At 25.7% G+C, this 69067-nt stretch overlaps 4 protein-coding genes across 6 annotated transcripts in view; 2 read left to right on the top strand and 2 right to left on the bottom strand.

Annotated features, from left to right (window-relative positions):
• Nucleotides 1–3829, top strand: part of LOC145845171 (uncharacterized) — a 7835-nt gene extending 4006 nt beyond the window's left edge. For both annotated transcript variants that reach the window (XM_082952603.1, XM_082952596.1), the window contains exons 4-7: nucleotides 1–127; nucleotides 321–501; nucleotides 2650–2843; nucleotides 3094–3829. The exon at nucleotides 1–127 is cut by the window's left edge and continues 49 nt beyond it. In XM_082952603.1, the coding sequence (XP_082808729.1) occupies nucleotides 1–127; nucleotides 321–501; nucleotides 2650–2843; nucleotides 3094–3354 (763 nt within the window). In that variant the 3' untranslated portion in view covers nucleotides 3355–3829. The remainder of the gene's footprint in view (nucleotides 128–320; nucleotides 502–2649; nucleotides 2844–3093) is intronic.
• A 14607-nt stretch (nucleotides 3830–18436) lies between these two features.
• Nucleotides 18437–28963, top strand: LOC145844247 (membrane-bound transcription factor site-2 protease-like). The gene is made up of 10 exons (XM_082951627.1): nucleotides 18437–18536; nucleotides 20819–20966; nucleotides 21200–21315; nucleotides 22489–22607; nucleotides 22904–23147; nucleotides 24920–25049; nucleotides 25505–25623; nucleotides 26367–26472; nucleotides 28032–28285; nucleotides 28376–28963. Exons 1-10 carry the CDS (start codon nucleotides 18465–18467, stop codon nucleotides 28502–28504), a joined length of 1437 nt encoding a protein of 478 aa, XP_082807753.1. The 5' UTR covers nucleotides 18437–18464; the 3' UTR covers nucleotides 28505–28963.
• An 11045-nt stretch (nucleotides 28964–40008) lies between these two features.
• Nucleotides 40009–46550, bottom strand: LOC145831720 (palmitoyl-protein thioesterase 1-like). Its single transcript, XM_082939072.1, has 7 exons — nucleotides 46448–46550; nucleotides 46030–46178; nucleotides 44826–44914; nucleotides 44586–44756; nucleotides 42526–42715; nucleotides 41988–42059; nucleotides 40009–40945 (listed from the first exon to the last, which is right to left on the bottom strand). The coding sequence occupies exons 1-7, from the start codon at nucleotides 46530–46532 to the stop codon at nucleotides 40820–40822; spliced, it is 882 nt and encodes a 293-aa protein (XP_082795198.1). The 5' UTR covers nucleotides 46533–46550; the 3' UTR covers nucleotides 40009–40819.
• Nucleotides 46551–56146: 9596 nt separating this feature from the next.
• Nucleotides 56147–69067, bottom strand: part of LOC145830906 (uncharacterized) — a 21323-nt gene continuing 8402 nt past the window's right edge. Inside the window, exons 12-20 of one of the 2 annotated variants that reach the window (XM_082938300.1) lie at nucleotides 68873–69049; nucleotides 68270–68462; nucleotides 67815–67892; nucleotides 66996–67325; nucleotides 66134–66226; nucleotides 65851–66075; nucleotides 64623–64699; nucleotides 62623–62756; nucleotides 56147–57169 (exon numbers count right to left, since the gene is read on the bottom strand). In XM_082938300.1, coding sequence (XP_082794426.1) covers nucleotides 57132–57169; nucleotides 62623–62756; nucleotides 64623–64699; nucleotides 65851–66075; nucleotides 66134–66226; nucleotides 66996–67325; nucleotides 67815–67892; nucleotides 68270–68462; nucleotides 68873–69049 — 1345 coding nt within the window. In that variant the 3' untranslated portion in view covers nucleotides 56147–57131. The remainder of the gene's footprint in view (nucleotides 57170–62622; nucleotides 62757–64622; nucleotides 64700–65850; nucleotides 66076–66133; nucleotides 66227–66995; nucleotides 67326–67814; nucleotides 67893–68269; nucleotides 68463–68872; nucleotides 69050–69067) is intronic. The other variant, XM_082938301.1, reaches the window with a different exon arrangement.

The following is a 69067-nucleotide window of genomic DNA, read 5'->3' as shown; positions in this document are numbered from 1 at the left end:
TGATGACAAGTACGCATATGTCAACCTTAAAATTGCTACGAAATATGCAACAATAAAACAAGAAACTAAATTTAGTGAGCTTGTCCAGTTTGAAGAATGTGAGTATCGCATAAAGTACAAAAATTTAGTAAGTTTGTTTTAGACTTAATAAATATATATTTTTCCAAGCTAAAAAGTAGTTTTTACAAATTAAAACTTTCGTTTACACAAAGAACAAAATATTCAACATTAAAAGTATTTTATATACTTATTTATAAACATACAAAAAAGTTTTATGATCAAGCTTGCTTCAAAAATTGTACTTTTTTTTCTGTGTTCAGGGTTCGAAAAACTGGCTAAAAGTAACTGTTGGTTTAAATACAACTGAAATTAGCTTACGAGTACATAGACGTATTAAAATTTCGACAAAAGCTTGTTTTGCTTTAAAAACAATGTGTTATAAAGAAAAAGTCCATCCACTTTTAGAAGAAAAATTTTCTGATCCCCAGTGCATCAATACAGGTTTGTTTTCATTAAGTAAAGCAAAAAACTATCTACGGTGTAAAAGTTCTATAACTTTAAATTAGATCAAAAAAGTACACTTGCGGAATTAAATATTTTATAGTTTTCAATGCCGTAAAACTATCTTTACTTTTTAGTTAATCTTTACTTAAAAAAGTTAGGGTAAATATTCATTTAGAGATATCTCATTTAAATCTTTTTTAAGTTTCAAAAAAAAAAATGCAAAGTTATTTTAAAGTTGTCATATATTTTTGCTCCGAAAATTAACTCTTATCATTTAGCAGCCTACAAAACTTTCATTTTTATACTTTCGTTTTTAAATATTTTAAGTTGGTACACTTTTTGTTATAACTTTTTAGCTTCATTATTAAGATATCTGCCTTATTGAGACAAAAAATTATCAATCATTTGATTAGATATCAGCCGAAAGGTACCTTTGTACACCAGGTTCTTAGACCAAACTTTTTGAGCGCTTTTTTATCATTAAATAAACAATATAGTTTATAAAACCTATGGCTTTTTATTAAAAAAAAAATTTTCAGATATTTTATTAAAATGAATATAGATTTGATTGGCGAAAGTTGTCATTTAATAAAATATGAATTTTCAGCCTTTAGTATTTTACCAAGAAAAAGTATTTCTTTATAGTCGATTGATACTAAATTAAAACTATTACTGTGTCAATAATACTGATTTTAAATTTGTTTCGTAAAAGTTTAAACTGACTGATCTGCATTGGTCAGTTAAAAGCAAAAAAAAAAGACTTATTATTCTTTTTTTTTAGACTTCATATAGAAAGACATAAACTTTGAAATATATCGCGTTGAAGCTATCCTTAGTATTCCAGTAAGTATCAAAAGAAATTAAACACAACTCAAATGGCCCGTAGAATGTCTACAACAATATTAATATATTTTTATACAAAAAGTTTTAATAACAAAAAATAGCTTGTAAATTTTATTTCTCACATGAACAAGGTAAATAATCTTGTTAAAAGTAATGTGATGTAGGTTGAAAACTAGAAAGGTGTTTAAAGTATAAAGCAGATTGATCTTAGATTTCAAAACTGATGATAAGTATTAAAGCTTTTATTGAATGACTCTTTTATTTTTATTTTGTCATTTAATTAAAGAAAAAAGTACTTAATAATCAGTTCACGTTTTTTATAACGAAACCGAAACTTTTATATTGTTTACTGTTGCCAAGTCTGCACAAGTTTTTGACTAAGACATCTTTTAATATATGACAGTTCAATTTCGTCGTCCAAATAATTCAATAAATAAACTTTTTAGTTTTTAAGCTCTTTTCTTTATAAGTAAATATTTGTAGGCTTTTAGTGTAGAGAGCTATCACATTTTATAAAAAGTAAGTTAAAATTCGACGTGTTGTCATTATTAATTTCGAATTGTTTTTTGAGTTAATTATTAAATTTTTGAGATATTTTTTTGTTAGTATCACTAAAAAATGTTTTTATTCTTCTAAAATTAAAAAATATGTCTAAATTTTACGTTTGTGTTAGTTTAAGATTTTTAAATCGTATACCCAAAACTTAATTAAAATTAATTTTGTTGAAATAGAAAACATTTGCGAAATTTATGAATTTAAAAGATGTATCTTATGCAGATTACATTCTAAACTACGATTTAAATTATAATAACTACTTTTATTAAAACTTGCTAAGAAAATGATAAAAGTAATTTTATATCTTTATAAAATACTCATAAAAACACGTTGCAAACATCTAGTGTTTTAATTGATGGTAAACTTTATTCTATTAATCTCTGTATTTTATCATTGCTAAAACTTAGTAAGTATTTTTTAGCTTAGTATATAAAGTTTAAAGGAGGAATTAATTTTTTGTTTAATTTAATTAAGGATAAAATTTGTTAATTATTGTTAAATATTTTATACACGTAAAACCATATAGCATTACATTATTATTGCTTAAAACATCGTAACTTTAAAACCTTAATCATGTTATAAATTAGCTGCATAGCTTTAAAGTATGGGGGACTTAAAAATTATTTTGATAAAATCCTAATGTTTTTCAAAGTAATTATAATGTTATTCATTAAAATTTCTCTTAAAATTTTGTGCAGATTTGACTATGTGTTTTTGTTGTGTTTTCAGAAACAGTTTTTTAAACAGAATTAGATAAACAAAATATAAAAGAAAAATTACCGAAAATTGGAAGTTTATCAATTGAGAAGGGAGTTATGTGGGCAGGAATAGTGGTGATTATTCTGCTGGTTACTATTATATGCATCACAATTGTTAGATCAACAAAAAAATTAAAAGAAAGCATGGCTCAGTTTACTAGAAGTACTGTTCCTGAATCACTTGTTAGTGTCATGTTATTTATTTTCTTAAAATAAATTTTTCACATACGTCCAGAAAAAAAACGTATTTACACAATTTTTATTTTGTTTTTTATTTATCTTTTTCTTTGTATAATCATACTTTATTGTTAATTTGAAAATACGTTAAATTTAAATCAGTTTGAAAAATAAATACACTTTTACTGTTCTTAAACCATTTTACTTTTTATAAAAACAATATCAATAATTGAAATAAAACTATAATATTTATTAGATAAAATCTACAAATGACAACAACCGAAAACATGAAGGGTTGGTTGTGTCCTATGAGAAAGTATACGAAAAAGCTGACGAAATTAATAAACTGTACAAGTGCTATAACTTTCTAGATTATGTGGGCAACCTTTCTAACACACAATCTTATTGTAGTCAACAAACTATTTCAACTGATGATGCTGAAAAAGTACAACTAGTTGTTTTAGAAAACATAAACACTTTTGAAGATCACGGCTATACTAGCACATTTGATGTTTAAGTATTTTATCAACTCGGTATACACTTTATTGATCTGAGTTGAGCTGTGTGTTAATTTCAAACTTTGACTGTAATATAACACCCGAAAACACTAAAAGAAAAGTTGATTCTGCATATTATTAGCTATGTGACAAATTGTCAGTTGCTTAAAAACAAATTAGTGGATATTTTTGCTTTCTTTAAACATTTCTGTTGAAAATAATTAGTCTTGTAAGATTTTAATTGTTTTAAGTGAATAAAGCTTATTGTTTATGTTGGTTAAACCTAATTATCTAGGCAAAAAAATTCAGCTTTACAGTTATATAAAATAACTAAATAAAACAAAGCTAAATAAAGCTGATATTGCGTAATAGATGAGTTAATTTTCATAAAACAACTAATAAAGCACAAATTTATTTTACGATATTTCATAAAATTAACAAAAACTTAAGTTTTTGAAAATTAAACATAGACATAATTTTTCAATTAATTTTTTTACTCACATGTTATTATTAAAGTTCAAAATTTTAAATTAAACTTGTTTCCATCTAAAAGCAAGGTAATTAGTAATTAAATAGTCAGAACTTAAAACATCTATATCTTTATATCGGACGAAAAAAACAGAAACTTTATTAAATTTGTATACTTTCTAAATTTAAAATGTAAGTTTTTAATTCGTTTTTACTTAGCCTGATAAAAACAGTACGATTTTATGCATAACAACTTTAGAAATATTAAGTATAAAAAAACATATTTGAATTGAGAACTATGTAAAACTCTTTTATTTTGTTTTGTAAAAGTATTTTCATCTTTTAAAAGTTACTTTAGTAAATTATCAAAAATATTGAACATTAAAAAACTACTAAAATAACTAAATTAAAACTTATAAACACTGTAGATAAACTATGACATATTTAGTATATATAATGCTTAGTAAATTGTAAAAACAAGTTTTATATTTTAATGTCTATATCAAACTGTGTTACATATACTTTTGTAAAACTTGTAAACAAATTTTTAGGGTACCTTAGGTTTTCGTGACTTTGAATTTCATTTAGTTTTTATAACTTTATACTCGTAGTATGTGTTCAAGGTAAGTTTTGTTTTTCTAAACTATAAAAACATTTAAAAGCTTGTGTTTTTTATATTTTTAACCTATTTACAGTTTAAAGCTTTGTTTAATGTGGTATTTATTGAAAAGAGTTTTCGGAATTCATTGTTCTATTTTCTACTTTATTAAAGCATCTTAAGTTTTTAATTGTAAAAGTTTTTTAATATAAATATTTTAAGTTTTTATTAATATAACTGTTTTAACAAATATTTAGTTAAAAAACTTTTTGTCTAAAAAAGGTTTCAGTTTACTGAAGCCTTTTTTTTTTGTTGTAATCATAATCAACAGTTATGCTTAATTATCAAGCTTCTAAGACTTTCGCGGTATTTTTAAACCGGAATTTTTGAGGTTTCACACTTAATTAACTTAAAAAAAAGCAATGAATTTTAGTTCTTTGAAATCTTTAGTTATCGTTCTATTAAGTGTTTATTATTCTAAGTTTATGAATCATTTTTTTTAAACTACTTGAAAAACTTTCTTAAAATTCTACTTAATCATAAGTCACAAAACAACTTTTCTAATACGAACACTCTTAAAAATGTTCATAGTTTAACTAAACACAGTTTAGTTTACACACTTTGCAAAAGATATTAGTACCAGTAGTAGAAATAATTTTGTAATTAAAAACATAAATAAGAATGAATTTTTTATATTGCTTCTTACTTTCATAAAAAAAAAATGAATAGCCTTTTTTAAATTAAATCTCTGCTGAAAGTATATACAGTTTACCTCTGCTTTTAATACTTCAATTTTTAGTAGCTACATTACAGTTTGAAATTTAAAATAATACAAGGCTTTATGAAAATTTGTAAAAAGTGTAATAATGTAAAATAATTTTTTATACTTAAAATCAGATATATTTTTTACGGAAAAATGTTTTGAAGCATCTAAAATGTTAAGCTAAACTACATAGTGATATTTTTTAACTCCAAAATTATCTCTATAGCTAACAAACTGTAGACGAAAAGGGTTTTCCGACCCTGTTATTATTTTTTGTTTTAATTTATTCTTTTAATGTCTAAATTTACATTTATAGATTATTACTTACATTGAAACTTTTATAGTTATTGTCTTAACTGTAAAAGATTTCTCAATTTACTGAAATGTAAAGAGCTAATTTGAATAAAGATGTGCAAATTAAATATTTTATTAACAACCAGTTTAATGTCTATAAATATTATTATAGTATTATATATAAGCAACATTGTTATATGCAGTTTAATATTTTATTTTACTTAATAAGGTCGCAATTTTTTATCACCGATGCCTGGTTGTAAATAAACAATTAATTTGCACATCTTTATTTACATTTAAACTTAAAAAACTTAAAGATTGTAGTTATATAAAATAAGATACTATTTTAGAAAAAAATTAATAATTTATTAATACTAAATGCTAGAAGTACTGATTAATTCAATCCAAGAGTTTGCTTTGGAAGCGTACCGATACAGAATTTCAAAACCATTTTTCAAATACATACATGTTGTTAAAAACTTTTATCAATATATGGTAGTATTTTATTATGTTACCTTTTGTACTTTAAAAATTTTGAGTTTCAAGCTAGATGTGTTAAAGCAATAGGAAGTTGTACAAAAATTAGGTCAATAGCCGTTATAGTTGTAATTGAATGTTTTACAGTTTGCTTTTTTTTTCAACTACTAGTTCCAAATTTTTAAACAAAGTTTTCAAAACGCTTGTTTTTACAAAATTCTAATATACCGTTTTATATACTGACTTAAGATTAAACAAAATAAAGGCTGTTTCGTATTATAAAAAAAATATCTGTTTTTAATAACACAAGTAACTTATAGTTAAATAAATATAATCAACATTATGGTTTTAATAAGTTTTTAGCAATTTTTTAGATTTTTTTTTGAAAATTTAATTAAGAAACTTTTGATTTTAGAGTATTTTTTAACCTGCTTAATCAATACATACTATTACTGTTATTAACTTATAAATGACAAAGAGTTATACAAAAATGTTTAGTTAAAAAATTATAGAGTCTTAAAAAAGGTTTAAAGTCCGAAATATAGAATGGAAATAGTATAAATAGGCAATTCGAAGTTTAATAATAAAGTTTTTATAAAGTTAATTTAAAACAGTTAAATATCAAACAAAATGTAAAATTCTTGCTATAAAATATACACAGAATAAATCAGTCATCTACTACAACACGTTTGTTGCAGCAGTTTTTCGTTTTAATTGTAAAAAATAGCAGTTTTATAGTACTTTTTTATTATTTTAAATTGCCAGCAACAGTTTAACGACCTTTTCGCATCTGTTTGTTGTAAACTTAAAAACTTGTTTAGTTTTCTATATAAAACTTTTCTTAAAAGCATGTCCAGAAAAAAATATTTTGGTACACCAAAGATTTTATTATTGAAAAGTTACAAGGTTGTTTTCTTCAATTATATTAATCATAAAAAACTACAAATTTGTAAATTTTAAGAAAACATTTCTACAATAAAAAACTGAAATTAATCATATGATACTAGTAATTAAATTAAGTGTATAACAATAACATTTTTTTTTTAACAGATCGCGCTTATATCTTTACTAATTAATATGTTTTACTATTTAGAAAGGAACTTACTTTAAATGAAATCCCATTTTATGTTTTGATTGTTTTTTAAATAGCATTTTCAAATTATCTTAAAATAAAACAAGTAATAAAATAAAACAAGCTAAAAAGCTAAAAAAAACTTAGTCTTTTTTTCTAAATTCTTGTTTGTATGAAGGGTTTCTAAAACTTTAATAGTAAACTAAGCTTCCGCTGTTTTGTAAGTGATGGGCAAAATGTTTGAAAATATTTATTTTAGGAGAAATTTTAAATGCAAACTTTGATAAAATGTATTATTTTTTTAAAGTTTTATTAAAATAAACTCATACTTAGCAATAACTTTTATTCTTAATCAAACAAAAAATTTAAGCTTAAAAAAAGTTACAGAATTTATATTACAAGTTATAGCTCTTTATAAAATATTTTTATATTATAATAAGTCACGAGCTGAGTTTGGTCGCTGGCCGAAATTTGTCTTTTGCAGAAATATGTTTGCAGTTACGTTGATTTCTATTAAACCAAGCAGGATTCAATAAGCTTAATCTTAAAACATAGAGCAAACAAATGTGGTAGAAAAAAATTGTAAGATAATTCTTCCAATAAGTTAAAACAGGTTTTATTTCTTATAACAGCTTCATTTTAGACAAAAAAGAACTTCAAAATCATTGTTTTGATTAAGCTTGTACTGTTGAACAAAGTACTGTTTCTTAAAAAAAATGTTTTAAAAGAAACGTGTTTGAGATAATTGCCTGGTTTAACTGATGCTCTAAAAGTTTATTTTTAATAAACTGATATCAAATGAATGTTTTTTAATGTTATATTGTTTATTTAACAACAAAAAAAGCGCGCAAAATAAATTATTCTAAGATCTTGTGCATAAAAAACCTTTTAGTTATCGAGTCGTACACCTCTTGCAATCAGTATAACGTCTTGTCCACAGGACCTATCATTTTAAATTTAACAACGTGCTTTTATCAAGTTTTTTGTACGTAAATACTGCTTGATATTTTTTGATTGATAATTTAGTGCTTTTTCCTCAGTGATTTTTATAATAAGAGTACATAAAATTGACTTTCTTTATTTTAACATATATGAACCGTATATAGTAAGCAAATTTTACCACACTTTCGATGTAAAGAGCTGTTTAAAATTTATTTTTATGTTTAATTGTAAAAAAGTGAGCAGTTTATCTATATACTTCATATAATAATTTACACAGTTTTCAGAAATGCTACTTTTTTTCTTTTTGTGCAATAACCTAGTTAATTATTATACTGTATTTAGAAATTTATGAATTTTTTTTTTTCATGATTTTGAAATTTATTCTTCAATTCACTGCGTTTGTAACAGTTTTTTAATTTATTATCATTACTACTTTTATTACAGCTCCATTGCAGTTTAATAACCAATTAAGCAGAAAAGTCGGTAACTGACAACTTTAGTAATGAGCATTTTTGTATAGTTGTACTATTTTAGTTACAAAGACTTCTTAGACTAATATTATCAATGTTAAAATATATTGAATTTATGTACATAGTATTCTGTATGTGAAGTTAAAAAATTCTTAATCCAAAAAATTCTAAAATAAAAATGCTTAAGTTAGTCTGCTGTTTATAAGTTAGTTGTCTAGTGAGTCGCTGTAGTCATCTGAGGAAAAATATGACAAAAGACTCACATCTTTTTATTTTTGTCAATTTTGATCTCGATTGCACTTAAAAAAACTGCAATTGAAATGTTTGAAATGAAGTTCGATATATTTCTGATTAAAATTGCAGTAAGTTGAATTTTTTAGATGAATTTAACCTAAATATTGTTTCCACATTTTTAGGTTGTATACAGATTTATCTTGCATTTTTTAGTGCTAAATAAGTTTCAAGTTCGGCAGACTAATATACTGAAGGATAGCGTTAGTCTTTTATGAAAGAACATATCATTGCAGTTTTTTAGTATAAAAAGAATCAAATATTTTATGTTTTTTTTCCCCAACTTATCTGGAGCTGTGCTATAGATAGAATGTTTTACGCAGCTTATTCAGTTTCTGTGGAGCAGACTTGTCAAGGGTTCTCTTAAGCATAGTTGCTAGATTGGCTATAAGCAAATTATGAATATTACAAAACCATGATGTTTTAAGATGAATTTTACCGCAAGATCAACAACAACAGCATCCGAGACAATCCTACGACCGGTTTCGTCCTTATTAGGATTCATCAGGCAGGAATAGTCGCGAGAAACCGCTATTGTGATCTTAAACAAGCGAGATTAAGTACAAAGTACTGAAGGGCCCGTTTGTGGGTAAAGTTGAAAAAAAAAACATTTTTTCAATTTTACCCACAAACGTCCCAATAAGGACGAAATCGGTCGTAGGGTTGTCTCGGATGCTGTTGAAGTTGATCTTGCGGTAAAGTTCATTGTTTATTATCGATGGCATATAACATCTCAACTTTGTTGATGATGGCCGAAATAAATACTGGCTCTATTATTCAAATAATGCAGAAACTTGTAAACATTTAATATTCTATAAAAGTTTGTTAAACTTACAATATCATGATAGTGTAACATTTGTTAACTATATTGATTAACAGTAGCAGTTCTACTTCAAAATTTTAATCATTAATGTATTTTAAAGTTGTTGGAAAACTTTTCATTTAGAAATTTTATTAAGGTCAATTTTTTATTGATCATGGCTGCTTCGTTTTGTGAAACTTCTTAGCTTGTTTTTACAAGAGTGATCTATATCAGAATTAATGCTGAAGAAATTAATTAACGGTGAGGAATCAACGCTTGTGCTAGTAATAAAGAGCTCCTGGTTAAAGTACAATGAAGCTAATGCCACTTTGTGGAATGAGGTTGGCAGCAGAAAAAACTTACGTCGGTATGTTATCTTAAAAAAGAAGCTCATTAAGATGAAACTGTAGTAGAAAATAATTCAAGCAGTCTTTGTCCCTTTACGTTTATTTTTCCATCCCAAAAGACGCTATGACACAGGACACGAGATTTTATCACTCGGAACTCTAGCAAAAAAGTACCTAAGTAAGAAGGTCTTGATACGATTTCAATAGCATGTTAGACGCTACCAAAGATTTTTTCTTTTTCAACTCTTTAAACTGATTAGCTTGGCACGGTTTTGTATTTCGGATAAGATAGAAGATCCCTGAAGAGGTATAACTCTCAAAGCATCTGGTTTACAGAAAACATTCCAAACATACCTGCTAGAACAAATAATTAGATAAAAATTGTAAACTAAGTTGTATGTAATCTAACTAATTTAAAAATTCTACTACTTTGACTTTAGTTTGTCGACAGTCTAAGTTTAAGAAACAACAGTTTTTAAATTCGCTTAACTCACGCCGCTCTAAAACTCTTTTAGCTATGATTTCATATTTCAAAACAGACCACCATGTACTCTACATTTATTTTTACTTTTCTGAGAAATAGTTTTTTTTTAATCTATATTTTGTTTATTGAGTGACAAAAAATACGCTCAAAAAATTTGGTTCAGTACCTGGTGTACGAAAACACCTTTCAGTTATCGAGTCATACACTAGAACAGTTTTACGTCATTTCCATGACATTGTCAGCTAAGGAAGTTTTTGGTAATGTAGTAGTATAGAAAATCAGTAAAACATTGTTTATGGATAAATTGTTTCTAACATTATTAATAACGTTTAGATTATACCAACGTTGAGACTTGTTAAAGTTGTTTTATATTCAACTTGTCCAGTTGCACCCGTTTCGTATTTCTTGAAGTCTAAATACAGTTGAATCCGGATTTGAAACAAAAAAGTACGATCGAGCAAGATGCAGTAAATCTACAATCGATTTTTCAATAAAATTAATTTAAAGTGTAGTACACTGTATACTATTTTTCTATTATTTTTTTTCTTGTAAACAGATGTATTAAGTTTTTATATAAACCGTTATAAAGCTATCCTTTTTTATCACAAAAGTTTATACATAACTATATAAGTCTTTAATGTATAACTTGATGACTAAGAGGTCTTTAGTAAATCAAGCAAGGTCCTTAGACTAACTTATTTTTTGAGCGTTTTCGTTTGTGTTCATTAAATTTTTATTGTTATATGTTAATAAATACGATTAACCAAAACTTTAAAACAATATTCAAAAATTTGTGTTAAAATGTTAGACATTTGCTTTGAAAAAAGTAGTAGTATAGCAGAAAAACAGTTTCAACTAGTTAAAAACATAATTAAAAACTTAAGGTTTTTAATAATTAACTTCAAAGGTGAAGTTAATGTGAAAACTAAAAAAAAAAGCAATTTAAAAAATGGTGAAATCAGTATGGCATCATATTTTGGAAGAGTTTACAGTTTTAAAGAGTTTTATTCTTAAAACTCCTTTGTATGGCCGTTTTGCCTAAATTGTGCGATATCTGATTGCTTAAAGTGAGGCCGCTATTATTTATGGTGTTATTTGAATTTATTCTCCTTTAAATGGATTACAATTCGTATCTAAACTTTTTTTTTCTCTAAGAGCCTATTCTCTTCTACCAGCTTAGCCAGTTCATCAACATACCTAGCTTGCGCGCTCACTTCTGTGATATAAGCGCTATTTATGGTCGCTTGAATAAAACTCGAAGATTCCTGGTTCGATATCACATTAGGGTCGCCATTGAAGTCAGCAGGCACTGATGGCTCATTGTCTGCAGACCCGTAAACTCTAGTTCGCTTATAATATACTTTATTGAAGAAAAAGCGGAAAAAAAAATTTTTTTGCTCAAAAATGTTTTGGTTCAATGACCTGGATAGCAAAAAGACCTCTCGGTCATCGAGTTGCATACCCAAACTTAATCAATATTATAATGAGCTAAAAATGAAAAAAAATGAAAAATTTAAACTCTAAAACGAAAAGCTCTATGAAAAGAGACACTATTAAACTTTACAACATTAAATATTTTTCTTAAAAAAAAATAAATAGAAAAAAAACAAAAAATTTTCCAAAAAAAATAAAGAATTTTTACACACACATATATCTAACACTATATACACATAAATATATATCTAACTTTACTTTAAAAGGTTAAGTTTTTATCTGAAATTTCAATTTTAAAATTAATCCAGAACTTTGCAAATAAATTACCCTTTTATATGATTTAAAAAGAAAAAAAAAAAAATATTAAGTATTTCCTTTTTTTTATGTGTGTTTAAGAATTTCGACTCTACTACCAACTTATTTTAACCTATCAAAAAGTAAGTAACAGTAAAATATAACTATAACATTGAAAAAAAATAAAAATAACGTAAAACTGCAATATTCAAACAAAGTAAAATAAAGCTGTATCCATAAAAAAAATTGCTTAAACTAGATTAAAAGTATAGAATAAATATATCATTTTAATTAAGTATTTTGTGCTAAAAAGGTTTTTTTTTTGATAATTTAAGTTGAAAATAAAAATATTTCACATTTGAATAGCTACATAAACTGTTGTAAATTTTTTTTTTTTTTAGAATATTAAAGAAGTGATTTTTACAATAACTGAACTTAACTTTTATAAATAAAAATATGAAGATACGTTAAAAAAAAAAAAAACTCTTTTCTCTTTGAAAAACTTGTCTAAGTCTTAACTGAAATAATAGAAAGAAAACAACATTTGTAAACATAAAAAAAGAATAATTTTGCTTTGCTCAAAAAGATATTTTTTTTTAAGATAAATTTGCTTGAAACAGTTATCTCAGCTTGCTTTTTAAATACTTTATTTTCTGCTAAAATATAAACATCTATAACTATTCTTTTTACATTTTCATGCAATAAAAAAAATATATAATAATAAAGTATATATTAAAAAAAGTTTGTAAGCAGAAAAAAGATTAAAAAAAAAATTTTGTAAGTATTCTGAACTTAATTAAAAAGTAATCTAAAGGAATAGTCTTAAAAATAACTGGACAGAAAATACTAAAATCTCAACTAAACCAATGTTAATGTAACCAAACAAATCTACTTTCCAACAAAAAAATTAAAAAAATAAACAAAAAATTGGATATTAAATGAATTACTAAATAGTAAACTTTAACTACAATCTTAGAAATAATTAGGTAGAAAATGATAAAATCCAGTCTAAACCAATGTTACTGTGACCAAACAAATCAACTTTCGGACAAAAAAAAAAATATAAAAAAAATAATAAAAATTTGGATATTAAATGACAAGTACTATTAACTCCTTAAACAAAGTAAATAGGGAGTAAGAATGATCACTAATGACCTTGAGAATTACTATTTAAAATATAACTTTTAAGTTCATGCTGGAACTTTCCAAAATGAGTTATACTTTTTAAACTTAATGGTAACTTAGTCCACAACTTACTACCTTGGAAGGATAGTGATTTATGACCTATTTTGCTGTTGAATCTAGGTAGGAAAAAATTTGTTTCTGAAGACCTGGTATGATAATTATGTACATTTTTTACACTTTTATAAAAATTTTTAAAGTTATCTGGTAACAAATTGTTGTTAAACTTAAACATAAAAAGACCTAATTCATATAAATACAGACTCTCAACATTTAATATTTTTTTCTGAGATTTTAATTCTCTTACACTGTCATCATATTTCTTATAATGTATGCACCTAAGTGCTCTGTTTATGAGAACATTAATATCATTTATACATTTTTTATTTGCTCTTCCCCAGCACAACAAGCAATATCTAACATTGCTCATAAGCAAATAATTAAAGATCAAATATAATGCTTTTTCATTTAAGAAGTGTCTGGTTTTATATAATATACCCAATGTTTTTTGTAATTTTGTTTTTATAGTTTCTATGTGTTCTGACCATTTTAAATTTCTGTCTATAATTATTCCCAAATATTTATAGCTATTTGTGTTTGATATAACTGTTTTACCTATTTTTACATTAGGATCTTTATTTTTCCAAAAAATATTTTTTGATTGATATAAAATCATGCTTCTGGTTTTAACTGTTCAAAATATAGTTTTAATTGTTTGCTAATAAAAGATCCTAGTAAAGTAACTTCACTGGAATATAAATAAAAACAAATTATACAGTAATCTTCCTTTATTCTACCAACATATGTTTCTGTGTGTCAACGAATCAACACACTTCAACTGGGTTCTGTAAAAAAATAATTACTGTAATGAGAGAATAGAAGCATAGAATAAAATGTTGCTTCTACTCTTCGTATCAACAAACATTATTAAGAGATCCTCCAGGTACTTAGAAGTACCTGGAGGATCTCTTAATAATGTTTGTTGATACGAAGAGTAGAAGCAACATTTTATTCTATGCTTCTATTCTCTCATTACAGTAATTATTTTTTTACAGAACCCAGTTGAAGTGTGTTGATTCGTTGACACACAGAAACATATGTTGGTAGAATAAAGGAAGATTACTGTATAATTTGCTTCTGGTTTTATTAAGATTTAATTTAAGTTTATTTTCCATTAGCCAATCTGACACCTTTTTAAGTTCTATGTTAAAATTTTTACTGTCATTTAGATATGTGTCTTTTGTATATGTGTTGTATAAGACATTTATTTTTTAATCTTAAGCTCTTTTTCGGCGACTTAATCATTATACTAAATATACTGGAGAAAATGTTTAGATAACAACTTAAATGATAATTCTAAATGATAATTAGAATTAAAAACCACAAGTTGTTATAACTTACTACAACAAAGTTTAATAAAGAGTATTCAATAAAAAATGTTAGTTAAAAAGACATTTTAAAATAAGTAAAATTGCACACAAAGTTAATGAAGCTAAAAAATAACTTAATAATTTTGTACTTTCTTTTGAAATTTAGGGTAACAAAGTATTTAATACAGTCTATTCGCTTAATTGAAGTTCCAACTGAAGGATACAATCCAATTGAAAGTAGAAGGATATTGTTGCAATGTCATCAACAAGAATTCATCTCTAAACTTCCGTTACTAACCTTAAAAACCGTATTTATATCAAAAATCAGTCGTTATGCAATCGTCAAGATAATTTTTTCATATTCAAACTTAGCAGTGTTTCTAGATAATTTATTTGAAATTAGGTATAAACTCTTATTTATAAATCAGAGACAATTCGCGATTTCCATTACAATAGTTTAATTTTATTAATTTTTTGCGTGTATGTATAGTAAGATATTGTTTCAAAGTAAAACATTATTGTATATACTACTTGAGCATCGTAAATAAATAAATTTACTTAATTTTTTTGAACGAGTTTATTATTTTGAGACTTTTATTGTAACTTTAAATCCAAAAAATTTCTTAATAGCTTCTTTTAATTTTTTTTCTGAAAAACAATGAAATTTATTTATTTTGGTGAATATTTTAAAATTTTGTTTGGACTTCAAAACAAACTATCCTGGTTTTTTTCTACAATTTGAAAACTTAGTTATAAAAGTTAATTTATCCAAATTATCCATAAGAAAACATGTTAATTAAAATCAGACATAGTATATGATACATAATTATAAAAAAAAAAAAGAGGTTTGAAAGATTAAATCCTGGGCTGAATTTTGTTAATTTTTAATCCACATAATATTTTACATAATAATCACATAATCCACTGTTGACTCAAGTTTAAAAGAAACACTTAAGAACTAAAAAAAATATTTTAATTTCTAACCTTTTTGTATATGTTTCAACCACTGAGTTCATCTTGCAATGTTCCACTCAAAAAGTTTTTAAAGCCATCATCAGGACTCCTACACCATCAGGAAAATGTTGACAATTTAGAGTGAGATTATTTGTTGTGACAAAGATTTTAATATCTTTTTGTCTAGTGCTTTAATTGATAATGTGTAGACAACTTAGAGAATTGTAAGGTGAAATACTTTTATTGTTAGTTTGGAAATAGAATTAATATGTGCTTGTGATATATATTTAAAGTTTTTTATAACAGCTCAAATCAGAACTTCAGCAAACTCAATGTTGAAGCCATTCTTATTGATATAACATAATAATTATGATATGAAATGTAGTTATATTTTGTTGTGTATAAAAATATTCATAATAAAAATGTTTGTTTTAATTTAATGAAATAAAATCCTAGTGGTGGTTTTAAAAAATCTGAGTATAATGTTGCAAGATTAAAACTTAAAGGTTGACACATGTACAAAAAAATCTGAATGCTTTCACTAAACTTAAAAGCTGAGTAGAAACCAACATTTAATTAAACAATTGGTGTTTAAAATTTTAATAGTTGCTTTCTCATGGAAATAATCAGACTAGCTAGACAAAGCACTCTAAAACAAAAAAAAAAAGCTTATTAAAACAGTCAAAGTTTGCAGCCATGTTGTTAAATGTACAAATATAAGCCAGTTTTTTTTAATGTTCTAACTAGTGTGTTATTAGTTTAATGACTATTTGTACTTTACCTAAAAAAACACATTTGATATTTCAAAGTATAGGTTCCATTACCCAAAGTACTCTAACACAAATAGTTCTTTATTAAATTTTGCTTACATGTTGTTAGATATACAGTTATGAATCAGTCTGTTTTTAAATGTTCAATTTTATGTATTATAAGAGTTATAACAGTATAAACTTTATTTACCCAGTAAAAAAATGACTCTAAAATGTTTCACATTACCATAGTAGTCTATTAATATATACTAATTCTATCTCCTCCTCCTCAAGATTTAAAAAAATATTTAAAAAATTTTCAGTATAATCCTTAAAACATATGACCAGTTGTGGAAAGCAAAATTTTGAACTTCTTGATAATTTTTTTTTAAATAGAAAAATATTTTTAATTTGTTTTACTAGTCATAAACATCTTTTAAATTTAAAAAATCTTATATTATTACTTTTTTATAAAAAAAATGTCTTTACCTAATAACTTTAAGTTAATGAAATTTGAAATGTCACATTAAACTGATTTTTAGAAGACTTTCAAAGTTCCAAAAAATAAATTATGAAAAATTTCTCTTCCACACTTTTATAATCAAAACTTTAAAAAAAATTTGTTTTATATCAAAATATAATCAATTTTTATAGATATTTTGGTATAAACCAAGGCAGGGGTTGGCAGCCTTTTGTAAGACAAGAGCCATTTTTTCTTGATAAAATTGCTCTTGAGCTGCATTGTATAGAATGAAGTCTTTGTTTGCGCAGTTTTTACAAAACATTTGTAGAAGTCAACATAAAAATAATATTTTAAGTGACAAATGTGATAAGTTAAGCAATAGTGGAGCACTAATAAAGAGTAGCTATTAAATTAACAGCCTAGTTGTAAACTTTTACCACTATAACTTTTCTTTTTAATGTTTATGAAAGGAAGATTTTGAGCTTAAAAGTACCTTGCAGGTTGCATATTTTGCCTTAAAGGGCTGCAATTGGCCTGCAGTTTGCAAACCCCTGGTATAAACCTTAAGGTAAAAATAAGAGCCAATATTAAATTTTGTAAAATATGTTCAAACTCTAATAAATTTAATAAAAATATATTTAGAAGTATTTGTTTAGCTTGATTATGTTCTAAAAGTACATACTGAATTAAAAAATTGTATAATATACTTTTATCAAAGTAAGGCTAGTTTTATATTGCAAAAATTTTGTCTCAGCTGAATTTTTTTAAAGAGTTTTATACAAAAATATGTTAAGTCTTACTAGGCAAAGTCTAAAGAACAGCTTGAGTTAACCTGATTGGCTATATATTAACCTGTCAGTTATAAAACTAATATTTTGTAAAATCTTACAGTAGAAGATTTAAGGGTCTTTTCTCAAAAATAACTTGAAATTAAAAAAAATCAAATGTGTACAAGAAGGTCCAATTAGTAGAAATGATGAAGGTCTAAAATATTTAAACAGAAAAAAACTAGAGAAACAATTCTTTGTTGCTAAAAGTAGAAATACTTTACAAAGAAAAAACCTTTCTTACCCATGTTTCAAAAAAAAAAATTGTAATTGAAAAAATATACTAAAAGGTCCAATTAAGAAATATATCAAGTAAAAAATAAAATTAAAAAAAGTGATAGGCAAGAAATGTTCAGAATGTTGAAATTTGTGTTGTCAGAATTTTATTTGCCATACAAAAGTGTAAAACAACTAAAACTAATAATTTATTTTTAACTATTACCTAATCTTTCTTTAAATCTACTAGTATAAGTATTATTAATATTTTTATGCTATTTTTTTTAACTTTACCTACAAATGGTCGCTTCAGTGCTTTGTACTTAAGCCAGCTTGGTTAAGATCACAACAGTGGTTTTCTAGCAACTATTCTTGTCTGATGAGTACTAATTAAGACAAAACCGGTCTAGAATTGTCTCGGATGCTGTTGTTGTTGATCTGGTAAAGATCATTAATTGTTAATAGTTTTATGCAAAGGTTTATTAGTAAGACATATAATCAAAATAAAACAATTTTCAAGTTACTATGAAGTTTAGTTTTGATTACTTTTTTAAAACTTAAAGACTAAGTTTATATGCTTTAAAAATAATAGGTCAAAATTTTTTAGATCCTGACTATTAAATTTATACAAAAATGAATCTGTCTACTGGAATAGCTATATCTTTGTTGATTTGGGGTATTTTTCATTTAATGTTTAATTTCCTTGTAAGTTTATCAGGATTTTTGTTTTTAAAGTATTAATTTTATTGTAATTATAAGTTTCACCCCTAAAAATAATTTTATACATATATCTTGTTTAAAAATAATTACTGTAATGAGAGAATAGAAGCATAGAATAAAGTAGGTGTATATATGTTTTCATTAAAATAAGATATATTCTACAGATAATAGTTATTAATAGGTGAAATACTTAACATTAAATCCGACTGTTATAAAATTATATGATATTTGTAATTATTAAGTCCAAAATAAATAAGTAAGCTAAATTACACAACAAAATATAATATAAACAAACAACTATTATGTAATTCCTATTAACGTAAGTTGTTTGTTTATATTATATTTTGTTGTGTAATTTAGCTTACTTATTTATTTTGGACTTAATAATTACAAATATCATATAATTTTATAACAGTCGGATTTAATGTTAAGTATTTCACCTATTAATAACTATTATCTGTAGAATATATCTTATTTTAATGAAAACATATATACACCTACTTTATTCTATGCTTCTATTCTCTCATTACAGTAATTATTTTTTTACAGAACCCAGTTGAAGTGTGTTGATTCGTTGACACACAGAAACATATGTTGGTAGAATAAAGGAAGATTACTGTATAATTTGTTTTTATTTATATTCCAGTGAAGTTACTTTACTAGGATCTTTTATTAGCAAACAATTAAAACTATATTTTGAACAGTTATATCTTGTTTAGCAATATACCTTAATAAAAGTCTACAATTTTTAAATAAAGTTGAGTGTATGATATTAAAACATAAATTAGGTTAGATTGCTTCATAAATAAAAAAACAATGTATTGTATATATTTTTTACAACAAAACTATGCTGTAATTTAATATTAGTGAAAATACTTTATTAATTTTTGTTACTAAAAGTATTAAACTCATTTTTTGAGTTATTTAATCATACAGGTTTGTAACTAGGAATATACTAAATGACTGGCTAAAAACATTTTACATGTTTAAAAAAATTTAATTATAGTTATTAAACTTGGTATAGGTTTTATTTGAACTTATTTAAGACACTTGAGTGATGTTATTTTTAGGTTATAAATTTTAATTATAATAGTTATCATCATTTAGTTTTTGTTAACTTTAATATTATAACCTAATTATCTTAAAAAATAGTGTGTTAATACTACCTACCAAGTTCTTCCTGTTTTTATTAAAAAAACTAATTAGATTTCCATGAATAACTCAAATGACTAAGTTGCTACAAGCTACATCCACCGATCCTTAGCAAAGAATTAAAAGTTCCTTATAAGTAGAACTTCAAAGTTGATTTATTAAACACACGTACTATTTTGAAAACTTGAATATTGTGTGTAAATACCAAGTAAATGTATTTAGTCATATTTCCTTTACTTTTTTGTTTTATATTATAATGGCTGTAAAACTTATTATGTAGTTTTTTACCTGCTTTACAAATGTAGTCACATACAGTGAATTATGTACTTGTTAATTGTATATTTAATATAATTATAATGGAATAGTGAAAAAAATAAGTAGGGGTTGAGCTGTAATTTTTTTTTAAACTTTACAAGGATAGGCTTTTGCATTGATGGTATGAAAGCATGGAATTATAACTTTGAAAACACAATGTTTCATCATTTAAAATATTGTAACTAACTACACAATAGCTACAAATTGTTTTAAAATTTTTTTAGCCTTGTCTAAGAAATATTTATTTCTAGAAAAATTAACTATTGGTTTATACATTTACTAAAACTTTTTATTTTGTAGCAGATTCAAATAACTTTTTATGTTATGTTTAAAAGTTTTTTATCGAAAAATTCTGTAAAATGAAAATACTGTTAGATAGTTAAATTTGTAGCAATAAGTTTTTATAAAAAAAGTTGGATAGTTTAATGGAAATTATTTATAAAAGTTTGTTATGAGAAGACATTTAAGAATTAAAGAATAGTTAAATAGACCAAAACTATACTATTTACTTTAAAGTTTTCATAAAAGTTTAATTAATTTTATTCAAAGGATTTGAAAAAAAGATTCCATAAAAACAGTTAATCATTTAAAAAACAAAAGTATTAATTTAAAATAACTCAGTTAAAAGTGTTTAAAAATTTAGTCTATGTAAAACATTAAACATAGTTCTAAACAAAGTGTTTCGTAATTTTATCATTGTAATAAAGAAAAACAGTTCTGTAGAAGATCAATTAAAACGTATTTATAATAAGTTTGTAATATTTACAACTAACTTTTTCCTTATAAAGATGTTTTTTTAGGAACAAACATACAGGAATACTATCAAGCATTTTCTTTGGAGAAATGGAATAGAAATTAGTACATTTCACATTTCAATTTTTAGTAAAAAGTTTAACAGATTCTTACACAGTCTATCTAAATTTAATGTCAGAGTCTGGTTTAGTACAGGTAGTACTTGTTTGTTTTTAAAGTTTTTTTATGTTTTTTTCTAACTATATAAAGTTTCAAAGAAAAAAGACTCTTATTTTTTAGTAGCTAGTTTAAAAAACGTTAGCTTTATTAGTTCTAAAAAAGTAAGCTTAGATTATGATTTAGTATGCAATTAGCTTAATTAGTATCTTAAGTTAAAATACAATAGCAAATATAAAATTACTTAAGTATAAACTATCAATATTATTTAGGTGTCTTTGTTTCTATCTTATTGATGATAGGGTCTGTTATAACTTTAGTATACAACTTATGGACTATTTATAAGAATATTACTCAATCTAAACAATTTCAGCATTCTGATGAGCAGGTAACAATGATTTTATGAATAAAAAAGATATTCTAGAATTATTTAAAAAATAATATAGATAACTTATTTCATGGTAAAAAACTCTAAGAAAGCTTTTATTTTACTAATTTTTACAAATTTACAAAATTTTTCTAATTTAGTTATTAAGTAACTTTTGATATTAGTTAACAAAAATAAAATTCTTTAAAAAATTTAAGATACAAATTGTATTTTTTTGATAGCATTAGAAAAGTATCAAAACTAGAAAACACAAGTTCATTATTTTTCTTTGTCATAAATTTAGAAAGCAATGACTCAAACTTATATCCTACTATCCAATTTTAGTTTAAAGTGAGTTAAAAAAAATACTCCACAAAAATTTATTAGTCTTAATGTAAGTACCTTAATTAGGGCTTATAAAACTCTCAGATAGACTGAACGTTGAGTAAATACATCAAACTAGTCTCTAAGCCCATTTTCTACTGATCAGTAAGCCTAGCTATCCCATTTTTAAACGTAAATAAAACTTAAAGTTAAACTCAAACATAAACTGTAAAAACGTTGATAAGATGCACAATGCCTGGACAAACAAATATTGACTGCTGCACAGCAAATTTGAAAAGGCTTCAAACAAAATTTAAATGTCAAAATTATATTCGAAAAATAAGCTTTGTTCAAACATTATTCTATTTGCCGGAACAACAATCTAAAGAATATAAACTATCTAAAGAAAAAATTGACTGATTAAAAACTTCAAATACTTATTTAGTGTGAAAATAAAAAGTCAACAAAAATAAACATTTTAGTCAGACGATGTTGTTTATAAAAACAAATGAATAAAAACAAGTTTTTTACTATGATAAGTTTTGTAGTTTTTTATATAAGTAAGAAGTTGTTTCTTATTTAAACCAATTAATATATTAGACATAAAATTTTATTATTTACTACAATTATTACATTTAAACATTTTTAGTAAACAGTCGAAAGCTTAAAATAATTTTCTTTTTTTAGTACCTATTACACAGTAGTTTTGATCTAAAAGTTTGTTGAATAGATTTTTATTAAAACGATGCAGCTGTTTCAAATAATTTGATTTGTGTGGTTATTTTAGACACTAGTTTTAAAAACAAGCATTATTGTTAAGGCTATGTACTCCACTTTTAGATACTTGAAACATTTAAAATTTTTTTACAGGTGTTGCAAGTAGTAATTCCTGGTGTTAACATGCCATTTTCTACTTCTGGGTTTCTTTTTATCTCTATCATAATCAGTGCTTTTTTTCACGAGATAGGTCATGGTATAGCTGCAATTAAGTTAGTTTTTTTTAATGCAATTGAAAGTAGTTGTTTTTATTCAAGTCGTAAACAAGACGTTAAAAGGTATCTGTGGTGTTCAACTCTATAACCGAAAGGTTTTTTCGTGCACCAGGTCCTAGAACCAAATATTTTTTTATCGTTCAATAAACTATATATACTGTACACATAAATTTATAATGAAAAACTCTACAGCTATGTGAAATTAACTATGATCACTAGTTAATAGTTCTCTGTTTTAAAAAATATTGTAATTACTGAATTGAATAGTTATAAAATGTATATTTTTTATGCAGAGAAAATGTCAATGTGGAAGGAATGGGATTTTTTATTTTTTATTGTTTTCCTGGAGCGTATGTAAATATGGACAAGTGTGACCACCTTCATCCAATCAAGAGACTGCGCATTTACTGTGGTGGGGTCTGGCACAATCTTGTGCTGAGTAGCTTCACTTACTTGTTGATACTAGTTGTTCCTCAACTTATCTGGCCTTTTTATAATCATCAAACAGACAGTGTAATTGTACAGTATCAAAATCAAGTAAGCAAGCTTGATAAAATTATGCTTACTTGATAAAATAAAGATATGCTTACTTTTATATACCTACATAAAGATTTACCAATTTTCTTATTTTTCTAAAGAATTTTTTTTACACAATACTAAAAGTAACATTTGTTCTCTCTAAGATAACATTAACTTAATAAGATCTACAAACTAAGTGGGCCAAAAGTGATTTCATGTTTATTATAAAAACAAATAACTACTTCCTGAAATAAAAGATTACAAGTTTCAAAATATTCTTTTTTTTTGCAGTAAATGTTACAGTTTCTAAAGCTATCCTAGAAAAAGAGCACTTAATGACAGAATAGTCTAATAAAATTTTTGTAGGACATTAAGTTACCTATATCTAGACAGCCCTGATTTATTCTTTTGATATATCAAAAATATTAAGTTTTTGCCAACAAGCTCCTAACAAGAACAAAAAGAAAAGTATTTTAATATAGAATTATAGATCGAAACCATAACCAATTTAATCCATTTGTAGGTTTATATCTAACGACTTTACTGTGTTAGATTAGAATAATCAACAATCCAAAGGTGTTATTTTGAAAATAGTTTATAAATTTTAAATTTATAGTCAGTTTCGTAAAAGTTTCTGATACAAACAAGTGGATCACAATTGTTGTATTGTCAACCTTCTTTGAAACTATAAATTAATCTCCTTTTTTGTTTTTTGTTTAAAACTTTCACGCGTTGGACCAAAATAAATAACTAAAACTTTTGTAATATGTTTTGTTCACTAAATGGCCAAAAAATAAATGAGAAAATAGTTTTTAATTGAGCTATATTTTTGCACTTTTTTAGTTTGCAACTTCAACACCAAACCTACTGAACTTACCAACTTTGATCTTTCATTTCTCAAAAACTACTCTTATTATTTAACTTTAAAACGTTTACAAAATAAGACCAACTTGTAAAAACCAAAGTGGACCAAGCTATGGCTTACAGTTGTTTAAATTTTTTACTTAGTAGTGTATTAAAGGTTTAAATTTATTACAGTTTTTGTTATAATACTATTTTTTAGCTCTAAATTAAAAGTTAATAGTTCCCAACTTATTTATGAAAAAGGAGACAAATTTAAAAGATTTTGTTTAATCAGATTTAGTTAAGTTGGTTTGTTTCCAAGCTAGTTTTGTGTTATATTTTATTTAATAGTAGCCATTAATAATCCAGCAATAACTGTTTTGTTCATATTAGATTTATTTACATATAAAGTTTTATATTACATTCAAGCCAACTTATAACTTAAGATTTGCTTTAACCCATAAAATTATCAATTTTAAGCCAATTCTTTGCCCTATGTTTATGAAAAGTGTTATATTCTACCTATTCGTTTCAATACTAATAAATTAACTTATAATTGAAGAGCTCTACAGGGCAGAAAATTGTTTTGTAGCTAGAAAATGATTAGACAAAATTTCTAGAAAAAGTATTAATTTCAGCAAAAATGTTTGAATAAAGCAAATCCTTTAGAAAAAGAATTCAAATGTAACTTTTGGCCCTAACTGTAAATTCAAATCAAGATATACCTAAATAAAGGATATGAAACTAATTTGATTGTTATTGAATTTGATGAATAAAAAAAGTACTGAGCTTTTATTACTTTTTTTCAACTAAAGTTGTGCATCTAATAAATTTATAGTCAAATAAATTATAAATACAAAAACTTTATAAAACTTAAATGAGTTTTGTAGATCTAATGGGCAACTGCCAATATTCAAAAAGTTTTTTTTAATTTTAAAGTAATTCAGGGTTCTCCTTTTGAAAATGAACGGGGGTTGATAACTGGTGATATTTTGAAGAAAATAGACGATTGTGAGTTAAAAGGAATTAGTGACTGGTATTACTGTATTAATCAAACTAACTTCAAAAGCCAATTAGGTTCAATTTTTAATTATCTATGTATTTTACTTTTAGGTATGGTTATACTGTCTAACAGAACAGTGAAATAATTGTATTTGTAAAATGTAGTGTTTTATATGGTATATATATATTTTTTTTATGTTTTATAATGTATGTTTTACGAGTTAAATATTTTTTTTTTACAATTTTTAAAATATAAAGGCTTTAAAGATGAAAGTAGTTATTGATTATAAGGTCGTTCAGTCTAAATGTTGCTAAAAATTAGTTTAATGTTTTTAAGATGTTGCAAGATTTGTTGATTGAAAACATTTTAACTTTAAATTTTTTTTATATATAATTTAAATTTAAGTGTTTTTTTATCTATAATAAGAAATAGCTGTTATGATTTTTTAGTAGTTTAGCTTACTATAAATTATATTATCTAAAAAACTTCAATCAATTTATGTTATAATTTAATCCTTTGTTTGATCAAGGAAGTTGTATTGATAGAAGTTCAATAATTGATTCGGAAAACTATAAAAATGAAAAGAATTGTTGTAGTGATTATCCTAGTAAATTTATATGCTACTCATACACATACTCAAACATCACGGTTTGTTAGTTTTTATATTTTATACTCTATGATAATCTGCAAAGTTAATATTATGAGACAACTTAATTAGAATAACAATAATAACTTATAGTTTTTTATTAGCTTTGGTTTTGCAATTAGTGTTCATTTTGTTTTACTACTTAGGTTACCACTAAGTGAGAAAAATTAAAAATTCTATTGAATGTAAGACCAGTCTAAGCGAATTTTAATCTATTTTGAATTTTAAATGAAACTTTTTATTTTACTTTTAGTTTACGCTTTTGACAGAAGCCATTGTGAGTTTACCAACTTATATCACAAAAACTTTTTTCATGCTCATAATTTTTAACTGTAAGTTTTGTATGGCTTTGTTAAATCAAATATGTATTTGAAACATAATTTAATTTTATTAAGAGTTAAAAAAGGAAATTAACTAGTTAATTTATTGATAGTTAGCCAATGAATGAAGTTACTTGTTTCTTAATTTTGTACAATGAAAATTTCAAATAAATGCTTAAGAATTAATCCCTTTAAGTTGTAATTTATTCTTATTTAGGTATATTGTACCTTAATTTTTTATGTTATTAGAGCTCAAATTAAAATTGCTGACTTATAGTTTGATTGATTTTGATAGTAACTGTGCAGTGCATGTAGACAACTATCGAATTGCAATAACTAAAAACTAAAGAATTGAAACACTTGAGGTTTTAAGAAGTAACAATGAATTTAGTTATTATATTTTTTACAGTAAAAAATAAATACAGGAAAACAGTTATACATGTTTAAATCCGAGAAAATTACAAATAAATCAAGTTTGTCGTCAAAATAGTGAATGTAGTCAGAGTCAAATATGTGCAGTACCTTATAATGGTTAGTTTTAGAACAAATTAATCATAAATTTTGTTTAAGACTAATAAAACTAGTGTCCATTTGTATTATGCATTAAAAAAATAATTTTTTTAGCTTAATCCTTAATCGCTTCTTTTACGTTTGGTTGTTGACTTGTTTTCTTTTATTGTCTCCTATCTATTTAAATTAGTAAGTTATACGAACACATTCACTGATACGTTCTAAAATAAATTATTTGTTATATTTGTTTGTAATGGAGCTTAGAATTATTCCGTTTCAAAGTTAAATGAAAAAAAAAACATCAAAATAAGTTTTGAAAATAACGGTAAAACTAAGCTAACTTGTTATACTATTTTCTTTTCGTTTTCTACCTGTTTAAGTTTAGCAACAACTATCATAAGAACCCCCTTTACTTTAAACTATGTTTATTTTATTATTTATACTAATTATTGTATGAATATTGATATAGTTATATGTTGATAAGAAATGATTTAAAACAAGCTTGTTTGGATATAATAACAAGTTTTTGTTACTTCAACATATTAAGTATTAATCTAATGTTGTTTTGAATTAGAAACTGACTAATAGAGTACTGAAGAACTAGTGAGGGGCATAAAACTTTTAGTATATTAAATATACCACAGATGTTTTTGTCTTAAAACTTAAATCCGACTAACGGCGTTTCACGGCTCTCAAATAAATTTAAGAACAGATCTACGGAGTCTATAAAATATTAACACACATTAGAAAAAAAAACATGTATAATCATTTATAATATTTATGTGAGTAGTAACTATAAACGAACTTTATGGTTTAAAAACAAAGTTTGGAAACTTTGTTCAACATAAAAATAAAAATATAAAATTGTTTACAAAAACTACAAATTTAATAAAAGCATGTACTAATCTCAAAAAATCTCTAAAAATAACTAATTAAGTTTATTTATTATGTTTCAAAGCAAAGTTCAGCTATTTAAGTAAAAATTTACATTATATACATACAAATTTTACAAAAAAACACATTGTGCCGTAATTTTGAATTCAGAGTTTAGAACGTTTTTATACAAATATTTCAACTTAGCATCGAACTAATAAAAAAAACCCTAAAATCTCTTGTAAATGATCAATCTAAAAAAGACTTAACAAAATTATAAAAATTATATAAAACTGTTAAAATTATTAATGTTTTAAGTAAGCTTTAGTTTACAGACAATTTGTTGTTATTGTAGTATTTATATCTCACTAAATAAGTATTGAAAATATAAATTTTAGGAGTTTTTTAAATAAATGTAAGTTTTTCGCACTTCTTAACAATAATACCACGCGTAGCCATTGATATGTACAATTTTCTAATTATTAATTTTTAAACATTTTATTTATTCAAAATCCCTTTTATGTGGGCTCAGTGAAATTTATATTTTATTATCTAGGTTTAATTTATACATACATGTTTGTTTACTTGCTTATTTGTATAATGAAATTAATCTTTTAGCAGTGTTTTTAAAGATTTATAGTTAACTCTATTTTTTGATAGCTTATTCTTATATTTTGAATTGTTTATGTTTATAAAATTACTTTAAGGTGAAAAGCAACGGCTTGTTAAAATTGCATTTGAAAGAGACGAGCAATTAGAAACGATTCTGTATTTAGGATACCACAGCGACCTTTTTAACTATATAAAAGTTACAAACTACATGCCTAGGTTATTTTTATTCTCATACAAATGGCCAGAGATTCTTCTGATGCAACTGAGATTTTTGTATTCGATTTCGTTTGGTCTAGGAGTTGTCAATATTGTACCTTGCTATTTTCTTGATGGAGAGTTTGCTTTTGATGTAAGTTTATTATTATTTTTTTAAGTTTGACTTTAATAAATTAATGTTTGTAAAAAAATAACATATCATGTGTTTGTTATATACTGACAGGCAATATTAGACCTGCTGGTTGGAGTAAATAAAAGTAAGAAGAAAAAGATAACTAAAATAGTTCTTGGTGGAGGAACAATACTGGTTGCAGTAAATCTTGTCTTTTCAGCTTATCTTGCTTTTACATGAAGTATACTTTAGATACTAAATATAAATAACAATTTTAAAAGCTTTTTAAGCTCTTCAGTACGTTAATTCTAAAACCATAACAGCCGTGTTGTATTCTAATCAGTGGATAGCTTTTTATCTGTTTGAACTTTTTTAAACCACTTATAATAGTGATTGTATATACGAGCAAATATATCACAGTTAAAGTGTAAAAAACACTACAATCGTTGTACACAGTGGGTCCGAATCGTGCCGAACTAGAAGTAGGTACCTATTAATAAAAGTTAATGTAAAAATTATTTCTATGCTATTTCACAAACAAAAAGAAAATAAGTTTTTATAAAAATATTTTTTAACAATTATAATTATCAGAATTTAAATAGTAGTAGCATTTTAGAAGTAGGTGTTTTTTTTTAATAGAATTTTGCTTCTCAATTTAAAACTAAGTTCATTTCAAAAAAACAAGATATTAATCGGCTAAAACTAAATATATAAAAAAAAAAGCTTTTTTTATAAAATAGTGACAAGGTGTGACTCTTAGCTTTATCTTATTATATTTTTCAAGTCAAAGCTTTTGACTGATAAAAACATTTGTATTGTCTATATGTGCTGTTTTTTTTACTATCTTGATCAGTTTAGTAAATTAATGACAAATAATAATATACATTACTACCTTTTAAAATGAAAAAGCTAAATTAAAAAAAAACCTATTTTAAGGTATACTTTGAAACTACTTTTTTTATTTTTATTTTGAAAGTTGTATAAATTTTGTTTAATTAAAATTTCTATGAATAACCCTGAGACAATTGGCATAACTTCAGTTGTAGAATGAATTTTTGAATCTTGTTTAAAGCTCTAAGTTTACTAAACTTTACTTAACTGAACCTTTGTTTTTTTTAGACACAAGTTTTCAAAAAAAAATATCTAAAATAAGCTTTTTTTTCTCTTTCTAATTGCGGTCCCACTGTGAATAAAACCTTACGTGCTACTATAATTAAAAAAAATATTTATAGTGTTTATGTATTAGATAATTAAATCATTAGATAGTTCTACATAATTGTACAAAGATCTAGTTTTTTATAACCAAAATAGTCTATGTTTTTTTATATTGTAAAATGATCATATTTTTTATTAAACAACGAATTAAACAGCTTTTTTAAAATTAGCTTTTAAATACTTATTTATAATTTTAAGTACTGTTTTGTAAAAATTTTTCAAAGTACTGTGTATTATAGAAGTTTAATTGAATTTATTATTTTCCAAAGAAGAATAAAACTTGTGAAATGTATTTAAAATAGTAACTTTGTTTAATGCATGTTAGCTTATATTTGTGAGGATATATAGTCTTAAAGTCGTCTCAAAGATTTTAAATATTAATCTTCAAATTGTGGTTCATACTTTATGTAGTTTTTAAAAGTAAATATTTTGTGTTTACCTTGTTTAGTGAATTTCTTATAGTTAATAAAAAAAAAAAAACACATTTTCATTTATTAAATCCTATGTCTTTATAACTTGAAAAAATTCTAAATATAGAGACAAAGATTTTTAAAAGAATAGTCAAGTTTTTACAACTTTGTCTATGATAACTCAATCGAAAGAAACTATCAATTACATTTAACCAATAAGGTCATAAATATGGCATTTTCTAGTCCTTTCCTGTAAGTATATACAGGGTTGCTCAAAACCTGGAAAAACCTGGAATTTTTTAAATTTTGAAAAAGAAAACCTGGAAAAAACTCGAATTTAGAAAAAAAAATCATTAGAAAAAAAAATCATTAGAAAAACCTGGAAAACTTGAAATTTTAAACAATTTTTACATGTTAAGTAGTAAAGTTTCGATTTGAAAGAAAAAATTTATTATATAGATAAACTTTATTTTATGAAAAATACATTTAAAGTAGCCTTACAGTATCTTTTCAATGTTATTATACTATTTAGCACAGTTTTTTACCTTAAACTTAACTTCGTACTAAAAATAGACCTAAAAATGTGTACTTTTAAAAACCTGGAGAAAATTTTGAAAACCTGGAGAAAATTTGCCAAAAACATTTAGCAACCCTGTATATAAACTAATTTGAGAATGTAATACAACATTTTATTTTTATATAGACTTTTTAGAATTATTTTGTATAAAATGCTACTAAATAGTTGTTCGAAGTATAAAACTATTAATAAGTCAAAAATATTTTTAAGTACTTACGTTATTCTAAACCAGGGTTTCCCAAAGTGGGCGATATCGCCCCCCTGGGGGCGATTTTAGTAAGTTGGGGGGCGATAATTAGTAAGGGGGCGAAAGGGTGGGCGATAACTAGTAAGGGGGCGAAAGGGGGCGATTTTAAAATTTTGGGCAGTCATAAAATTTTTACTTTTTATATTGCTATTTTACTAATTTTAGCTTGCTATTTAATATTTGACCCTGAGGTAAAACTTAAACAAAAAAAGTTAATTTTGTTTATGTAAAATATAGAGAACAAAATCAAGTAACTCCTACTTTCAAGTAAATTACATATTTTCGTTCATATATTTTCTTATTTGACAATTACATAGATCATAGACGATCGGAATTTATCTCACCATTTCGTAACCTGACATATATGTTATTTGGGATCATAAATGGTTTGTAAAAATCTATGTTATATGTTATTAAATTTCTAGGTAAACTGGCAACCCTGTATACTTTTATTTTTATTGGAAATATCATGAGGTGATAGTTATATCACTTCATGATATTTCCAATTGTTTTTTGAAAAGTCACTAAGTTAAACTAAGAAATAAAATTGTACAGGGTTGCCAATTTACCTAAAAACCTGGAATTTGACAATTTAGGCAAGAAAAAAACCTAGAAATCTGGAATTTTTAACAATTTCAATATATTAAGTAGTAAAATTTAGATTTGACAAAAAAAGCTATCATATATATATAAATATGGATCCCTACGAGGCAGATCTTTTTAAAGTAAACGACTTACAGGAATTTTTCTCAGACTACAAACTGACCTTGAACTTAAAGTAAATATTTCCAAAGAACGATATGAAAGCTTGGACTCAACAAAAACTAAGGCAAAAGTATCCAATTATTTGAGAGAAACTTAGATTGTTGTTTATAGTTTTTCCTTCTAGCTATCTAGTTGAGAAAGCTTTCAGTTCAGTTATCAACATCTTGAGCAAAACATCTAATCTAGATATTCGTAAAGGAGGCTTTATTTTACTGATTAAGAACCAGATTAGAAAAAGCAAGCAGTCATGAACCTCATCCTTCACATTATATTAGTCTTCAGTAGCAGACATTATTTTTTGAAAGTTTTATTTTATTTGATCTTTTAAAATACTTCTTATTTAACCTGGTTTGTATTGTATTTAAGTAGTCTTTTTTAAATGAAAAAATTATTAAGTTATTTATTCTACAACAGGTTTGCATAATGCCTAATAAATATTAATTACGGTAGACTTCCTCTTGAGTTCGCACTTTTTACCAAAAAAAAAGTGCAAAATTATATTTTCTAAAATTTAACTTAAATAAAGTCTATTACTAACTAAGTATTAATAAAACAAAAAACTAAATAATATTTAATAGCTTATATAGATCATTTAATGAATGTTTGTTTTATGTTTTAGTTGACTTCATGTGTATGCATAACGTTATTGCATATAACATATTTAAATTTATCATTGTGTAAAAAAAATGGTAACAATTTTTGAGTTTGCACTATTTGATTTTGTTCAAAGTGCGAACTTAAGCGGAAGTCTATTGTATTTATTAAATGGTTTATGTTTTAAATCTGTTAATAGTTGTTTTATTTTGACCTTGTTAATTTTGTAGTTTATATTTGGGTTTTACATAACACTAAAAGTTTTTATAGCATAGTCATTAAAGTATTTGTTTGAAACACCTTTATTTGACAAATTTTTTTTATTACTTCTTTAACCTGTATAAATAAAAAAATCTTAATAACCATTAAAATTTTTATTTCAAATTTTTTTTTTGGTTTTAAAAGAGTATATATTTAAGGTCTCTATTTTAAATGACTTCAAATTTTTCATTTAATAGATTCTTAAACTCAATTTTATTTTCTAACTTGATTTATTATTGTTAAAATCTATAACTTGATATAATCTTATAAAAATCTATATATTAAGGAAATTTAAACTATTAATACAACTGTGTTTTGTTTTATCTTAGTTTTTAATATTTTAGCAGTTAGAATGTGTTGTTTATTTTAATAGTTCAACACTAGCTTTTAGTTTTTCACTATTTTCTTCTGGTAAATTATTATAAGCTAATAAGTAGAGAAAAAATAAATTTAAACAGTATTAGACTGCTACAATTACAAAACAAAATTTTAACCTTATCAAAAGAATAGTTTAATCGATCACTTTCTGTTCACAGAATTAACTGTAAAAATTTTGATTTTTTGAATTTCAATTAAGAAAAAAGAAAATGTTAAAATTAGGGTTTAGTTTCCTAAAGGTTATTCCAAGTCAAATACTATTTAATGGTATTCTACAACAAAACATATAGTTTAAAAAGTTTAAAAGTAGTCTATAACTTTACAACTAACTTGCTTATAATATATTTTAGCATTGAAATTAATAATTTTACTGCATTAACTGAAGCTGTTGATGATTATTGTGAGATAATCAACCAGTTGGTCAAACTTCCTCAAACTAGATCAGAAATTATGTTTTAATATTTATTTTATTATGTGTAAAATAAACTGTTCATTCTTTTATAGTTTTTTAATTTCTGGTATAGTAATTTTAGAATATGCCTGTTTATATAACGATTTAAGTATTTTGTGCGGCTTAAATAAGTTACTTAGTATTAACTTCTAAATGTCCGAAATTCGTTAAATAAGAGATTATTATAATGTCAGGTTTAAATTAAGATTTCAGATGGATAACGTACGGTTAAGATCCAGTCAAATTTCGACCCGCTAAGTATCTTGAAAACTACTTGTGCAAAATAAACAAAATTTAGTTTTTTGATACTTAATATTTTGAAATACACTTTAAATTTGGTTTTCAGTTCACAATAGTATTTCCTAGATCACAATAATACTAAATTATTTTATTACAATTTTGCTCGAGTTTTTTATTTTTCATATATGTTGTTTTTTTAGATTATGCAGCTCACAATTACATTTTTTAACGAGTTGAAACTAGAATTTTTTTTTAGTAAATATGAATTGCTGACTACAAAAGTTGTCCACCACTACCCTAAAAGTTTCATTAGTTTCAAAACAATTCATATCTAAACAGGATTGATTACAGATTACACAAAGCTTTTTAATAGTTAAGTATTTTAATACACTTTACTGGGCTTATAAAAAAACAAATGTAACTTATTTTCTCGAGCTCTGTAAACTACGTTAAACACAGCCAAAAAGTGGGTGCATAAGAAATACCAGACTAAATTACATTTCAAACACAACTTTTTCGGCTCAAAAGTTTGTACTCAAGAGAAAAAACTACTTTGTAAAATCGTGGGGGGCGATTATTTTTCAAATTTCTGAAATGGGAAACCCTGTACTAAACAGTGTTTTTAGAAATTAAAACTCCACCATGAATAAGGTAAATTGTATTATAAAAAAGACAACTGCACAGTTTTTATGTTAATAAGTTTTTTTAAAAGTTATAGTATGAGTTTTAAGATTTTACAATTAAAAATTGGTTAAAAAAAATTTATGGTATCTTAACTAGCTTGATTTTTGTTATATAATTTTTTTATAAGAAAGTTTTGCTAGTTCTTATATCTCAAATTTATTTGAAGTGTAATGCGTAAAATTATTTCACCCTAAGCTATGAGTAAGCTAATATAGTCAATTGTGCATCAGTTACTGATAAAAGTTAAAACGTTTTTTTTTTTAATATCTTTTGTTTTGTAATGTAAAAAAAAATCTCTCTCTATAGTTTAATATATTGTGCCAACTTTTAATAACTTATTAAATCCTATTTTAATGAACTGCATTTAAAATTTTAATATTTAAAATTTTATAATTTATAGCAATTTATAAATAAAACTTACAAATTAAATTTAAGTGTTAGTTTAATTAGTAAGGTTATACAGATTTGAACTTTTTACCATAAATTAAAAAAAAAAAATTTTTAGTTTAGTTTATCTTACAAGTACAACAGAGTAATTTAGTTTGTCAATAGTTTGAATTTAAACACAGTTGTCAGCTTTTGAAAATACCATACTTCAGCAAAATATTTTCATCGTAAGCACTAATTACAGAAATAAAAAGTGGACATGTTTTTGAATAATAAACCATTTAATATGCTGCTATAAATAAATTAACTTATTATAAATGAATATTTTAAATTATATCTCAAACTTTGAAAAAAAAAATTTAAATAAAATTCATTAAAACAAAGTAGTAATTTGTATATTAATTTAATTGAAACATTAAATTAGCGCTATAACAGTTTAAACTTACTGAGTAATTTGTCAAGATTTTTTAAATTCGGCTACATTAAAGATAATTGTGATTTACTAAATTTACAAAGAAAACATCGATGAAAGTCTAACATTGCCAAAGTCTGGACTTTCATGTGGCGTTACTTTACTTAAGTTAAGAATTTTTATGTTTAAATTACAAACCTTTTATTGTTTTCTAATATAATTTCTAGTAGTTCTAAAAATTCTCAAAGTTACGGAATTTTTTCTTAAAGAATACTAGGCGTTACAACATACACTTTTAGTTTAAGTATTCAGACTAATTAAGGATTATTAAAAGTTAACTCCTGTTATTAAACTTTGATTTACTACTCTCTTTTATTGAGATATTAAGATTAATTTACATGCATTTCTAAGTCCAAAAGAATTTCTTTGAAGTAAATATTCATTAACCCTGACTCAATTTATGAAATGTACCTTAACTATAGTAAGTAATTTTTTTATTAACTTTGTTAAAAAAAGTTGTTCAACCTAATTAAATAAGTACTTAACTGCATCTCAAGACAGTCAAAAAAAGTTACCTGAATATATACTACCTGTTTTGTCCTATTTAGTAATATGGAAACATACGTTGTTACAAAAAACCGTCTGTGAGAATAGCCCAAAACAAAATTTACGCAACTAAAACGTTTATAACTTAATGTCTAAGATATAGTTAGCTTTTTTGTCTGACAATATTATAACATTTTGAAAATACTGCAAACAGTAACCTTTCACCTAGGTATGCACTTTGAACGCAGCGCAAAAGTGCGTACCCAAATGGCATAGCGTACCTAGGATATTCTGGTATTCATTTATTTATTAAGATTAATACAAAAATGTTTAAAACACTGAAGTTTACAAATGACTATCAAAGAAAAATTTCCAAAAACTTTCATTATAATTACAAAAGATATTTATTGAAAGTATATTAGAGGTCTTGTGTATTTTTTTTGATCTATGTATTGTATTTAAGCATTTATTTAGTTAAATTAAATTTGTAAGTTCAAATGCCACTGTGATTGTGTGTAAATCGGCAGAATGTCTCAGAGATTTGATATCAGAAGAGACCAACATATTTCAAAATCCCTTAGAACTTGGATGGACACAGGTTTGAACAAACCATCCAATAGGTCATCGGCGATTGCCGAACACTTATCAAACAATTATGATTGTGCAAACAATTATAATGATAGTCATTTTTCAATTGTAAGTAAAGCACGTAATGTTTATCATCTAAGTGTTTTATAATTCTTATTTATAAAAAGGTTTAGACCTAATTTATGCAAGCAACAGTACGTTTATAATTTTAATTTTTATAAATTGTTATAAATGTGGTGTGTCGCTTACTTAATTTTACTTATCGTTTGTTTTACTTTTATTTTCGTACGTTTTCTTAAATTGTAATTATGTAAATATAAACTGTTAATCTATCTCTAATTAACTTCGCTTAGCTATATTAATTAAATATTTTCTGATGAAACCTATAACTGTTTACTTACTCAAAGTTTAATTTTAAAATTAGTTGTTAACAAAAGTAGTTGATAAGTGTTAGCTGAAATTTATTTTACTTGTTTGCTAAATTGAAGTGTTTTTGAATGAATTATGTCTAAAATTTCTGTTTAATACAACATTTATGTTTCAAAAATTGAGTACGTAAATGTTGATTGTGCTGTTCATTATTTTCGTTTATCTAAACTTTTTATGAATAAAAAAGTATTTTTTTGTTCCTATGTTTTAACCATCTAGTATTCAAAATCATATTGCACTGTTCGTTTTTTTTCGTTAAATAAATTAACTGTAATATGTTTGATTTTAATATTAGAGTTTATATACAATTTGTAAAGTTATAGCTTGTTGTAAAATTCCATTAACTTTAATTTATTTTAATTTTATACAGCATAATTTATTTTTAGATGTAATGCTTTTGTATAACTAGTTTAAGGTTTGCTTTTTTTATTTCAAAAAATTGTAATTTGAACACAGCGTTTTTCGGTTATAAAGTGCGGACCATACCGGCAGTACGTACCTAAGAAGTGCGTTACTAAGTGGCAGATTACTGTACATGTAATGTAAGTAAACTTTGTTATGCTATTAATTAATTTCTAAAACATGAGTTTAATGCTAATATAGTAAAGAAAGATAATTGTTTAAGTACTTAACATTTTCGAAAATTCAAACAACTAGAATAACTTTGTCTTTTTTTTATTGTTGGCATTTAAGTACCCAGTTTTTATTTCAGTTTAAAGTTGGTACAGTATTTTCTTAACAAAAATAGTTAAAAAATAAATATACATTTAATTTTACAGGACGTAACTCTAAAAAAAGTTGTTTTATATAAAAAAATTAAGTTTATTTGGTTTTGATCTATACTTTATACTGCTTATTGTACTACAAAAAAAGCGCTCTAGATAATTGGTCCTAGGACCTGATGCACGAAAAAACCTTTCGGTTATCGAAAGTTTTAGTTCAAACAATAGTGCAGAAGTTTCTAGTTTGTTTTTAGATTTTTTTTCAGTATCTTTTTATACTTTTCTGCAACCTTGTACTGCTTTAAATCTTCAGTATTGTCTACAAGCCTAAGCTAAAGTTAAGATAGTTGTTTCTTAATAATCTTTATTTAAAGTTTTATCTGCAATATTGTCTATCATCCACATACCTCAAATTAGTCTAACTAAATGAAAAATAAACTAACTTATTTGCAAATTTATAAGTTTAATTATAACTGTCTAGCTAAATTTTAGTAATTAAATCAGGGTCCACACTTTTTTAAAACCAACAGTATTTTAAAATAAACAAAGTACAAAGTTAAACTTTTTGGGAACTACTAACCTATTTTGAATTAAGTAAACCTTTCTTTTGCTGCTTCAAACTGCTTGAAATACTAATAAAACTAAATTTTTTCTTAGATTACATTATTTTACTAAAAAATACTTAAATTACCTTAATAGTTCTCCTATGAGTATTTATTACTATTTATAATTTTGTTTTACATATATGATTTGTGAATTTTTATTTTGTGTCTTAAATAGAAACAGGTTTCGCTTTTGAAACAACATTTTGATTCCTAACAAAGATTTACTAGCTTTAATCAAGAACTATAAGCTCCAAATTTGTTTAAAATGTACCACGTGTTTTAATTTAGTTTCTTATAATGCTAACTTTAAAGTGTTTAATTATTAAGTTACTTCCTTTCCTTATAATTGAAAACTGTTAAAAGTGTTTTCAGTTCCTAGTAATCTTTATTGTAAAGTTTAAAATTTCCGACTAAAATAACTTTATATACTCTTATAATGAATGCTTTCTAAGTACCACAAACTCTTTAATGTATCTGAAGTTAATTTAGTCATAATTAAATAAAACCTTTTTGTTATCTAGTTTTTATTACAAATTAATCTTTTCAAATTAAAAAAAAAAAAAAAAATATTTAGACTATAAACTATTTAGTCAATCTAATAAATTAGACTAATCCTTCTAGTTTAATTTTTATACTGTTTGTTATTTTAGTACCAAAAACTCTTTAATTTGTTTAAGTTTATTTAATCTTAGTTATATGAAAACTGTTTGATTAGTTTAGACTATAAACTTTTTGGTTAATTCAATGAAATAATCTAAAAATTTTAGTTATTAAACTTTTTGCTTATTATTGCTTTTTTTTACTAGCCTTATATGTTAAAGCTGATTTGACATAAGCTCTGTAAAATCTTTGCATACCTCCACTGCCTTGTGGATCTTTTTAGTTAAATTAAAGTTTTAGAAGTAAACTTGAAAAAAATTAGAAAAAATTAAGTCTATAACACCTTTGTAAAAAATCTTCTTAGTCCCCTAATTCGGTTCTTTAGGTGATAAAGAATTCTTGCGAAAAATTTGTAGTTGGAGCCAACTAACCAGTCTGACCGTGTATACAGTGTTATTCTGAAAAATTTTCCAACAATAATTGACATTCTGTTGAGTCACTTCTTATTAGGGAAAGTTAGATCCCAGTGCATGGTTAACACTTCGATTCTAAACTTTATGCCTTGATTTTGTACTCAGAGATCACTTCAGCTTCGTAGATACAACACGGAATGCGGCAGTAACCGAATATAAGGTTAATTCTATTTTGAAAAAGAATTTGTGCCAGTGGTAGTATTCGTCAATAGGAAGAATTTTTTCATTTCATTGAACAATAACCGCCTGCCTCAAGCTGAGCAACCCTCAAGAAATGAGGTGTTGTTTAGCTACAGTTTACCTTCCTGACTCGGTGCATATGGATAGCTGTAACAGCAAAGAAAAATCTGAAAATGAGTCACCTTACAAACAGAAGCCAAAAAAGAGACCCACTCTTCATACCTCCGCTCGATTACTGTTGGTATGAACACTAAGAAACTATTAATGAAAAAATAAACTTTTAATATAAACCACGAACTTCTTAGCTTCAAGGTTTTTCTTCAGGAGACTTCGTTCTTTTTCTGGTCAATAATCTATTAGAGAGAAGAATTCTATTTTTTTTTTGTAATGGTTAGCCTAATAATGAAAGTATATAGCATAGTTTAAAACTTGCTGTCAACAACAAGCGTTTACAATCTGTAGAAGTCGGATCTAATATGAAAAACGTATTAAACCTAATTATTAATTTTATATTCCGGTTATATTTTATAATACATACAATATACTAAAATATATAAAACTAGAGCATTACTTTTTTTTGATTTTACAAGATGCCTGTTTTAGTAATTTCAATACCAGTTAGTAATAGAAAGTAAATATAAAAATAGTTATTTATCATTTAAATTGCTTAAACTATAAGTTTATTTTTCTGGAATAAAGCTGTTAGTAAATGGTATAAAATTAATAACATTTTTCGTTTAATTAGTTAAATCTTTAAAAAATATATATTTTAGTGATAGCATTGCTCATTAAAACACTTTTTTACAATAGTAAAAGAAAACAAACGTTTAAATCTACTGTAATTTATCTCAAAAGCTACCTTTCTTAACTATTTAGTTGTAATTGTTTGAAACTTGACATCCAATTTAAATTTTCTTTTTAAATACTTTTAGTGAAGTTTGTTACCAATTTTAGTAATTTCGTTAAAGATTACAGGGAGTATCTTAAAAAACCTATGCTAAAAATCAGTACGTTAGTACAAAGATTAAAGTTTATAGAATTTTTTTTTTACAGTTTTTGGCTGTCAAATTTTTCAAAAAATAAAAACTATATCTGTTATCAATTTTTATGAATGTGTTTATAAATATCTCGAATTAATAAAATACACGGAGGTTTTAATGGAATGCACTTGAGCACATTAGTGTGCATATACTACTGTAGTTTGCAAAAAAAAATGGTAAAGGGTAAAACATTAATTAAATTAATAGATTTATTAAAATAAAATATTCGTTTTTGCTTTTTCTTTTAGAAAAAATAAAATATAACATAAACTAATAGTTCTCATCAGGTTATTCAAGTTTTAAAATACTCAACACAGAAAAGTAGCAGTTTATATTTTTATAGTTTAGTGTGCAAGATTTTGCTTTATAATAAATTACTGTGCAAAGCTTTAGAAAGAGTTGAATAAAACTGGATTACACTAATAACTTTGAAAAAAATAACTAGTATCACACTATTGCAGTTCAAATAGTAAAAATTAAAAGTAAAGTATTTATAAGAACAAGTTTATTGAGAAATAATTAAATTTCAATCTTAAAAACGAATTTAATTAACAAACAATTATTTCAATAACTTTAAAGAACAACCTAGTGTTGAGAGAATTAAACAAACAAAAGTTAATATAAGGCAGCATTGGTTGCAGTAATTTTAATTGATCACCATCATAAATTTTACTTCAGAAAAAAACTGAGGCATAAAAATTATAATAAGAAAAGTTGTTAACAAACTAATAGAGTTGTTTAAGTAGAAATATCAATTTTGAAGATACTGAAGAATGTTTGTTACAAACCATTGCTCAGTAAACTGCAAATGTTCACCTTCAGTGGCCAAAAACACCAACTTTCCATCCTCTTCCATTTTTTTCAGTCCTAACAAGTCCTACGTTTATAACATTAACTTTAAAAAAAAATCGAACAGAAATTATAAAAATTGCTAAAGAAAAAAAACTTGTTATTTAATTTTTTTAATTATTGATCTGTAAATATAATAGTTTACTTTTTACGATACAATGAGCTAAATAACTCTAAAGTGTATATGAACACATATTTAATTCGGTATAAAAGCATGGAAACCGCTCAGTCCCAACCCGCGCACAATTCCCATCTGATCAATTCCCACCCGATAAATTCACACCCAAACAAATCTCACCTGAGCCAATTCGAATCCGATCAATTCCCACCTGAATCAATTCCCACCGAAACAATTTTGCACGTCAATTTTACACAGCATAACTTTTGCACGGAGAGTTATTTTTGCATAGTGTTAGTTCTGCATAGGTGTCACTTTTCCACGAATTATCACTTATTTATGACTGCACTTTGCACAAAGCGTTCTGTTTGCATGGCATCAATTTTTTACTGGTACCATATTTTGCGCCAGGTCACTTTTTTTTGACTTTTTTTAAAATATTTGATAATACTAAATTGACAAAATTTATATAAACAGCTTTGTAAAAATATTAAACTAAAATGACGACGGGCACTTTTAAACTTCGTACAAAAATGCCGACGGGCAAAAGAAAAAACCTTGCAAAAGTTACGAAAAACTTGAGTGGGAATTAATCGGGTGGGAACTTATTGGATGGGATTTGATTTAGGGGGGTATCGATCAGTAGGGATTTGACTCGGGTTGGAATTGATCGGGTGGGAATCGTGCGGGTAAGAACTGAACACGTTTGGGAAATATTAATAATAATACCAAAAACACGGTATTTAGAATTAATAATCAGCATTTGTAAAAACATTACAATATTTAGTATTATTTAAAGATATAAAAACATATCATAACGGTTACTAAATATTTATAATAAGTTGTATACATTACAAAGTGTATACATAAGTCTGTTTAATAATAACTCTTTAAAGCTTATATATTATTAAATACAACTAAATAACTACAATTACAAATCATTTGAACATACATTTTTGTAGAGATCAGTTTCTTGAAGAGGAACTTCCTTTTGATCCGATCCTACCTCGTAAAATCCAAACCACTAAAAAAATAACACTAAGTTAAACAAAACTTAAAACTAATAAAAGAGTTATAAAAACTTAATTTAATCTTTTCAGAAAAGTTTTAATTAAAGATTTCAACTTAAAACAGTACTTAATTTTATTGTTTTCAAACAACTTGCATAAGATATTTTCTGTAATACTACTTTACATGAAGTGAGAAACTCAAAGAGTTTTTTTAATAGAAAAATTGTTTGGTAAAAAATTTGTACTGAAGTATTTTATGGCTAACTTGAATAAATATACACATAAATTATGCTCGAATAGCTAATTAGCTTATGTAATCAAACTTATAACAAAGTATTTTTTTTAATCAGAAAAAAAAGATATTTTAAATTTTGTACACAAACACTAAAAAAAATAAACAATAAAGGTATTAAAAAAATTATCTAATTTTTAAATTAAAAATCTTTGTTTATAAATACGAACGAAAAAAAATAAACTGACTTCACTTTCAAGGGGTTCAACCATAGTGTCATTAAGATGTTTGACCATGACAAACTTGTTTAAACTGGTCAACCTGTCTTTGTACATTTGGTTGATTACGTTTTCGTTGTTAATATCGGGCAAGAAAATATTTTTAGTGAGATATTCTTGTGTGTTTACAGCATCATGCCAGTATTCTGCTTGTACGAGTCTGTCAAATTGTTTTATTACAATAAAATGAGAAACACAGCAAATTATAAAATACCTTATTTTACAACTGTTATAGTTTCAATTAAATTTTGCTTTACAGCTAATCTTATAAAGCTGTGTTTAAAAAATTGTTATTAATAGAACTGTAGTAGACTGTCTTAATTTACCGTAAATTCAGCTTAAGTTTGTTTAATAAGAAATACTTTATATATTGAACTACTTTGGTACAATTTTTTGAATTTTACAAAATATTGAGAACAAAACTACTCTATAAGAAAAATTTAGTACAAAATAAAAATTGCAGTTTAAGTTTATTTGTTTGAAAAACAGGAAACTTTTTGTATTAACATGACTCCTGCTTGTTTTGAAATTACGTCACAGTATTTTTTGTTTGTACAGTTTTATAAGTTTTGCAGTATACTTTAAAAAAATAAACTACTTAGGAAGCGGGAAGGTGAAACTTTAGTTTAATTATAATCGTGCACATAGTAAATACAAGTTTTATATGCAAAAATAAATTTTATATCTTCCGAAGCAGTTTCTTTGTATGTCAGCCTTCTCAACAACATTTTATTTACTACCGAGAAAAGCTCTACAAAAAATAGTGATATATATAAATAAATAAATATAGAAAATAAAAGTTTATTTTATTAATTTTTATCAAATAAAAGTATAAGTCAAGAATAAATGCAACCAATACATTTTATACTTGATTGAAAATATTTGATTCATATTATAAATTTTTTACACAACAATTTTTTGTTTATAATAAATATACAAAAATTTAAATATTGTAAATATTACATATGTATGATTATGTTTTAACAATTAAAAATTAACTCCATTTTAATATTGTGTTGGTTTTTAAAACATTGTACGTACTTTTAAAAATATTTAAGACGTTATAATGATGTATTACATTATTATAATATTCACAAACATAATAAATATTCACAACCAATTACTGTTGTCTAAAATATATTTAGTAAAAATGTTATTATATTTCGTTAAATATTAAAGTACAGATACTTGAAGCGGTTTACTATAAAAACTGAATATATATTTTTATTTTTATAATTTTTAGACTTTCCATACTAAATTTATTTGTTTTAAGTAACTTCATTAATTTAATTCAAGAAATAATCAAATGAAAAATCTATTAGTTACTTCACAAAAGTAAAAAAAAAATCAACTTTACAATTAAAAAAAAAAAAAAAAGTTCAAGAAACGCATGGCATAAGCAAAAACGAACCCTAAAACTATAAAGTATTATATCAAATTATGGGATTCACGGATAAACAGAGGCATTTTACAGAGTATTTTTATTTTGATGTGTAATACTCTAACATTTACTACTTATATACTGTAACATGTTTTTTATAAATATTTTAAAACTCATAATATTTTTTTAATTTAATCGAGTAGTTTACTGATACAAAGATATATAACTAATAGAACCTCATAAGAATAATTAAGATTTTATTGTGACTGGTGAAAATCGAAAAAAAAAAACCTTTAAACCAATATTAATGTAAACCTAAAGTGGAAATTTAAACAAATCACAACATATATTACTGACTTTCAAACTCATCACTTAGAACTTTTGAGATATCGTTATCTTTTATCAATAAAAAAAGCTAATTTTAATTTAGTAATCTGTAATTGAAAAGAAACATTTTTAACTAAAGGAAAAGAAATACCAAGGTAAAACTATTACATGTAAAAAAAACAATTATTAAACTTAATTTTAAATTAATTATAAGTAATAACAACTTATTTAGGATTTGTAGATTTATATATGAAACTTTCTTTGATGAACTAAGAAAAATATAACAGACTTTTTATAAATGTAAAAGTAGCAATAAGTTTACCTGTTCTGTACAATTGGATTATATGCCGCTTTGTTTAGCAAATCTCTGATAGAGTCACAGAATGTCACAGATGGTGGGCAGTTTGGTAGACCATATACACCTTGGTGCTGGGCTCCAAATGTGATAAGTGAGTTCATTTTTATATTACCACATTGTTGCACTACTGCCCGTCTTAACGATTATATAAAATATAATTTAAATTACTAAATTACTATTAATTAAATCATTAAAATTACTAACAAAAATTGGCCACCTTGTGAAAAACCGATTGCATTAAAACCGTTTTCGAGTTTAGGATCAGCTCTAATTTTGTCACAAGCCATTGTTACCTATTTAAAATGTTCATTGATCTTATAAATCTTTTTAAAGTAAAAATTTAAATTTTAATCAATTTATTTTGTCTTACATTAAACAGATAAAATTCTTTTCTCAAACACAAAATATAATTACTTATTAAAGCTATTTCAAAATCATGGTAATAAATATTTTTTAATTAAATTTTGTCATGTATAAAGTATAAAAACAAAACTACTGATTAAAACTATTAGACAAACACTAACCATTTTTGGACGAGAAAAAGAGAACAAAACTATTGTTTTTATTAATATTTAGTTATGATCAAGTAGTAAGCACCATTATTAAATACTTTATTACCTTATGAGTACATGTTTTGTTTTGAATCAACTTTGTAAAATCAAATCTTAAAACAACAATTTAGTACTAATATAAAATTTTACTGTTTAGTCATATTGTTACATTTAAAAATTTAGAATTGTATCAAAAATAAAATCTTTTCATTTTAAATAATTCAGTACTGATTCTTACTTTTAAACAGTCATTTTAGGTTAAGATAATAAGATTAACTTGTTTAATAGTAAGAAATAATAAAAAAGTTAATCTTCTCGAATAAAAGTAACACTCTGTGGTTCTCAAACTTTTCAAAAACAGTGCACAGTAACTTACTTAAAATTAAATTTTGTTCACACAATAATATAAACTTTAAACAAATCATTTTTAGAAAACACTTTTTTCTCTGTTTCAAGTGTCTCTTGAGGTAAATAATGTATTAAAACTGTTAATTAATGTTATAGCAATTTAAAAAAGACAAAATAAACTTAGTTCGTAAAATCGTTTCAAATTATAAAAAAATCTGAGCATATTAAAATAGGAGAGTAGAGGTGCACAAAGTAAGAGCTACTACTTTGAATTATCTTACTTCTCTGTAAACACTTAATGGTTGATTTAAACAAACTTTGATTTAAAAACTTTTTTAAGCAATTTATTAGTTAATAATACATAGCTAAAAAAACAATAAAATAGAGTGCATAAATTATTTTTTAGAATAAACAGAACCAGTATTGAATTGTCTATTACAGAAACATAAAAGTAATAATAAAACAAAGACTTACTAAGAAGCAATAAAAATAACAAAATAGTAAACTACTTGTTCAGGAATTGGCTTGAAAAATCCGTTTAGAGTGTCACTCATAAAACCATTACCAATTTGGAGTGAGTGGATGTAAACACCAGGTAAATGCCTGTCAATCATCTTCATTACTGATCCCATACTAAGAGGATTGCAGCATGAATCACCTGTTTATCAAGGTACTGAAAGTTGAAAATTTACAAATAAACATATTACATATATTATAACATTTTTTACTAAATACTTATTATAGAAAATTATATGGTTTAATAGTCTATAGTTAACTTTTTTTTTAAGTTAAAAATTTAAGTTAATTGATTGATTTTACACAAAAAAGTAAAACTGAATTTAAAAATAAATTATAGTTCCATAGCCAAAAATACTAGTCTGACTTTGAAATTTTGTTAATGATTTAATAAAATAAATCAAAAAATACCCATTCCGTGCCATATTACAATAGGAGTTGGTTCAGATGCTTGGCAGCCAATAAAAAATACAAATATTATAAAAATGTTATACATCGTGAACTTTATAAAACATATGCTGTCAAAAAAATTTAATTAAAGCTTCAACTATTCAAACAAATTAAGAAATATAATATCAGTTAATGTCGTAAGTTTTCAAAAACTAAAAAATGTACTATAATCTTGACTTATTAAGTGTAAAAATACTGTGGAAAATTTTGCACATGTTGTTTGTTTACATAACGCAAACGTTAACAGTCTTTCTTTATCTTATCTTGGTTAGAAAAAGACAAAAATAATTTTTTGAAGGACAAACAAATACAAGAAACGTTTAAAAGTTTCAACAATTTGAAATGAAAACTTTAAAATATAAACAATAAAATAATATCCAAAAATAAGTAATAATATCTATACTATTTCTTAAATAATTTATTATATACTAAAATTGACTAAACACCATCAAAATTTAGGGAAGTACAGGAGTTAATACATTTTTAAATTCAGTATTGCTTTTTGCAATAACAAACTGTTAGTTGCTTTATTTGTTTTTTAAATTTAAAAGTAAGTTTTGAGGTACAAGTTTGAGAGCTTAGTAGGTGCAAACTAAAAAGGCTAAAAAAGACAACTTCAGAAAAAATATATCTTCTACAATTTTTGAGCAACCATTTTTAAAATTCATGAGTGTAAAATTTTTGTAAAATTGTAATAACTTTGTTGAAACAATTGTTAAAGTTTAAACAAAAAAAAAATCATTAGCATTTAGTATTCATTTATACTTATTTTTGACCCCTGAGAGATGATTTTGACATATATGTACTCTTTAGCACTTTTGGTGTATTAAGAATTGAACGAATTAAATACATCTAAATTGTATACATTTAGCTCATATTAGATTTAATTTGTCAAAAAGCTATGCATTGCAAAATTGATTCTAATAAAATATGATGCTTTATCTTCAAAATCATACAATTTTATGTTACAAAAATTTGCATAATATAAACATGTTTAGCGACTAGTTAAATGTTTGATTTTGAAAATTTCTACAAAAACTTAGAAAGTTGTTACTGATTTATATGTTTGTTGATTACTGTTTTTTATTTAAATTGTGATTTTCTTATACTTTTTTTCAATGAAAGTTTTATGGGTTTACACAAGTGACAGCACATAAAGAATCATAGGTTATGTGGAGCAACATAAATTGCCTTATATACAGTTATCACTCATACTTCAACATTACAATAATTTTTGAAGTATTAACATGACTGCATACTTTTATATTACATTCAATAACATTAGAGGTAGTTTAAATTGTTATGTTCCTGCTAGGACGTTATCACACGTCATTTCAGATGTTTTAATTTTTTACAGATTTGTAACTTTTTTGAGTTAGCTACGTCCCTGCTTACTTCTAATTGCAGTTTGTTGGTTGATATTATTGTACTTTTTTTTTTAAATTATATAATTACTGTCATAGAAAGAAGTTTAATATCAAAAAGTTTTTTTAAAAACTATAAATAGTTTAAAGTATTTATATGAAAATCAATTGCGTTAACTTTGTTAAACAAAAATAGGATCAGCATTCAGGTGTATCAATAGGATGAGATGCATAAGTTATCTGAATGTTGGGTGGCAACTTTTTGAAGTAAAAAAGCCAGCCTGAGTTACCAAGCCAAAAATAATTTGCATGAGTTTATTAGAAATTTGAAAATTTTTGGCAAAAAACTAAAAAATACTTTTAATTGAACTTAATAACTAAAAATAGCAAAATAATAACAAAAAAAACTTAACAACTTTATTAAAACATATTGATATATGTAAAAACTTGCCTAATATTTAAGAAAGAAACTCAAACTAGCCTGAGTTTTGCAAACAAGTTATTAATTTCAAATTAACCTGAGTTGGCCTGGACTAGCTTAAGTCAGCAATATTTTTATTTATTTCAAATTAGATTGAGTTGTTCTGAGTAGCCTGAGTGTATGGCAACCAAGTGAACGTTTTAAAAAATTAAACCTATTTTGTTTTTCAAAAGTTTAAAATCAAAAGCTTAAACTACTACAATGTGCTGTACAGGAAGTAAATTAAGTACAATAACCAGTCAAACAAAGATTAATTACTTAATAATTAAATAAAAATGAAAACAAATTTTTATTTTCAAAATTTTTTACAACTGTTTAGACAACATATAAGAATAAATATATAAAGTATTAAAACGTAAACTGCAGGTTTGGATGGATTTCTTATCAAAGATAGTTGACCATAAAGTAGGTTTGGTTACAAGATAAAACTATATGAATGTAAGGATGCAATTAATCAGCTAAATATAGAAACATTCCAGGGTTTTTTTATGATTATTTAATTTTACAAAGGAGTTCAAATTAAATAAAGTGATCTCAAGATAACTACTTGTTTTAGCTTAAACTGTCTAATTTTGCTCCATATTTTAACTAATTGGTAAATTAATAATTCTTTTGTTAGTTTTGTTTTTTGCTGAAGCTTATATTTTTTCAGGTGTTTTTATTTAATCACTGAAAAGCTCTTTGTGCACAACTTAGTTTGCTACATAAACTTTAGAAAAATGAAAAATATAGTTATTCTGAGTTAATGAAGTAGAGAGTCTCTCAGTGTGCAACTCTATGACCGAGAGGTCTTTTTGCATATCCAGGTCCTTAAACCTAAACATTTTGAGCAATTTATGTTTTTGTTCAATAAAATACTAAAACAGTATTACTCTTATCTTAGTACAGTACTTCCTCGCTAATCCGGTCCTCGCTAATCCGGTTCCTCGCTAATCCGGCCGGTTTTAGTCGAGAAGTCGACTTATTTACTTTAGAGTTTTTAGCGTTTAATTTTATTTTACTTCGAAAAAGTATTCAGTTTACGTTTTATAAGTATGCAAGCAATGTATTGTTACATCATAATAAAGTATCATTTGTATAATCTTAAGTTTATTTTCATACTTTTCCCACTTAGTTGTAACAAACTTGTTTATTATTCATTTGCAATTTTTCTGTCTATGCTAAGCAAGTTACACTATAATATACTACAATCAACATATCTGGTTAAAAATAGATAAGACAGCAAAGAAACGAAAACGCGTTCAACTAACAATTGAAAACAAGTTAAAAGTTTGCGAAATGGCAAACAATAATGTGCCTAAAGCTGTTATAACTCATCAAATTTCGTGAGTTTTCTGCTAAGAAACGAGAAAGCACTGTAAAACAATCTTCCATTCTTTCTTTTTTTTCAAAAAAATTCTTAATTTAGTTAAAGTGTTAACAGAGTAGTTTATTCCATTAATTTTGAAATTATAAAATTTTGTTTGGTTTAGTTTTGTTTGTTTTATTTTTTTTTCTTTGAACAAAGTAAAATAAATTATATTAACAGAAATTTTATAGTATGTTTTGTTATATACATTCATAATATAAGTAAGGTCGATAATTTGTAAAAAAAAGCGATATTTTGTTCTTATCCGGCCAAAGGCAAATCCGGCCGTATTTTCAAAAAAATCTTGCCCAACTTGGCCGGATTAGCGAGGAAGCACTGTATTAGGGAATTAACTATAACAAAGATAGATACTGTTTTAAAAGATTTTTAAGAATCAAGCCTACAGTGTCTTTGTTATGGTAAATTCCCTAATACATAATAATTTATTATTTTTGAGAATAAACAATTACTCAGTTTCAACGCAGAGCGGATTTTCAAATTGTAAACCTTAAGATTTACAATTTGAAAATCCGCTCTGCGGTGAAACTGAGTAATTGTTTATTCTCAAAAATAATAAATTATTAATTATCAATCTCCTATTAGTGGATAGATTACTGTGTCCTATTTATTTGTTCTAAACTCTATAGTTAAATTCCCTAATACTATACCTTTAAAGACTTAGACAGTTTAAGTTAAACTTACTGTAGACAGACTTTTGCTAAAGTCGCTGAAATTATTAATCTATCTTGAAAATCTACACCGGTACAATTTAGCATAGATAGAAAATTTATGATAAGCATTAAATAAAATATTTTCCTATTTCTTTTTTCCATTAATAAAGCATAGTTAGTAAAATGTTAAACTACTCTAAACAAATAATCAAAGTAAACTTTAACACTATCAAATTGAATTTTATAGTAGGAGTCATGTCCTAAACACATAAAACTTAAGCCAGAAGAATTTCAAGACTAAATTCTAAAGCCTATTTAAAACCTATATAAAAACTTAGAAAATAAAAAGTTTTTAGTAATTACTCTAACCGTTTTTTATAAAACTTAAAGTAATTTGCAAGCATACTTTGTTAAACCAAACAAAGTTTCTTTAATTTCAAACAAGAATTTAGAATTAGTTAAGATTTATATTTATTAAAAAACGTAAGGCGACTTGCTTAAAAATCCCTACAAGGTTCATATTTATTTATTTGTTGTCAACTATACTGTTATAAATGTTTAGTAATAAAAAGTTGAATAAAAATTTAAAACATACAAGTTAAACTTTTTATACAATTTTTACATAATTAAAAAATTTATACACTAAGAATTCCTTTAATTTACATTTACTTATTAAGATCGAAACGAAAAACTTTATAAGCAGAAATAAGAAAAATTTAAAAGTATTAGTTTGTAAAGTCACTTTATCTACATTAAAACAGTAATCTACCTAGACTAGATATTTTAAAAATATTTTTTTTAAACATTTTGAAAAATACTCCATATCTTTTTAACTGTAGTATATACTTTTATTAAATATAAACAATGAACTTCACCGCACGATCTACAACAACAGCATCCGAGAAAATCCTACGACCGGTTTCGTCCTTATTAGGACTCATCAGGCAGGAATAGTCGCGAGAAACCGCTGTTGTGATCTAACCAAGCGGGCTTAAGTACGAAGCACTGAAGCGACCGTTTGTGGGTAAAGTCAGAAAAGTTGACGCAGGCAAATCTTCACAGCTCAACGTCTTAGACATTGTCTGCTTAATGTGAGATTTTACTCTCCACGCTTGTTTTATCAGTTTTAGCCAGTATTTATTTCGGCCATCGTCAACAAGTTGAGATGTTATTGTTACTTTTATTAAATAAATTTATCCATAAAACAAAATAAGAACCTTTTTTTACTTCCTTTGACCTTCAAAAAACAATTTAATTTCTGAATTAAAAAAAGCTTTACAATTTAATAAAACTCTTTAAAGTAATAAAGACAAAAATTGTTAAAATACAAATCAGCTCCTTTTATGAATTGAAAATTAAGATTGATAGCTTAAACTTTTTTTTAAATATACTGTATCTGCATTAAATTTTTTTTCACAATTTTTATACCATCATCTGATGCATTAAGATTCAAAAATTACCATTTTGACATTTAAAAACATACCTAAAAACTTTAACTATAGACTAACATCTTTGACTGGTGACTTTTATGAGTTTCTAAACGTATTATATATAAAATTATTTTTTCACCGTTTTAGTTACAACCTGCTAACACCGAAACAAACTAGCATTTATTCATAACCGCTCACTTAGCATTCAGCTTTTGACTTGCTTGCATTATTGGCTTATAGCTAACCTTATCAATGAATATATAAAAGTAGTAAATATTGAGATTCAAAAAATCTTTAACTCAATATTAAACAAAAGATTGATTAAAACTTTTATTCTATGGATGCATGACACCTTTAAAGATTTTAATCATTGGATCACAAAGAAAAGTTGTTTTAATTCATCATTATATTCTTAAACATTTTTAGGAGAATACCACAAGCTAGAGTAGTTGTTACTCTTTTATTTTAAACATATATTAAAGATTTTACAGCATATAACATAGATTTGTTTACATTAATTTAAATAACACATTCATAATAAAAATAATATATTTAAAACCTTAAAATGGGACACTCACATTAACTGTGTAAACAAAATTGTATCTGTTTTATTGTACTAAGTATTAAAAAGTTTTACAAAAATTTTTTTAAACAGGTACAAACCTGAAAAAATGAATAATAGTGTTTATCTTAACACGTGCAACATATAGTTGGCCCCGTTATCTAAAATAATGTATTAAAGTTTTCAAATTTATGCAGATAAAATTCACACGTTTTATATGTTATCGTTGCAATATACTTAATACATCATATAAAATTCTGGCCTGAAGTGTTTGGTATGTAGAAAGTAAGAATTAGAGTCATTAGTATTCAACTATTTCTTAAGCGTTTAAAAAAAAGACATTCAGTATAATTTAAAAAAATGGCAGTTGACAAAGGTTCTTTTTTACAAGACATTGATTCTGTGGAATAAATTATTCCAGAAGTAGTTTTGTGTAAGAAGCTTGGTTTGAAACTTAAAAAAAGAATAAACAAATAATTGCTAGTAAATAAAGTTTAATAAGTACAAAAATAGAACAATAAAGTAGCTAAAAAAACTTACTTTTTAATATTTTACTTCAAATGAATACTGATTTTAACTAACTTAAAAACTTTCCCTACAACTCTCCCTTTAAATTAGTTGTTTTATAGTTTCTCATATTTACATTTAAAGCTAACAACCCTTTTTGAGCAGTTAACCGAAAATTACTTTTACCGAGTGGGTTATACTTTTAGTCGTACTTATTTTAAATACTTGTATACTTTTAGTTTTATGCTTTACTGTGCACCAAACAAGTTTCCACAGAGAGATATTAATCGCGTTCATGTTAATTACACATCATAAACTAACTAATTTGATACTTTACCTATAATTATTTGGCTAACTCAGGGTTGCAATTAGCCTAATCAAAGGCGCTAAAGAGTTTATTGTGTTCATCCTTGACTAGTATTTACCAATACTTTTTTTAGTAAATCTTCTTCTTTCACGTATTATGTCAGTTTGCCCAACTTGTTGGTTTATTCTTTCCAGGAGAGTTATGTTACGGATATTTTGGTATTATAGTTATACAAAACTATATATAAGCAAACTTTAAGAGTTAATGAAACATATAGTTTTAAAAATGCAGAATTATCCATAATTTTTACTTTTACTTGATATACTAAACTTTTTATAATTTTTTTTGAAATAAAGTTTAATAAGTTGTTTTTATTTCAATTAAACGTAAATAAATTTTTATTTATTCAGCTGAAATGTCTGTCTTTAACAATTAAACTGTGTTATATATGAAATTTAAAATGTAAAACATGAAGGTGGTCATATGCTAAGTATAAACCTGCAGTAAAAAGACCTCTAGCTCTATTGGGCGTAGTAGGTAAAAAAGCACGGTTTGTCTGTGATTGTGCAGGTTTATACTTAGCATATGACCACCTTGTTGTTTTACATTTTAACTTTTATATATAATACAGTTTAATTATTAAATATTTAAAATATCTTTATAAGATCTTTAATTTAAATACTCGACTGATACTTTGTAAAACAACAATCAATTATTTTAATAACTATTATATACAATATATATGTAATTTAAGATCATTATGATTTTATGTATGTCGCTGTAACTTAATTATCGGCCAGTGCTTTGTAAGCTTATAACAAGTTTTTTTTTGTGCTTTATTTTCTTAAAATTCTACATTTAAACTAAATCTGCTTCCTAGTTGTATCTAACTTGGATTTTGTTATAACTTTAGATTTAATCGTTACAAACATTTAATATATAAAACACACGTTATATCAAGTTCCTGTGACTTTTATTGTCTTTACCGTTGTTAAATTTTATTGATTCATTAAACAATGGTTGTTGTTTCATTTTTATTCAAAATAGATTAGAGTTAGACACTACTTTTCATATTAATTAACCAACTTTATAATATAAATAGCTGTCTTAATCTTCATATATATTGTGACGAAATTATTGGATGTTTTTTGTTAAATCGTTGACAACAGTAAAATAAATTTGAATCAGTGTTTCTTTCCATTAAAGTAAGTGGTTTGTTTATATTATGATTTGTTGTGTATTTTGTTTACTTTACTTAGTTTAGACTTAATAATTACAAATATTATATAGTTTTATAACAGTCGGATTTAATATTAACAGTCGAGTTTTAAAACTTATAAATTTGCTAGATTTCAGTTTTTATTATATTACAACCTTAATGGTATTTTTAATTTTACTTCCTTTTGAAATTAATTTTAAAGTTAAAATCCATACTATATTGTTGAATTAATTCTACAAATTAATTAACTGTTATTTTACTATATTTCAAAAAAGATGTATAATACATAATTTTTGTTAAGTACTAGTATGTTTTACATTTCCTTAACAATTAACAACGACTAACTTTCAACATAAACTATTATGCATATACTTATTTTATTTTACTAAATCTGCTTCCTAATTGTATATAACTTTGATTTAATCTTTACAAGCATTTAATTTATAATATACATGTTACGTCGAGTTTCTGTGATTTTTATTGTCTTCGCCGTTGTTAAGTTTTATTAAATTTTATTGATTCACTAACTAATGGTTGATGTTTTTTTTGTTCAAAATAGATCACAAACATAAAAACTAAATTAACAAACTTCGCAATACAAATTAAACAGTTGAAATAACCTCATTATATTGTGACGTAATTATTAGATGTAATGAATGTATTTCGTTCATTGATTAACAACAGTAAATTTGAATCAGTTATCTTTACCATTAACGTGAATGCTTTGTTTATATTATGATTTGTTGTTTTGTTGCGTATTTTAGTTTACTTTACTTGTTTTAGACTTAATAATTACAAATATTATATAGTTTTATAACAGTCGGATTTAACTTTAAGTATTTTACCTAATATTAATTATTAACCTGTATAAATCTGTAAAAATTACTTTATTTTAATGAAACATGTATACACCTACTTTATTCTATGCTTCTAATCTTACATTACAGTAATTATTTTTTTACAGAACCCAGTTGAAGTGTGTTGATTCGTTAACACACAGAAACATATGTTGGTACAATAAAGGAAGATTACTGTATAATTTGTTTTTATTTATATTTCAGTGAACTTATTTTACAAAAATAAAAAGTATATATCAGAGAATTTTGTGACTATCAATCAGGCTGTTTAGGTAGAGTTATAAGTAAATTTAAAGCTTACGATATGTAATCGATGCAGAATTTTTTTTTTAACTCATAGAAAAAGAAATCTAAAACACAAACTAACCAAAAAATTAAAATTTTTCAATTTAAAATATTATATAGACAAAACGAACAAACAGTGTACTGATTTCGAAAGTATAAACTATCTTTACAAATGCTTATTCAGGGTTCGTGCGCGAATTTTTTTTCATTTAGCCTGACTGAGACCAATTTAGCCTGACATTTTTTTAAAATAAGGAAAAGTCTCTTTAGAAGTCATTTTAGGTATCGGGGGGTCTTGATTAATACTTTTGTAGTCTCCGACTTCAACCAGCTTTATCTCAAAGATATTTTGAACTTTGAAAATCTGCAAAAAGCAACTTATGGCTTGGTAACAACTCAATAAAATGAGACTAAATTGTGAAAAAGATGATTACTAAGAGTTTTAATCTAAAAGTATTTGGTATAAAGCCTTTAAATTAGAAATTAAAACAGTTCATCAATTAAGCTCTGAAAAACATAGCTGATGTAAACAAATTCAAACAAACAGCTAAGTTGTTGAACTAAACTGTAATGTTTAAACTGTATTTTTTATGAATTTCATAATTATGACGTATATAGTCTACCCAAAACAAAATAATGAAGATTCTTAAATTTTTTTAGAGATTCAACAAAAAGTTTAAAGCATTTATTTTTACAAATACTGACTGATTTTGTCTTTAGTAACTAAATTTATATTTAGAAATAAATTCACATCTCAAATTTTTTAATCAAAAATTTTCAAGCATTTAAACTGAGATTCTCAAATTTTTAAATAAAAAACTGATTTAGCCTGACGTTTTTTAACTTTTTTCAAAAAAACTGATTTAGCCTGACTTAGCCTGACGCGCACGAACCCTGCTTATTGTATTAAAAAAGTAATAACAAAGCAAAAATTGGTCAGAAACTCGTAAAATTTGAAAAATAAATTCATGATTTGTATTATGCTATTAACTCTTTATTTTACAAAGCTGTTAAAGGTAAAAAAAAATATATGAAATAAATTTTGAAAAATTAACACAGTGTTTTTTGACTTACTAACTTATTGAGGATTTCAAACCAAAAGTTTAATAAACTAAATTTTTTTAAGTTTTAAGTCATACAGTTCTGACTTATTGTAGTGAAAATATAATTGAAAACCTGATACAACTCAATTTAGATAGTTGAATACAGAGACTTTGAAGGCAAGAAAAACTAAACACTGCACTGTCACCTTACATCAATTAATTTTGAAGTATATTGACAAATGTATAAACTTGTATTACAATATAGATTTTTTGGGTATTACTAAGATAGAAACAAAAGTGCAAATATAGTTCAACAAAAAACAAAACATTGAATTTTGTAATCTTAGAGATTTAAACAAGTTAAAAACAAAACAACAGCATAAAACTTTTCGAAATTATAAATATTTCATATTAGTTTACAGCATTTAACTCAAATATTTAATTAAAATTTATAAGTTTGTTGCATTTCGATTAGTTTACATCATGTCTAGTTGACGAGTATTTATTCCACTATGAAATCTTTTTGTTCAGTTAGATATACTGGTTCTAGTCAACGATTAAATTTATTCATTTAATTACTTTCATCTGTATTTTGAATTTCCGGTGAATCTGATACCACTCAATTAATTAGATTAATTTAGATTTAAAAATTAAATTAATATAAAGTATAGTATATAAGAGAGTCTACAACATTTGTTTTAAAGTAAAATTAGTTTTATTTTTGTTAAAATAAGATTAAAATAAAGACTTGCTGTAACAGTTTAGCACTGTTTTTCGCAAAGTCGAAAGCGGTGTTCCTTTCTTTCTTTTCTTTCAAAGTTAAAACAGCTTTTTTAGAGTGAGTTTTTGAGCGTGCTAGTGTTAACGTTAATGCTATAAGTGTTGTGTTCGGCTCGTACTTTTTGTACGAGGTCGGCTGTTTTTTTTATGAACATTTGAATTAAAGTAGTTATTTGTACAGCTTGTTATTGTGTTTATCGTATGTTCTATTCATCGTAATACAGCTTTGTTTCTAGACTCGATTTATTTATATACAATTAGTTTAAGCATTCTAACAATCTAACTATTTAATTAGGCTAAGCTTAAACTATAGTCTAAGTTAATTCGCATTTCATTAAGTCGACTTAGTTAAATAACTTAGCTAAGTCAAATCTAAATATTTAAATAACATCACCGATATTGTTATAACGCGTGGAGTCAGATAATAACCAGGTTAGCGCGTAGATAAGTAACAACATTACAAACACCGGTTGATTTTCAAACTGCTTTAAATATTAAACACTTTTCTTTTTAGTAAACAAGTTGAAATGAAAATGAAAAAAAAAAATCAAAAAAATGGTAACGTTAAACTAAGTAAAAACCAAAATATATTTTTTCTTAGTTAAATAAAAATGTTAAACCAATATTTATCTTAAACTGGACCATTTCAAACTAGAACAATGATCTGTGTAAAAATTTCTAATAAACAAAAAATTAGCTCGTAGTATTTTTTATTGTCTATTTTGTAGCACAGGGTTTCCCAAACTTTTTCAAAAGGCCCCATTTAAATAAATTAAAAAAACTATGGCCCCCTCAAACAATATTTCTCAAAAAACCTAAAAACTACCTAAAACTTTTTTTTTTGCTCTTCATCATCAAATCTAGAACATCTAATGCGCAAGTTTTAATTTATGACCTCATAGCACCCCTGTGGCCTCTTTACTGCATGACCCTAGGCTAATGGCTAAGTTAGAAGCATACGTGGTAAGTTTATGTAGTCAATTTCAGTCATAAAGTTGCAATTGAGGTAAAACTTATGAGCTTGCATCAAGACCACGATGAACTATTAGAACATTTGCAACCTATGTTTGTAGCAAAGCAGAAACTTGTCATTTCACAACATTCAGTGAAGGTGAATGGGGGAAAAATGTTACGAATTATACGGAAGAAGCAATAAAATACAGATGCTTGCAGGTGTATGCTTGAATGTGTTGGTGACGATAACATTAGAAGAGAATTGTTAGCTCTGAAAATATTTCTCTAGGTCATCGTTTGACATAATTTCCTTTATTGATATCAAGGAATTGGGTAGGTATTCAACGGAGAAATCACATACTGAATTAGCGTTATCTTCTTTTCAACTTAGAACAAATTAAGCTTCAATGTAGGAGACAGGTCCCAGTAGGTTCCTTGCCAGCGTTGTAAAAAGCTATTTTATCCATTCAAAGAAAAATGAACTCGTATTGTGAAACCTTATAAATATTATTTATCTTGTTGGCGCAACCAGTCAAAGAAGGTTAATGCTGTTCAAATCCAAGATGATGGTTCCTGTTTCATGCAACAGGATACCCAGATTATGTCATTACACGTTGTTGTTGTGTGTGAACTATGTTGAACAACGTTATATTTAATAAGAAAAATTGCATAAAGCCAAATCTTTAGACCATCCCCGTGCATCAATTAAAATTACTAAATACGGCAAATAATAAGTTTATTTTAGTAAGTGCCTTAGCTGATACTAGTGCACAGTCAAATCTTTGGGGATGGAAGGATTTTTATGATGCTGGTTTTGGTAAGAAAAATTTACTTTCTGTATCAATAACAATTCGTGTGCTAATAAAATTCCAGTTAATATCTTGGGAGCATCCAACGCCACTTTCAGTAGAGCGTATCCATAGAATGGTGTATTCAGCTGCAATGGTATTATCTATGTCAGTGATTCAGAAACTGGGTCTTTTTTTTCGTATGAAACAATGGTTGGCCTCCTATTTATTAACAGAGATTTTCCCACTATTGGTTTTCAGCTACCTCATCAGCATTCTAAGTTTGTTGCAAACTTGAATGAAAAATCTAAAGTAAGCTGAACTCATATGATGAAACCTGCAATTTCCCAACAAGGAGTGAAGTCCGAGATAAACCAATCAAGCTTCCATTCAAGGATACAAGTGCAAATGTTAACAAGATGTGTGAGTGACTTCTAAAATGATATGCAGCCTCTACAATTAATGTTTGTCCGCATAAACCACTCAAACAGTTGAAAGAGTTGAAATCCATTTAGAAGTTGACGCTAAACCTTGTGCTTTTCATAATTCAGCACACTTACCAATTCATTGGCAAAAGCAGGTTGAAGCGGATCTCATCAGAGATGAGAAGTTGGGTGTCTTTGAATGTGTCTCATTTGGTGAACCTGTAATCTTGTCTCACCTTATGGTGGTCACCAGGAAACAAGACGGGTCACCTAGAAGAACTGTAGATCGTTCACCTCTTAACAAATATTGCAAGAGGGAGACATGTGCCTCATAAACTCCATTTAAACTAGCACGCAGAATTTCAATAGGAACGTTCAAAACTGTAACAGATGCGTGTAACGGGTATCATGGAGTTTCCCTGAGAGAAAATAATAAGCATCTCTCAACATTTATCACTCCGTTTGGTAGGTTTCGTTATACTTAAGTCCCCTTGGGTTTTGTATCGTCTGGTGATGGTTAGAATCGTCATTTTGCAGCTATTTTATCAGATTTTGAGAGGAAGGAAATATGTGTAGATGAAACTGTGTTTTATGATTCTGAATTAGAGTGTCACTGGTGGCAAACAATAGATTTCCTATCAGAAATTGGAAAAGCAGGTATAATTATTAACCAAAAGAAATTTCAGTTCTGCCAGAAGTCAGTAGATTTTGCAGGATTCAGAATTTCAAACGAACGAATAGAGCTTTTGTCAAAGTACTTGGACTCCATTAGAAAATTCCCAATTCCAAAGTCTGCCACAGATATACGGAGCTGGTTTGGCCTAATAAATCAAGTCTCAAATTCCGCCAAACTCCGTAAAGTTATGGCACCATTTAGAGATTTTCTCAGTCCAAAACACAAATTCATGTGGTCAAAAAATTTGAACCAAGCATTTATTGAATCAAAAAAAAAAAGATCATTGATGCAATAAGAAGCGGTGTACAAATTTTTGATCTTGGAAAATTAACATGTCTAAGACCTGACTGGTCAAAGCAAGGCTTGGGCTACTTTCTTATGCAGAAACACTGCAACTGTAATAGCCGGTTACCAGACTGCAGCACCACTGGTTGGAACATGACACTTGTAGTCTCAAGGTTTTTAAATGGAGAAGAAAAGAACTATGCTGGCATGGAAGGAGAGTCGCTTAACATTGCGTGGTCGTTAAAGCAGACAAAGTATTTTACTAAGGGCTGCAAAGATCTTGTGGTTCTTACGGATCATAATACACTAGTAAAAAAATTTGGTAATGCTTTAAACAAAATTTAGAACACCCGATTATTTAGACTGAAACAGCGTACACTGCCAAAGCTCTTTGAAGTAAATTATATGCCTGTAAAAAAATTTAGTTGCAGACGCTACATCACGTTAACCAACCTTGACAAATTAAATAAAATTGCGCAATGATGATTTGACTGATGAATCACTTTTTACTGCTTCATTTAATAATGAAATATGTTATTCAATAGCAATCAATTAGGAAGAAATAGTGGAAGATATTAAAAGACAAAATACTTTCATGGATTTTTAGGTGTTATAAAGATGGTCGAAGTTTAAAGCAGGATGAAACTTTGTCAGCTTATTTTAGATATGATGGTGCATTGTACTTAAGTGATGGAGTTATACTTCACAAGGACAGAGTAATGATGCTTTTAAGTTTACGATCTTGTGTCCTCAACAACTTACATTCAGCACACCAAGGGGTGACATCAATGCATAATTGTGCTTAACAGATTGTCGTCTGGCCTGGTATTACACAGGACATTGAATCAATTCGGGAAAAATGTCAAAGCTTTGCTAGAATTTTTTTTCTAGTAGTAGGCGACATATTTTAAGGCTGGTCAGAAATATTTTCTCAGCGGAACCTCTCAAGCAGTTTCGCGTGGGTTGATTAAGTGCCTTCGAGGCTTATTTTAAAGGCTTGGAGTACTAGATGAGATCTCAAGCGATGGTGGACCAGAATTCTTGTCAGGTTCAACAAAGGAACTCTTAAAAACCTGGGATGTTACATATCGAAGAGCTTCCGCTTATTATCCAAGATCAAACGGAAGTCGCTGTAAAGCTAGCAAAAAGACTTCTAATGTCTAATGTTAACAAATCAGGTAGCCTAGATAGTGATAAATTTCTTGGTGCAATGCTTCAGTTGAGGAACACTGCTCTCAGCGACTGACAAGTGTCCCCAGCTGTAATTATAACGGACGTCAGCTGCAAGATAGTTTTACATTATTAAAAAAAAATGGATAAATTTTCTAATCCTGCTGTGCGTCTTGAATGGAGAGAAGCATGGAAACTAAAAGAAGAGGCACTTCGTACAAGATTCGTTAAAAATGCAGAAGCGATCAACCATAACACTTGGAAGTTGCAACCTCTGTATGTTGGCAGTAGGTATTTATTGCAGAACCAAGGCGGTGCCCATCCGCGTAAATAGGACAGAAGTGGTGATGGAAGTGCTTCCACATGAACAGTTTGTAGTGAGAATTGATGGCTCACGAAGACTGACGCGTAGAAATAGAAGGCTTCTAAGGTTTTACAACCACGTCTCAACAAATATGGAAGCGAAAGTTTTTAATGGTTGGCAGAAAAATCTACCCATCTTATCCAAGAGCAATGTACGTCATCAACATGCTGATTCTCCTGTAGAGGTTACAGAAGACTCCAACGGTGCCAATACCGATGAAACACGTGAGATTGACAGAGATGAGTTGAGTGAGCACGTTCCTGCTCCTTCAGTCCGTAAGAAAATACGGCCTTGCTGGGTTAAGCGATGTAATGTGCCAGGAAAACTTGAGAGTGGAATACTCCAACGTAGAAGGAAGAGTGCTTTTAATGAGCTTGAGGGGATGTAGCATAAATTAACTATAGCTCATTTTACCATATAACAGTGTTCATATTATATATGTATGTTTATATTTATACTTATTTTCGTTTCAGATTTTTCATTGTTAACGAAGTATTTAAGCAACAATGTAAGTTAAAAAAATAACGTTTATTTTATATTATAACGAGTATAATCAATACTTTCGTGTCTTTAAACATTTAACTATAAAACGTTTATAAGCTAAACTGACTTAAACGTACTTTTAATATCTTTGTCGACAAATTCAACCTTAGAAATTAAAGAAAATAATCTACATGTTTCAAGCATAAATCTGAAATGAAGAAATTCAAATCTACAGATTACCCGATCGTTGTATGAGAAACTTGATTCTTTTCTGTTGTAAAGATATTTATTGAGTAAAAATTTAAGATATAAAATAACTACAAATATAAACTATTAAAAATATAATTGAATAAAATTTAAAACGATACAATTAAACTTCTTTTTCGAAAATTATAATTTTAACTTCGTTTTTAGTCTACTAAAGAGCTATTTTGTATTTGAAATAAATGATTGCTTAAAATTTCTGTATGGTGAAAAAACTTATATTACAACTATTCTTTATAAAACGACTTATAGTTTAATTATAAATTTAAAGAACTTCACTATTTTGGTAAGAATGTACTATTTTGAATTGATAATCTACAAAGTATTTTTATATGAAGCATTCGGACTGGACTGTGTCAAAATGGATTGGTGCACTTTTGCACAAGTCAGTATTGTTACACGGTTAACATTTTCTACGAGTTTATATTTTGTACGAGTATTGAATTCAGCTTAGGAGTGTTTAAAGTTTTAGATTATGATCAATTGTTTACTAGTCAAAGTTTAGGGGTCTTATACGATAAAAGGTTAGGGCTATCGGTGGAAGAATTCGTCTGTTTAAAATAAAAACTTATGCAAATCTTGCCACCTACCTAATCAGACTACTCGTTATTTTAAATAAACAACACCTTTAATAATATTCCCTTGTTGTTTGATCATTATTAACTGCAACTGACTGGTATTATAAGACGAAAAAGTTAGTAAAATATTAAAAAGTTTAAAAATTTTTTTTCCGTGTACATTCATTTTAAGTTAAATTTTTGTAAAAAAAAAACTTTGAAAAATAGTTTAAAGCTTATTTTCAACATCAGTTGGAAAAAAAAAACTTTTATAAACCAATAGTAAAGCCGAAAAAGGGGAAAAGTACAAAACAAATCATACTTTTTTCTTAAAAAACTTGTATGGTACTAGCAGGGTTGCCACAGATCAAGCTGAGAAAAAACTCCTGACTTTTATAAATCAAACTCTTAATCTAAACTTAACTAATTTACTAATTCATTTGGGTGCATTAAGAGTTCACTTGCATATATGGTTATTGTTGTCTCGCTCTACATATTCATAGTTCAAAATAAATGAAACAACAAGTAAATTGCAGTACATTCATTACAAATTAAAAACATAACCTGCTTTTACTTATTTTTCAAATTTAAACAACTTTAAAAAAATATAAAGAGGTAAAGTATACACACATTAACTTGTTACATAAAATACTAAACTTAGTGCTTAATTATAAAGAACTTGATTATTAACTTAAACAAAAAACACTTTGATTCTAAAATTCTGCAAGATAAACTTTTATGCATATATTACAGATTCACTATAGAAGTGTCCTTGCCACAAATCATCATACCAAAAAGCATACAAAAACTGCTAGTTTAAGTAGGGTAGTTGTTCAATATGTTAATAGAACAATTTTGCAGATTTACAATGTTTTATTAATTTTTACCAGATGAAGGCATTGGAAATTAAGTTATAGTGTAAATTTCTAGGAAAGTTTTTCAATCTTGGTCAGATTTTAAAGGAGTTTTAATTAGATTTTTTACCATTTGAAGGCTTTGAAAAATAAGGAGTTTTGTAAATTTGAACTGATAAAATCTGACATCTTTTTTAATTTTGTCAAACTTTCTGACTTTTCCTGACTTTTTTTCAAAAACCCCTATTTTTTCCTAACTTTTGTCATTTTTCAGTTTTTCCTGACCTTGTGGCAGCCCTGTACTAGCACAAATGTTTAACCTTTAAATATTATTCGAATATAAAATAAAGGTAGTAATATATATTAAGTATTAATTAGCGCTTTATTTCTTTTAATATTATTTAGAACATTAAATAGAACACTAACAAAAATATATACAAAAAAGAAGTTGACATAACTTACTGGTTTTTTAGAATAAAAATTATTGCTTCTTCTACACTACTTTTAGTAACTGTATATCTCATATGGCTTTTCTTTGCCTGTTAAAATTGTCAAACTAAAAAATTACTCGAAATACAGTTATTTCTAAAATACACATTGAACTATACAACTCTATGAGTAATTAAAAGTCATCTAAGATAAGTTTGTACTACACCTTGATTTGTTTTGAAAGATTATTTTATGATAGCTCTCAATTTTTTTAAATGAAAAACTAAGATAAATCAACAACAACAGCTTCTGTTTGAATAAATGTTTGAAAGCTTCTGTTTGAAAGTGCACGAATAAGGTTTTTGAGTGCAAAGTTTTAAAGTAATTTACTGTTCACAGCTGTTGGAAAATTCGAGAACTACTGCATTAAAATAAAATATATGAATGGTTTAAAGATCTTTTAAACTATACCGACCAAACTTTGAAAATTAAATACTAATGTTTTAATACTTTCTTTTTCAGACAGTTTGATCTAACTAAAAGTTTTACTTTAGCAAAAAAACTTTGTATTCTTAACTAGATTTAAAGAAACATTTTTCTAGTTTTTATAGTAGAACAGCTTTAAGATAAGAGTAAAACAAGAGTTCACTAATTTACAAGGTAAAAGAAACATAATTAATTTTATAGTTATATAGCCACAGTTTTGAATCTAAAATAAAAAAAGACTGCTTATTAAAATATTGAAAATAAATCTCTATCTAAAGCAGAGTTTCCCAAACTTTGTTTCAAATGACAAGGCCCCCTTTAAAAAAACTAAAAAAGCTGTAGCCCCCTCCAATAGATTACTCAAAAAACTACAATTAAAAACACCTAAGACCTTCTTTTTTGCTCTTCATCAATAACTCCAGAATATCTAGTGTAAGTTTTAAAACCACCATTATAAACACCTAAGACCTTTTTTTTTGCTTAATCAACAACTCCTGAATATCTAGTTTAAGTTTCAAGTTATGACCTCATGGCTCCCCCTTTGCTGCTCATGGCCCCCAAGAGGCCCACTATGGGAAACCCTGATGTAAAGGTTTAATAACTTGAATGTCACATTCATAATTTAAAAACACATAGTAAAAAATCAAAAACTATTCGTTTTTTATAATATTTTTTACTAAAAATAAAAAAAGCCTTCAACTAAATTTAAAAGTTACATAAGTCTATACAAGCAAACTCACATTTAATAAAAAATTTACTTAGCTAAATATCTCACTTTGAGTATATTTTCTTGCACAATATTACTTGATTTAACATATTTTGTTACATGATCAGTAGTTTTATGAAACAAGGATGTCATTTCTGTTTTGTACTCAGATAAACTTTGGTAAACACTTGACTTTTTCTCGTGTTTTAGAAAAAGTTGCCAAGGAAACTCGAAGAAGTTTTCTTTTATAGAGAGTTTTATCAGCTTGTTAACTATACTTTTTTTCCAATTATTCTGCAAAGTTATAATTGAGTTATATCATACAAGTTCCGATTAAAAACTTTGCGCTTACCTTAAGAGAGAGCAAATAACAATAAACTGAATTTTGCTTTGCTCGAAATTCATCGCTTTTACCATCTTCAATTTTCTCATTTGCACTAATTAGCTGAATTTTAAATAACTAGCTTTAATGTCAAATATAAAACTATACAAAATTATACTTTTTTATGAGGTTTTATAAACTTTTAATTAAAAATATGAACCATTTTGAACGTTAGTGTAGAACAAAAAATTGAAAAGTAAAGATTAGAGATAAAAATAAATATTTAAACTAAGTTTTAATTGAACTACAGCAACTTTTATCTGCGCACATTTAAATATATATGTAACAATACTGATAGAAAAATATTATTTGGAAAAGTTTAACAATATAAAATAGTCTTAAAATGTAGTATTTTTTTTTTCAGATCGTAAAAACTGAACAAACAAATTAAAAACTTATGCTTTACAACTAAAAATAAACAATCGAATAAAACATTTTCATCAGAATTACTAAAAAATTCTTTAAGTAAATAAGCTATTTTAAAAATAAACAAATAAGAAATTTTCGTACTAAAATATTAGATAAACAAGAGTTTTGTTGTAGTTTTAGCAATTGGTCTTTAAGGCAACTTTCCATGAGTTCTCAAATACATAAGTGATATTAAAGATTAATATACTCAATTATGTGCACCTTACAAAATCAGAGGTATTCAATTAACACAACAGATTCTAATATTTATCTAAAATCTATACTAAACAACCCTTTTTACTTTTTAACAACTTTGAGGTTGTTATAATTTAGAGATTGGTTTTTTTTGCTAAATTTTTTGGAAACAACAATGTGACTTATTTTACATTTATGCGAATTAGTTACTAAGATAAACATGACTAACATTGGTGTACTTTAGAATTTCTTTATGACATTCTGCAAATGATTTACTTAGTTCTGAAACAGTATCGTCATTAGCATTTAACTGTGAAACTTCATTAACAAGATGGTGTATAACTTTCGTTTCATTAATAACATCATCATTATCTAGTGTTATCAACTGGTGAAATTTAGAGAAAACTTTTGACAACTTTCTCATTGTCTTCTTTGCACATGTCTGCCACTCAAGAGCACGCAGACTAACCTGATTAGCTGATTTCATTTGAACAGATAGTTGAAGGGTGGCTAGTGAACTCTGGAGATCGCTTCTATTTATTTTCATGACATCAAACGTCTGGTTACAATATGAGCAGACATTTAAAATACTAGTTGAGTTATAAGAACCAAATAAGTTCTAGATAAGAATTTAAATATAAATAAAACTGGATGAAACTTATTAGGATGGTTAACAACAAGTTTTGATATCACCACTTAAACTAATTGGCAACAAGCTCTCGATAGAATAAAATCTAGTGTTATTAGCAGGTTAGTCTGAAGAATTTTAATAAAAAATTAAATCCAAGTCTTAGTCTATCGCGAGCCTATTTACGGTGATCCAAGTGGAAAGGTGAAACCATTTCGTTGACAAATTTTAACTTTATTTTAAAGCTTTGACGCTGATGTATTTTCTACTTATTATTTTGGTCATATAAAATACTTTCCAGTTATCTTATGGTCAAAATTTTATTGCTAAAGACAGTGCTTATATTATAAAAAAATCAACGTAATTTTTGATAACTAACAATTTTAATTTAGAAATGCAAAATTTTAAAAATTAACACACCTTTTTTGCTATTTTAGAAGCTGAAGACTTTATGAGTTCTTCGTAGAGATAAACTATATCATCAGTCAAAATTTCAATCTGACCAAAAAGTTTGTTAATAGTATTTAATTGTATTAGCTGTTTTAAAATAACTATGTAAGCTAAAAGCAAAAAATATATAATACGTTAATATGAAAAAACTGGTTAGTGCTTAGTTTTTTGTGATGCCTTGCAATAGTTTGAGTGTTGTATTTACTTGTTTTGCTCATTAGAGTTTACTAAGGTATTTAGCAGTTGTGTACTTTTTACTTTCTAGATAACAATAAAAGTTCTCAACTTAAATATAATAAGAATGATCAATTCAAAAATTTCTTAACAATACAATGTTTCACTCGCTTGAACCTAATCAAACGAAATCATCAGTTGAATAAAATTTTGTCCAAATAGAATCTATTTAGCAGTTTAAAGAAACTAACTTTCTTTAATAAAGATTCAGCGGTTTTAAAATCTTCATTTTCTATTGCTAAAACTAATTCAATCAAAAACTTAAGCTTTAAGTTATCACTATTTTTTTTTGTACTGTTTAACAAAACAAAAGAATCTTTGTTTGTGAAACTTTTTTGCGTAGCCTCATTTAATTCGTCATCTTCAAACCTTGTTACTGGTTCACTGAAAATTTTTGATACATTACTTGCTTGTCACACTACATTTAAAATCAGTATTAATTAAAAAGAAGTAAACTATTAAAAGTATAATTTGTTAGTAAAATTAATTAAGTATTTTAAAGTATAAATTCAGCAACAGTAATAGTTAAAACTGTTCTGCAAAAACAACCTAGTTCAAATAGTTACATATCAAAGTATTATAAACCACGTAAGTAATAACACAAGTTGATTGCACGTTCAAATTTCATTTAAGTTATATAAAACTTGAAATGTAATTAAAATTTGAAGAACCAACAACTTGTCTACCAAAGTGTCTGTATACTTTTATCTTAATAAGCATTTTTGAAAATCAAAGTGAGTTTAATATCATTTTTTAAATTATTATAATAAATTTACTATCAACTTTGCACAAACCCGCTAGTTACCATCAACATATCAATGCGTTCAGCCTCATTCTTGACATCACAATCCGTCTTGTTGCCATTGAAGTTCAAAAAAGAACCCATTTGCTTCTGTAAAATCCTTGCCTTTGATAGGTTTGACCCTAAACTTGATAGTTCGTGAACCATGCTGACTACTTGCGGCGTGTTGCTTTTATCAGAATTATAT

Source organism: Thalia democratica, chromosome 1, assembly GCF_965202585.1.
Source record: "Thalia democratica chromosome 1, ktThaDemo2.hap1.1, whole genome shotgun sequence".
Classification (NCBI taxonomy): Eukaryota; Metazoa; Chordata; class Thaliacea; order Salpida; family Salpidae; genus Thalia; species Thalia democratica.
Note: the sequence above shows the minus strand (reverse complement) of the source record. Positions and strands in the feature narration are given on the sequence as shown.

Excerpts from the sequence above, each read along its gene's own strand:
- LOC145831720 (XM_082939072.1), bottom strand. The coding sequence starts at position 46,532 with ATGTATAACATTTTTATAATATTTGTATTTTTTATTGGCTGCCAAGCA. Across the intron at positions 44,915-46,029 it reads TCAAGCCAATTCCTGAACAA|GTAACAATGGCTTGTGACAA; the intron begins GTAGTTTACTAT and ends CATTTTAAATAG. Across the intron at positions 40,946-41,987 it reads AAACTGATCTCTACAAAAAT|GACTTGTTAGGACTGAAAAA; the intron begins GTATGTTCAAAT and ends TTATAAACGTAG.
- LOC145844247 (XM_082951627.1), top strand. The coding sequence starts at position 18,465 with ATGAATCTGTCTACTGGAATAGCTATATCTTTGTTGATTTGGGGTATT. Across the intron at positions 21,316-22,488 it reads TTCAGCATTCTGATGAGCAG|GTGTTGCAAGTAGTAATTCC; the intron begins GTAACAATGATT and ends ATTTTTTTACAG. Across the intron at positions 25,050-25,504 it reads TAACTTCAAAAGCCAATTAG|GAAGTTGTATTGATAGAAGT; the intron begins GTTCAATTTTTA and ends TGTTTGATCAAG.